Source organism: Haemorhous mexicanus, chromosome 12 (genome assembly GCF_027477595.1).
Source record: "Haemorhous mexicanus isolate bHaeMex1 chromosome 12, bHaeMex1.pri, whole genome shotgun sequence".
Classification (NCBI taxonomy): Eukaryota; Metazoa; Chordata; class Aves; order Passeriformes; family Fringillidae; genus Haemorhous; species Haemorhous mexicanus.
The window spans coordinates 18,448,254-18,518,771 of record NC_082352.1 but is presented as its reverse complement, the minus strand read 5'-3'; the positions used below and the strand labels follow the sequence as shown (position 1 = coordinate 18,518,771).

The window sequence follows — 70,518 nt, the reverse complement described above, 5'->3', positions numbered from 1 at the left end:
GTTTGGAGCTTGGCTGCACAAGCCAGAAGAATTTGGTGTCATCTGTTTTGGAGGACAAGGCCTGGCACTTCAAATGTTTCCCTTCCTGGAGGATTATTGTCACCATTTATCATCCTCGGTACATCTGAGGTATGAATCCTTGCTCCTCAGCCCACCAGTGACATCGACAGAGAGAACACCACACTTTTGTGCAATTGTTCCCTCTCAGCTGCTGCTCATCTTTTAATAGGGGTCTGGATGAGCAAATCAGGACGATTTTATGGTGTTCTGCCAGTTGTGACTCACTGGTTTTTCCAGCACTTAAGACACCAGTGTTTGTTTCCTGCAGAGAGAAGCCTTTCCACATATTCCTCCAGCCCAGAGAGAGCTGCTGAGTCCCTGCTGACACTCTGAGCAAGGCTGCCCACACCTCCATGCCCACCATGGGGGCCCAACAAGAGAGGAAAGGCACTGGGTGAGGGCTCAAACCAACATTTATTAATAGTGCTAATTATTAAAAATTAATGCAGTGTCCTTTCTCCACCATTTCCCCAACTCTTTGTTTCCCCTACGATGTTAGGGAGTGGGATTCAATGTTACTCTTCATTTTATGTGCTTTCTAACCTGTAGAAGAGCAGGGCTAACCATCATGAACACTTTTTTTTAGCTTCAGCCTGATTCAGAGACCACATCCTGAGATGTAAATCAGAACTCTGATACACTGGAATAAAACTGGTTTATGCTAGAGGGGAAAAGCAGGTTCAGTTTGGTCTAAATTATCTTCTTGCACATCAGCACTCCCTCCCAGGAAAGCAGGGGTTCTCCAGGACATTAGCTGTTTTCTGTTGTGGATAAGATATATTGGCTGAAATCTGCTGCGTGTTCGGAGGCCTCTTTCACAATGATGTTTCATGAAATCAAGTGTAGGACAGTGCCCTCCCTCTCCCCACAGTACATTAGGGTTGAACCCATGGAAATAATACAGTTCTTGAAAAACACTTGGTGAATCTACATAATTAAAAATCTTTCCTGCTGGGGGTTAATGATTTGGGGAGATTAACTTGATAATGTAGTGTAAAATGTCGAAATCAAAGTGTGCATCCAGAAACACTAGTGCAACTCTGCAATGGCAGACAATTTTAAGTAAACAACCAGAGAAAGTATTTTGCAATTAAATTAAAGATGTTTCCAAACTACTGTGCTTTGCTGTAAAAAAGCATCATCTTGAAAAGTCAAGTTTCATTTATTTTAATTAGTGCTGTCATGAAGTATTCCATTCGGCAAACACTGACTAACAAGCCCCTTTCCAGACACCAATTTGAAATCTAATAGTAATAAAAAATAATCACAGATCCTTCTCATGTTGTCTTCTGGCCCAGTTCTCAGGTGGTTGAGATCAGCCTCACTCCAACAAAGTCAGTTTGCCATCCTGATTTATACTAGGTAAAAACAGAGGCTTTACACTCCCTGTACCCCCTTTGGGAGGTCTGATGTGAAGTCTGCTGACATCAGTTGCTTTCAGGAAGACTCAGGTTCAAAGCTGTGTGTGCTGGGATGCATCCCTGGTCCCTTTCACTCTCCTCACACTGGAGTTATTTAACTGGAGAGGCGTCAGTACCAAATTGATGGAAAGCCAAAGTGATCTTGATCCTCCTTTGAGACTTATTGTTGAATTGCATTATATATAAGCAGAGAAGCTTTTTTATTATTAATGGGATAGAAAATCAGAACCATCAAGGAAAATGATATAATTCCTATTAAGATGGATGAGTTGAAGTTAGGTCTGTGTATCCCTAACAAGATTGTTCTCTGCAACTCCTGCAGAAGCATATTGCCCTTCCAAGGGAAAACATCACCCTGGTGGGGAGATGCTGGGGGAAATGCCATGAACTCCTCCTGGGCAGCTACCCAGCCTGGCAGGCAGCTGTGCAGGCAGTGCCCACACATGTCCAGGCACGAGGCTGCTTGGGACCCTGCCCCAGGGTGGCAGATCTGGGGCTGCCACCCCAGGAGCTGACCTTCCTTAGGATTTCTTGTTTAAATCCTTTTCTCTGCCATCCAATTTGTTTTCACATCTGCCAAGTATTGCGGCTCCTTCTGCATGTCCAATGAGGGGATTATTTCGCAGGCTTAAATCTCACTCCTAAAAAAAGAAAGTTACACTGATAAATACTTGTTGTCTACACTGGGAGGCTGGTGAGGAATAAATGGAAGTGAGTGCAAAGGGCACTGTCAATTCTGCAGAAATGCCTCTTATTTCAGATGGCTCCCATCACATCCAGAGGGCTCAAAGCAGTCTTTGTGCAGCACAAAGTGCCCTCCCGGGAGTGAGCGAGGAGCAGCTGTTCTGGGCTGCTCCCTTACTTAGGTAAACCCCTGTATATAAAAATCTAAATGTCCCTTTTTGATTTTATCCTGTTGCTCATAGCTAAAAGCCCCTTTTCCACCTTAATTCATCCCTTCTCTCTGCTAATGCCCTTCAAATGCTTACAGACTCTTTCCTCTTCCTCGCCATTTAGCCGTGCTTTAATCTCACCTCTTTATTCATTCACACAAATCAATCTCTCCTGCCCCTAATCAGGGCAGTGCAGCAGCTCTGCCAGCAGCTCCCTCCTGTCCCTGTGCCACTAACGAGCAGCACCAAGTGCTGGATCCTGGCAGGTGGTGCAGCCCCCTGCTCTGAGGGATGCTCAGCACCCAGCCCCAGGGAGTTGTGTTTTCCTTCCCCCCTGACACCTCCTAATGCAAAATCAAAGTCTGTTTTCCTCCTGCTGGCAGCCTGACGTATCATATCCCCATTAGTGTCATTTGGGGAAGAATGGCTTTGTACAGATAATAATAATTTTCATTTCCCCATTCAGAATCTCCTCTTCTACCTGTGGGTAACTGATTGAGTGCTGAGAACACTCCCTCTTTCCTTCTTACCTTATAATAAGCACCAGCACATCTCTGCCAGTGTTGAACTCAGCAAGTGAGCTCGCTGCACCTTCGAGTGGATCCTAATCCAAACATTATATGGCTGAAGGCATTTGAGTGCTTAAAGGATTCCCAGCTTTTCTCTCTGGCCCCGAAGAGTATTACACACAAACCAGCCTGGCAGCAGGTCCCTCCCCAAACCTCTACAGCACCAGCAAGACCCTGAATAGCCTCTACCTATGCAGACTCTTGTATCTGATTTCCTCTCCACTGCTAATCTGCCATCTTCATCAAAATTGCTACTCTCAGGTTGTGTTTCACTGTGTTTTTCCCAGTCTGTGAATTCTTCATTTGAAGAATATCTTTGTCTTTCTTAGTCTTGCAGTCAGAATAGCTTACGGTGAGCTGGTTCCTGTCTGGTGTGTCTTTGGGCACCCAGGAGCAAGCTGAGTGCTGGATTTGGAGCCAAGAGTCAGCTGTCCCCCAAACTAGGGATTTTTTTCTGGTTTATTTTCTTGCCCACTCCTTATAGAAACAGAGCAATCTCTTTCTGCTGTTGAATGCATCCAGTCAAGGGATCCTTCCTACAGTTGTGGGGTTTTGCCCCTCACTGAAAGTCTGCATGTGTTAGATGGTGAGGGGGAGCTCACAGCTGCAGGTACAGGGAGGATGTTACACAGACTCCTCTGGGTCAGACTTTGAGCTCACATCTTCTGCAGTGGAGGCAAGCTGGACTGGATGATTGCTTTGATCACTCCTGCTCTGGTGTGTCTACCATTCCTCAGTTTGATTTGCTCATGTTTCACCACCACTGGGTTGATTTGGATACTTTCTGCTCTGTTTCTGGTTCCCATGACACTCCTTTTCTCTACTTTTATTATTATCTCCATATGGGGGGACCTGGCCTTCCCCTTGAACATCACCTGTGAGTGACCACATCTTTTCTCATCACAGTGCATTTCCAGTCACTAACAAACAGTGCCAACCGTTCTGTTCTCCATCTCCTCTTCACCTCTTGGGGAGTATTGGCACCTTTGCTTAGCACGTGCTCCTGCACTTTTAGCAGTAAATTTGTGTCTCCTGGTGTCTCCCAAGCAAGCTGTTTTCCCACCTCCTCCCAGTTTTCAAGGCAGTGCCATCAAGCCAGCTCCCTCCCCAGTTCACCTCACATTCAGAGTGGTTTTCACCACAGGGTGAAATTCCCCAATTTCTCACACAGATCTGGAAAACATTCTGGATCAGATTTTTGTACCCTACACTTCAAATGAACCCTTTCTCTGTGCTTTAGTAACTGCTGCTCTCAATGCCCAAATAGCATGAAATGACTATTTTTTCCCTCAGCATGATGGACTGGACGATCCATGGCAATGTCAGAGATCAGAGGCAGAAGAAGAAGGCTGAAATGAGCAGAGCTGAGCCAGGGCCATAGGGAGGAAGCTCAGCGATAAAAGAAATTGGTGAGATGACAGCAAGATGAGCTGCAATCTGAGCCCTCCTTATACCTTTTGTTTTTAAACATACACTCAAATCATTTCAGGGCTTGAGATTGTTTTCTCCCTTCTGGAGAATTATTTTGTCCTTCCTTTAGCTGACAGCCATTGGGGAGAATGAAACACTTTGGTAAGCCTCAAACACCTTGCTGAGCATTCTGTGGGTTGAGGCACGGTGATGTTTTATTGCAGCTGACACCAATCAAGGCAAATGGACAAAAGTGAAATTTTTGATTTTGGATCCATGAAATGAAGGGAATAAGTAAATTGAATTTGAACTCACAGATCAAAGGAAGTGGTAAGTAAGTCCCAGGAAAGGGTTTATCTTATCAACACCTCGAGCTTTGGGAAGGATGGGCTGTTTTGCTAGGAACTGTCTGCAAGCTGCTCTGGCAGGTTGAGTGCTTGGTACCATCCAAGGTCTTGGGAAACTGGTGTTAGGAGGGAAAAAAAAGAAAAAGAAACCATGACCTTGTCCATCATAAAAGATTGAGCACTTCTGAGTCTGGTCCCAAAAGCTGCCCCAGGGTGGCATCAGTGGGAGCAGCTCAAGAACCAGCCCCACGGGACCAATGGAGAGTTAGAATGGCCTGAAGCAAACATCTACACTGACTTCCTCATATGAAAAAGGTGACAAATTTCTGCAATGAAATGTGGAACTGTTTGAAATTCACAGTTTGTCACAGCCCGTTGTGAATTCAAGAACAGTCCTTCTTTCAAAGGAAATTTCTGTAATGGCATACTAAGAAAAACCAGGCTACTTTCTAGTAAAAATGGCCATCAAGCGAGCCTGCTCTTAGGTGAGGCTTTGATAATATGTTCCAATGTCTTTGGCATTAAAAACTGTCCCCAGTTTGTACAGAAAACAGGTATGTTGTCATACCTGGGAACAAAGGGAAATAGGAGACACCTGAAGAAAGGCATTTCTAGATTCCTTTAGGAGAGCACTACCTGAACACCCACTGAACTCCTCTCCTAAGAGGAAAGGCTGAGAGAATTGGGATTGTTGAGCCTGAGGAGGAGGAGGCTTCAGGCTGACCTAATTGTGGTCTTTCAGAACCTGAAGGGGCCCACAGAAGAGCTGAAGAGGGACTTTTACAAGGACCTGAAGTGACAGAACAAGGGGAATGGCTTCACACTGAAAAAGAGCATGTTTGGCTTGGACATTAGCAAGAAATTCTTCCCAGTGAGGGTGGTGGGGCCCTGGCACAGGGTGCCCAGAGCAGCTGTCGCTGCCCCTGGATCCCTGGAAGTGCCCAAGGCCAGGCTGGACGGGGTTTGGAGCACCCTGGGATAGTGGAAGGTGTCCCTGCCCATGGCAGGGGGATTGGAATGAGATGAGCTTTCAGGTCCCTTTCCAACCCAAATCATTCAATGGCTCTCTGATCCGGAGACTGAGCATGTGTTTAGATATGGAAGGGATTTATCCACATATCCACGTACTGGGAAAAAAGTCCTGAGGACTACACCCAGGTCATTGCAGGATTTCTAGCTCTGATTTAATATCAAGCCTGTTTGTTTGTGCCAGTGAATTACATCACTTTTCTTTTTCACTCCTGCAGCATTAATAGCAGGAAAATCAAGCAGCCTACAAATCCCCACACCTTGAATATCCAAACAAAGCCACATCCTAGACAGCGCTCAGCCACGCTGCTTTGGGTACAGGGATTTGTTTCAAAGGAAGGGGAAACCAGATCTCATTTTGTTTTCTCGCTGTCCTAAATTTCACCCTGTCTCTGAACAGCTTTGCATCAGCACTTTGAACTTTGCGTAACTCTTAAAAATAATGGGAAACCACCAAAAGCGCCGTTTCCCTTCCCGCAGCCCGGGGCGGCCCCGGCTCAGAGCGCTCCAGCCCGGGGCAGGGGACGGAGCGAGGGGGCATCGCTCGGGGTGCCCGGGGTGCTTCTGTGACTTAACAGTGACATCCAGCGGTCACTCGGGTCCCTCTGACACTGGCCTGCCCGGGAAACCTCGAAAAGTCCCTTTTCTTATTTAAAAGTCGGGATGTTTGCGCATCGGCAGGCGCTGAGCCAGGAGAGAGCTCTTTCCTCTGGCTCGGGATGTTCTAACTCAGCTGCTCAGCTACATTAGTCTGTGCCTTCAGCTTTTGGGTTAAACCTCAGAGTATCAGATAATCTTAAAATCATCCTGGTTTGCTTCACTTTTATAACCCCCATGTGTTTGCAGCATCATGAATATTATTCATAATTGAGCTGCTCTGAATGTAAAAATCAAAACCCTAGGAAACATCAGACCACAGAAACTTTTCCTTCTACTAGTTATCACACTAAACACAAAAATAAGCAGTTTTCATCTCAAGTTTAACACTAGAGGCATATTTTTACATGATAATTTGGTCTTCAAAAAAAGTCTAACTGTGAAGTTTAATGATACCAAATGAAGCAGCTTTTCAGTTCATATTTATATTCAATTCTGAGCTTTTGCAGTTCCCAGTGTGTTTCTTTAGTATTTTGTTGAAGATATTCTGACAGTCTTTCTCAAAACTGTCTCTAGGAAAAGCAGCATGAAAACCTGCGAAGAAACAAAAATCTTCCTACGCTCCTGGCTTGGGGTTTGGTTGGTTGAGGAGGAGATCTTCATTTCCTACATGGTTATGAGGCTGATGCTCAAATGCTCAAATGTTTGGTAGCTGCTTTTCCTACAAGCCATGACCGGGTGCTCCAAAGTCCTGGAAGAGTCACTAGAGGTTAAAAATACAGAAGTCTGAAGCATGGAAGGTGCAGCCACCAGAGCATTGCTGAATGCACTCATGAAGGTCAGGCAGCAGTTTTGGGGCTCCCCTCTCCCGTTTTTGTCCCCCTACCCTGGTTGCACACCCAGGAGATGAGGTGCTTGGCGTTGGTTTCAGAGGGCTGGTCTCAGTGCCAAGATGGATGTAGCCTGCCAAGGCTTTGATCTCCGGGGTTACAGGACCTGCCTTACCTCAGGTAGCAGCACCTGAGCCATTATTCATCATCTGTTACCACACAGTGACAAATAAGGGTCACTTCCCTGCTGACAGCGGGTGGCAGGGGAAGGTCTAACTCCTGCCCTCATCCTAGGTGGGAACACATCATGGAGCTCAGCCTGGCTGCTTTATTTAAAGCCAGATCTCCTCTGTGGTTCCCACAAAAGCCATATACACTCTGAATGAGCCTCCTGTGGCTCCCCAAATCCCTTCTCCCCCTCAGCAGGATAGAAAGAAAGGATGTGCCCAAAAGCACAGGCACATCCCAACACACAGCTGTGCAAGATGCTCACTGAGGGTGGGGAAGGAAAAACCTGGGGATGAACCCTGCTTCTCCTGAATACAACCTCCTAGTGCTTTGCACTCAGAATTCAATGTAAAACCCTCGTCCTGTTGGAGAGATAAAAACCTCTTCAATCTGCCCCACTCTCAGAGAAGGTGACTTCATGTCACAGGCAGTGCAAGCAACGGCCCAGTGTCAGGAGCCAGAAGATATATTTCTTCTTAACACAAGATATGGTGGGTCTAAAATGACTGCAACTGCCATCACATTAAAAAATATATCTGCTGCCTTTAGGGTTTTGATGCGAGGTGCTCCTTTCAGTCTCTCCTTAGCTGACAGCTGCATTTCATGGCCTCATGTCCACACCAGAAACAAAACAACCTTTTCACCTCAACAACCAAGAGTGGATGACCTCCCTGGAAGAACCTCCTGATTCATGAGTGTACATTTGTCCTGGCTTGCCTCCTCTGTCTCTGTCCCCCTGCAGGACCCAGGACACAAGGCACCTGGAGCTTGGGCCACCCCTCTGTGTGACCTTGGCTGAGTCACTTTGCTCCCTCCTGTTCTTTGCTGTGCAGTGCTGGGCTGGGGGCTGCAGAGGTGGAGGAGGTGAAACAACTGGCCGTGTGCATGGGGCTCTCAGCAGTGACTGGCACTGTGCATGGGGCTCTCAGCAGTGGTCCCTGTCCCCTCATGGCCAGCACTGCCACCTCTGGGCTGCAGGAGCAGAACCAGCACCTCCAGCAGTTCCGACCGCAGGAAGCGCGTGCTAATTCCTGATCGGCTTTTAATGATCCCAAACCCCGCGACTGACTCAGGCGACAGCTAAATTTATCCCAAGGTTAGGGTGACTCTGCTGTACTGAAATCTATTTAAAGTCAAAGCAAGCACTTCAGAATAACAAGTTGTTATACAACTCCAGAGACCAGGCAGCTTCCCGTCTTCTTTTTTGAATGCAAAAGATAACACATTTCTGTATTTTGTACGTGCTAATTGTTGGGAACGCTGTCAGATGGTTCAGCAAATTGGAAATGACAACATCAACCTGCTCAATCCATTAAAATCTCTCCAGGATCATAAGAGACATTGTCAGCCAAGTGATGCTGGCACCCCTGTGGTAAAGCCATCTTGATTCTTATTAATGACTGGCTTTACAAATGAGCAGATTTCCTCAGCGTGCCCTGCTCCATCACATTATCCAGGAGGGGCACGGGCACAATGTAAGGAAACCCAGAGGTAAAAGAGAAGACTCTCACCCCAATGCAGACTTAATAAAGAGAACAGATGAGTAAAATTTAAATAGGTCCCGGGCCACACGGCCAAGATAAAAGGCTGGGAACAGCTTTCTCCTTGTCCAAGGACCACTGCAGGAGTCTGGAGGGAATACAGTGCAGATTGTGGACCAGGTTTTTATAGGAAAGAAGTGATATCTTTTGGAAAAACTCTTGGGTCCCATCTTCAGGAGAAGCTAAGGGAAACAACCCCAAATCCCCAAACCAAGCCAGCTGCAATTCAGCTCTGGGTAGTCATTTGGGGGAGTCAGTGTTTAATACCTTGACCTGGACCTTAGCTCCTTTGTGCAGAAACACAAGCCAGCTCCAGTCCAAAAAGCTGTTGAGATAAGTTAGTGCCATGCTATGCCCAAGCCAATATATTGTAGTATTTATTTCCACTATATTTATTACCTTGGCTGTGGTATTTCCCCAAAGCAGAAAGCAGCTGTGTCTAACTTCCACACCAGAATTTTCAACTAGCCAGGACTGAAGGCAGAAAAACTTGCATGTGTTTTCATCCATCCTGATAGACACATACAAAATAATTTTGCTTTTGAAAATGTCGTCATAAAGCTGCTAATTCATTGTAGGTGTGAGATATTCAGCCCATCCAAAAGCTGAATGTGATGATCCTGTGTCTCACCCAGCTCATCATGAGCAGAGCCCACTCCTCCTCAAAGGACAGTAGCAGTGTCATAAAAAACCCAATATCTCGTTGTCCTAATATTGGTGGTTCTCTAATACAAAAGAAATCATAATTTTTTCATTTCCCTAATATTTCTGCACTCTCCTTGTCTCTGCAATGTTACAGTGGGTATAAAAGCCTATCGGGATGGATCACAGATAGATACTGCTTCATTTAAAACAGTGATGGAATAATGGCTATGACACAGGGGGAAAACACAAGGCTGTTATTTAAGAGCAAAATTTTATTTAAGAGCAAAATTCCCATTATTTTGTGGTTTAGGACTGTGGAACATGTCCCAGGAATGGCACATTTTCTCCTTTGATATCCCCAGCTGCACCACATTAGCGTCTCATGAGCCAAGCTGTTGCAGACTGTTAGTATTTCTTTATCTTTCATTTATGCCATCTTGTCTGCTCTCCTGGGCTGCTCCAAGGCAGGCTGACATTGCCAGGGAGATTTACTGTGTGTACTTTGTATACAATTTAATTAGGTCTCTATTCATGCCTCTCACCTGACACTTACATAAGAAATCACTCATAAAGGGCTCGCACAGGACGCAGATCAATACATGTCTTAACTGCACGGTGACTTTCAGGCTGAAATTAAGTGCCTGCACTTCCTCAGGCTGTGTCCACCTCTGCTTTATGGGCTTGGAGACACATGGGTTTGTTCATGGGGGTTTTTGCAGCCAGGCTCAGCATGCTTTGGTCACACAGAGGCAGCAGCTGCCCCAAGCACAGGAGTCTCAGCACATCTGGGGTGGGACATTCTCTGTCTCCTCTCATTTTTTGGCACACGGCAGCTGCAGCCAAGCAGGTGTGCAGAAATTAAAGCTTTAAACAAGGAATTGTTTCTTTTTGTCACTTCAATTTCATTTTATTAGAGTTCCTGACAGCTTTAAGCTTCAAATATAGCTGGTAAGGGTAGCTAAAACATAGTACTATTATAATATTGTCACTTCCATTTTTGCCTGTGTTTCTAATAGAAATTTAAATGATTAGGTGTTTAACTTTCATGCTCCATCAATGTGCAGAAAAAATACAGCTGCCTATGGGAAGGGCCCTTTTGGAGAGGGGATTGTCTCTCAGCCGTTGGGTTAAACAACTTTTCCTCACCCTGGCTGAGATGGGCTTCCCATTTCCTGGGCAGATCATCTCCAGAGCAGGAAGGATGGATTGTTATTCTGTTTCAGGGTGAATATTCAGTTTGTGCCAGCACTGTGCCCTTGTGCAGCCCGGCCCAGCCCACTGCTGTCAGCAAGGCTGAGCTGTGAATTTGCCTCTGAGTGAGTTTACACCCTAATTCCTGCTCTGTTTCTCTTCCTGCAGCCTTGTGAGTACAGAATCTGAGGGGAGAGGCTCTTCCTAAACTTAACCTCCCAAGTTACATGGAGGAGAGCCCAGTGCAGACTTTACTTCCAGGCAGAGGGAGGTGAGAGCCTGCAGGAACAGGGTGCCACCAAGTGTGCAAGACATACAGGAGCCTACAGGGAAAAGCAGCATCTGGGGTGTAATTCCCTCCAGAAAAATAATGTCTTCCATATAAAATTTACATGAAAAAATTTTAATAAAACCTGAAAAGACACATGGCCTATCTAAACATACTGGTAAAGATACAGGAACACACTTGACAGCTGAAGGGATTTTTCATTTTTCAATTAGCAAATGCACAGTGGAGCTCAATTTTCTATTTTTTGTTTGTTTTTTGAAAAGAAGATACCAGGGTGCATGCATTCAAACACGCTCAGGAGACATCATCAGTCATTTCCTGAGCTTTCCTTCATACTCTTAATTGCATTTTCATGTGTCCTTTTCCTCTCAGCTGTGACATTCAGCTCCAGAGCTCCTTCTCCTCCTTCCTGGCCCCTTGAGAGCCACTTGCACTTCAAGAGTCTTCTTTTGAGAAGGGGAAACTTCATCAAAGGAAACAATCTTGACAAATGTGGACTGTACTGAGGGAGGTGACTAAATGGAGGTGGGAAGCCTAAATTTCACTCCTTTTTCTTGGACTAAAAACCAAAACTCTTTTTTTGCTTCAATGAATGGTCCCCACAGGCTGTTTTCCTCTTTTCAGAGCTATCTGTCAATAAATCCTTTCCACCCGGCAGCATTATTAAAATTTAATCTGAAATCATCACACTGTAATCTACAAGACTGCTTCCATGTGATACAAACAGCAGCACTGTTCTAAAGAGTAGAAATGAAAGATAACATTTCCTGTATCTGGACACTTAAAATCTACAGTTGAAGTCTCAGCATCAATTTTGAAATCTTCAAATCCAGAGAACTTTGTGGGGGGGATTCCCATTCTTACAGTTCAGAGGAAAGACATCCCTCTGCACATGAGCACATCCAGGAGATAATCTCAAGATGGAAATTAATTTGTAAGCAGCATAATAGTTCCATTAATAAGATTAATGCCAGCTACAGCTCTATAGATTATTGAAAAGACAAAGTGGCCTGATCCATGCAGTTAGAATGAGATACCTGCATTAATTAGGATACTCACCTGACAGTAATGGTTACATCAAAGAGATCAAGGAGCTCAATCTCCTCTCATCTCATATTTCTTTCTGGTTTGTGCTGTCAATAGCTTTATCAGTTTCCTTCTGCCGTACATATTCATAAAGAATAATATTGTTTCTTTCTCCATCTTGGTTCTGATCTAAGTGATGCTCAGCATCAGGTTTTTTATGTGGACTTGTTTGAATTAGGCAAAAACCCAGAGGTCTGGTGGGTGTGAAACAGAGCAGCACTGGCTGCCCTTGCTTGAGCACTGGACACTTTCTCTCTTGAGAGAGAAGCAGCAGAATCCACCTGCTCAGATTGCCCTGCATTAAGTAAATGGAAGTGAAACAACCCAGGCAGGAGATAACATACTTCCATAGTCCAGAATCCACCTAAATGTCTAAAACAAACCCAAATACCACTGCTCAAGCAGAGGACACAGCTCAGGCCCATGGTGTGCTTATGCTTTGCCCTGCATGGGGCACCTCTCTGGCATCCCCACACCCACGTGTGCCCTGGTCTGGGGCCAGGGCTGTGCCAGCCCCTGGCTCCTGATGATGCAGAGCCCAACACACAAGTGTGGACAAGGACACTGGCACCTGGACAGTGTCCCCTTGCTTGTGCCCCCCAGGACAGCTCCCTGGTTTTAGCCACATTTGAGCCTTCCCTGGCTCTGTTCTGCAGCCTTGCTGGGAGGGCTTCTGTCATGCAGTGAGTCAAGCACCAGAGTGCCACATCACCCTAACAACCATCCTTGGGGAAGGAAATCACTCTGTTCTGCTCTGTTGTACTCATTCCCAATTATGAGCCAAGTATCTCAGTCATGAATGTCAAAACAGATAATCTCTGGTTAAATGATACAAGATAGGAGCAGTTAAGCCATAAGCTGTCATGCACCCAGAAGTGATTGACAGGGAAGCTGTTTCCTGATGGTACCTGGGAATTAGCAGAATGCTTAAGGTGAAGTTATGTCTGCTTAGTAGAGCCCCTGTTGTTCCATGTAAGATGTAATTCTGGCAGTGTTGCTGTTACAACACACTATTTTCTTTCTTTTTTTTTTTTTTTTTTTTTAACAAAGATTTCCACGCTTTTGTATCTTTCTGAAAACGTGTTGGGCCCTCTAACCTGCTGTGCTTAATTTTCAAAACCCAAAGCTACAATTTAGACTACAGAAATGCTCCATTTTTAATCTCTGCATCCCATGAACCACATTGTGCTCAAAACCACTGCTCCCCTTTGAGGGATGGGTACCCTGGGTCCCCTTGAATGGTGAGACCTAGAAACGGTGCAGCTCTCCTTTGATTTCTGTCTGCACAGCTTTGGTCGTTGCTAGTGATGCCCAGCTGTGAGATTAATGTGTCATTCTTGTTATGTCAGAATTACTGGCGTGCTGTTCTGTCATTTTGCTGAGCTGCAGGAGCTGCTGGGCAGCTCTGGATTCTCTCCAGCAGGGATGGAAGCAAGTATCAGGCGAGCCACAACTGGAAATCTGTACTTGAGATTTCGCTGCTCGAGCTCTCAGAGTCACCTGCTTTGTTTTGAGAGGTGCTAAAATCATTTCTGCCTCCTCCACTATTGTGAAGGTAGAGCTTCACTGAGAGCTTACAGATGGGAAGAGATGGCCAGGTCAGCCAAAACCAGTTTAGCTACACGGCCACCCCAAGCCCTGACCTGTCCTGACACACTGCTGGACCCATCTTCTTCCCTCCACCCCCAAACCACTGAGCAGGATCCCAGACACAATTTTGTAGAAGAGTTGCTCTAACCCAGCTTTATTTGACCTCAATCCCACTCTGGATATTTCCAGAGCAGCCATTTGGGATCAATTTGCACCTTCAGACTGAAAGTGAATTTTGGCCTTTTTTGAGAGCACTTTCCCTTGGGCACACGGGTACCCCAGAGAGTGCCCCAGCAAAGGGGGGAGCTGGAAGGAGGCTGAGCTCTTTATTCTGCTCTCCAACCACATTTTCATGGTACTTGGACATGCTGAGCAGTTTCAGGAGTTTCCCACCAGTTTTGGAGGCTTTAGGGACCCCCCCCATACAAGCTCTGGTGCCTGATGCTCCCTCACACTTCTCTGTTTCTCCAAGATATATTTGAACTCTGCCCACGGTGTTTGTCCAGCAGCGAGGTATTTGGGCAGCATGCCTTTGAAATGTTCTGACTCTGCATAAATTTGTCAGGACTGAAGATTATACTAACCAGAAACTCAGAGGGAAATCTCCCAGCCGTGCACACTCAAATGGACTTGCTAAGTGCTCAGGCCAGGAACCCTTTCAGTCCAAGTTCATGATTCAGTGAACCAGCCCTGAAACACAATTTCAACCCTGAAAGTGAGATATGCTCTCATTTCACTCCCCTATCTGCAGAGCTTTCTTTTTTTTTTTTTTTTTTTTTATCCTTTTTTAACATTTTCTGCCCCGGTGTTTATGCCCTGACTGGACTTTGTTCTCCATTGCAAAGACTTCTACATTGACAAAAGAACATCAGGGGAAACCTGGAAGATCTCTTAGGATGTTTTGAACATTACCAGAAGGCCTGAGGAGGAACAATTTAGCTGGCAGATAAATCACTGTAACAAGTGACCTGACATTTCCTTCACATTTGACCATGCTGCACAGTGAAAATTGACAAAATCCTGTTCCAATTGAAAATATTTTCTCCTGCTTGTGTAGCTGGTTAATCCTTAAAAACACCCAGATTTTCCATCCCATCACAGAGGAGCTCAGCTGTGGCTGTGTGCTCATTATTCCCAGCTGGCTGAAGTTATTATTCAGCTTTTCTCATTCCCAGCTATTGTTCTAGTTCACCTTAAGCCTGTTTCACTAAAAACATCTTTGAGAATGGCAGTGGCACCATTTTCTGGGCAGTTGAGGACTTGAAAGCATGAAAGCCAAACAGGCAGCCAGAGTCAATCTGCAAAAGTCAGCTCAAAATCAATAAGATGATACATTTCAGGTGAGAGGATGCTGAATAGTTATTTTAAAATGCCTTGGGATTAGACAAAATGCACTTCCCACCCCATTCATCTATAATAAGTTGTTGGCAATTTCTGCATGATTGAATTTCATTTCATATCTAGGTTGTACAGTAAATGTCACCTGCACCTGGTTTGGTTTTTTTATTAGTCCACAGATTATTTTGAAATGTTTGGGGTTTGTTTTCTTTTTTTAATAAAATAGTATCACCCTGAGGGCAGCTGGAGCAGATAGCTCTCTGGGATGTGCCTTCTGTTGAAGAGCTTTTCTTGTAAATAAAATTGTCCTTTTGGGGAAGACAGATGAAATGCAGTTTGTGAGAGGGAAGCCAGGGGCTTTGCTGTGGGATGTGAGAGTTTGCAGTCCTGACAGCTTCCCTGAGGGTGCAGGCACAAACCCCAGTTAGTGCTAGCACTGGGTACTCCAGAAATGTGTGAGCACATGCCCAAAACAGCACTGTCTGGGGGTGTGGGGGGAATAATGAAAGCTCACTCCCACAGTAATTTAGTTAGCTCCATGATTAATGATTAATGAAGAAAATGTTAGCAAGTTCAGAAAAGAGAAAATGCAGGAGGGTCTTTATTTAATTCCCCTCCTGTTTATTTGGGCAGTACGTGCACAGTGGAGGTGAGCTGAGTCAACTTAAGGGATTTTTTTCCTGCGACTTTGCAAAACTTTAAGTGAGCCTGGCGTGTTCAGGATCTCCTCTAAGTGCTGCAGTGTGAATGGGAAGGGCTGCCACAGTGCTCCAGGCTCAGAGGGCTCAGTGTTGGAGCATCCCAAGGATGGGACAGGTTTCATCTCTTCCAGAAAGGGCATGGAGCAGGCACAGGGTCCCTGCAGCCTCCCTGCCTGGTCCTGCCCACAGGGCAGAGCTTGGGTCACAGCACAACTCCCCCCTGGCAATCCAAACACCCTCATGTTTTCCAAACTCTCTGGGATGCAAACCTGATTTCCTTGTTTACCATCAGCTTCCAAGTTTCCCACAACAAAAGTCAGCCCATGTTGGGAAAACCCCTACCACCTGTGTGCCTGTTAGTCCCACGCTTTTCCAGGGTCACCCTCTGCTGCAAACAAATCTGTCGCTCTCTGGGGTTACTGATCATTTCAGTGCATGATTAGTATAATGATGGGGAGAAAAAGAAAAAAAAAATGTAGCATAAAGATATACATTTTGCCTCCAGTAATTCCTCCATCTGTTGATAGGCCTAGCAGGGTGTGATGCTCAGCCTGTACAGATTTCAAATTAAAGGTTTGCCAAGACACTCAACTGAGTTAAAGGCAAATCAAATACAGCAGCTCCAGGAAATTACAACCACCCCATTGTTTGACTTGCACTGTCTCTGTTTCAAGCCACCTGATTCTTAAGCAAAGCAAGATTCAGCTTAGTATTTTAATAGTGTGAGATTGAGAGCATTAGTTACTGGTGGGCCAACTGGTCTTTCATGGTCAGAGGGACCAAAGTGCAACTTGTGGGTGCCCAACATCCATTCACATGAGTTTGATGTATCCACATACTTTGTAACCAGCACTTGAGTCCCAGCTATGGAAATCATGTACAGACATTTTTTAAATCTTCCAACTGATATAATACTAATAATAATTAGTAAATAATGTAATAGTAGTAAATATTACTACTAAATAATTAGAAGTAATAACATATTTTTTACGTTAATGGTTATAGGGGTATATAAGTTGTCCAAGAGTGATAAAGAAATGCCTTTTCCAGCATAATTAGTGACTTTAGAAATGGCATCTGGATGAATTAGCTCTCACAAACACGCAGGTAGGTGAGCAATTTCCTAAGTGAAATATTGATTTTAAAGATTAACAACATTTTCAGAACCTGAGCACTGCCAAGTGTTTTTGCCAGATGTCCAAATACGTAGCTGTGTAGCTAGAATGAAGACTTAAATAAGTATCTGAGTTGAAATAAAAGTCCTATTTCCTAGTCTCTAATCTTGTTTGAAGCTCTGGGAGTCCCACCATTCTCAACATCAGTTGGTAGTCAACAAGCAAATAAAGCCTATGTTGGATTAGTGGATTTTTGTTCCCCCCTTAGGACCTGAACATTTTTTCTTTTCTTTAATGTTCAGACTGAAACACTTACTGCATAATAAAAACAACCTGAGTCAGATGCAAGATGCATAACTGTGAAAAATATGTTCATTGCTTTCCTTGCAGCCTGCCAGCTTGGGAAAGAGAGAGTCTGGCTCACATTCAAGCTTTGGGGATTGTACCATAATTTTGAACACAGCCCAGGATGCACCTGAATCAGAAAAGTCAAAGAGCCAGAGGGGGTTATCATCTTAAAAGTACTACTGGAAATATATGAAATGGTCAAAGAAACAATCAATCAGATGACAGCTGTAAGGAGTCTGTGGGAGCTCCTTGCAAGAAGGCCCATGATGGACACCTGGTGTGCACAGCATGAGCTGGTGCCAGACCTTATCCCTCTCCTCAAGCTGCCTCACTCTACAGCCCACCAGGGAGGATGGCAGGGACCAGACTCCTTGCTCTAGAGCACCAGAATTGGTGAAATCAAGCCTGTACACCAACCCCCAGCTTTAACCTTCGCTCTATTGAATGCCAGACCCCCAACTTGGATCAGCACGTCCAAAGATGTAGTGCTGGTTTTACTCAGGAGACAGCTGACAGGAGAAAACACTTCTGGGCTGTGTGGGTGGTTCCAGCCAAGCTCATCTTGATGGCAATGTGCAATTCTGAGAGAAATGTCCCCTCATTCATTTATATAGAAATAATTATAGATGTATACAACCATATAATGGAGACATGCAGAGATCAGCACAAATTAATGCAAACTGTGTGTTTATTCTGATTCAGGAGAAAAGTTCATCTGAGCTCCACTTCCCCTGTATCCTGGATTCCAACTGTGCCCAAAAGCACGTGTCCTGGACAGGGTGGTACACATGGGCAGGAACGGGTGATATTTTCCAGCTGTAAAATCCCAATCCCCAGCAGTCTGTCCTCACGTTTGGTGATGGAGCCAGACAACACAGGCTGCCAACCAAAAGCCTGGCAAGGCCAGAATCTTCTCCTACAGGATTCTTTCAGTGGGTCTCGCTACTGGTTGAACATTCTGGGGATTCTCCATGTGTTTTCTTGATGAGAAAAGAGCTTCAGTGACTTTTCCTACTGGTTGTGAAAAGCCAAATTCAGCTGTTCATGCTAACATGGCATCACAACTTCTTTTGAAACTGTCATCCTAGCAAGTACTGGCACTGGCTTTGGTGGGATCAATGAAATAAAACTAGAATGAGCTCTCAACAGGTAAGTCTCTGGGAATGCATTCCCCTCTCTGGCTGTGGCAATGACCTTACAGCACTGCAGCCTTCATTTCAGGGAGAAGCATCTCTGCTTTCACACCACACATGAATCTCACCTTCTACTTGACTCTTCTGTGGGGTATTTTCAGGGTCCCCCATCGAGGGGAGGAAATTATGACTCTGACTCCATGTTCTTAGAAGGATAATTTATTATTTTATGATCTATATTATATTAAAGAGTGCTATACTAAAACTATACTAAATAGAGAAAGGATACAGACAGAAGGCTAAAAGATAATAATGAAAAACTCATGACTCTTTCCAGAGCTTGACACAGCTGGACCATGATTGGTCATTAAGTCAAAACAATTCACATGAAACCAATACAACAATGACCAGCTGGTAAACAATGTCCAAACCACATTCCAAAGCAGCAAAACACAGGAGAAGCAATCAGATAATTACTGTTTTCATTTTTCTCTGAGGCTTCTCAGCTTCCCAGGAGAAGAAATTCTGGCCAAGGGATTTTTCAGAAAATATGAGTGACATTTCTGTGGGAGCTGAACCTCAGTTTATTGTCAAGGAGCTGGTGTGTAACCCTGCCTCCTGCACAGACATCTCAGCAGCATCAGTGCCTGTTTCAGCATTATATACCTGGCAGGTGCCACACTCCCCCTGGGACATGTCACCCAGGGGCCACCACCAGGCCTGCAGGGACAGGAATGGCACCTCTCACGGTTCTATAACATGGAGCCAAAGTCTTACTCCTAAAGGAGAAAGGATTTCCTTCTCTGTGTTTGAACAGAGAAATGGCAGCTGAACCCTGCCTGTTCTCTGCCCAGGCTCTGGTCCCTGCCCGTGGTCAGAGGCTCAGCCCTTCAGGGTGCTGTCACTCAGTGACCCTGTTGCACCTTTTGTGCTGCTTTGCTCCTCCAGGTTGTGCATCTTCCCAGTGATTTCCCTGCTAAATTTTGAGACCATTTCTGACAGAAGACAGGAAAAACTGGCACAATAATCTACCTATTTTTAATTTCTCTCAAGACAACTTACCCTATTCCATATGCACAGACTGCTGACATCTCCTGCCTTTCCCTCTTCATTAAACCATCTTGAAGAGCAGATCTCATTCCAAAAAAGCTGTGAAGCAGCTTCTTCCCTGGGTAACACTTCTTTGTTCTGGCTCAACTTCTAGAAGTTATTTTGATATTCTGCCTGCGTTAATTCTCTGCTTGGAGGAAAGGACTCTCAGAAATTAGAGGTTTAAGCTCTCACATATTTTACCAGTAGCCAAAGAGTGTGGCTGGCTCAGCTCTTCCTACTGGTGCACTGAAACAACTTGTTGAGCCATGGTAAATAAATTGTGCTTCCAGCCTCTCAATCTGATGCTTCAACTGCCTTTGAAAATGTCACCTTCCTCCTTTACACAGCTTGCAGCTTGATTGTTTAATTAATGCAGAATTTAACTTTTCCTGAGGACTTTTCCACATGAACACTGGGTATTCCAAAAGGTCCAGTGAAACAGAATTGCATAGAGAAGATGTCCTTTCAGTCAAGGCTGGGTCATTTCCCACATTTTAGAGAGGATGAAATGCACACATCTCTCTAACCTGGTTCATAATGGAGCTTTACTGCATCTTTTCCTTTTCTTTCACCATAAAGAGTTTGGTATCACCTAGCAGTCTATTCACTCACTCCAATGTCTATGTGGAAAAAATGGTCAAAGGAGAAAAAGAAAGGAATTCCTGCTGGGAAGGATTATGGGCAGCAGAACAGCTCACAATGACAACAGGGAACAGATTCACTCCTACTTTTTCTACTAGGACACAGAAAGTTTCCCAAATCTTTTCTACAGAGCTGTTTGGAGAGTCCCTGCCTTGGAGCCACCAAAAGAACAATGCCAGGAGAACAGGTGAGAGAGCTCCCAACCTTCTGGAGGGGTGCATGTGTTCCACAGGGAGCCTTATGTTTGATCCCTGGCTTAATTCTGAAAATACATCAGCTGAGGTATTGGAAATATGCTCCAGTTTTCTTCCTGTGTGCTGTCACTTGCTGTGTGAATGTCATCCAAGCCCGTGCAACTGCAGCTGGGTCACCTGTGCAGCAGGACTGCAATGCTCCTGGTGGCCAGGAAATGGTTGTTCATTTACCTGCCTGTTACATTCTCTACAGGACTGCTTTATTTGATCTCAGCTCTTCCAGCTGTGCAAATTTTCCCCCATTATGTCCCTTTTCCTCCTCGCTGTTGATGGGTCAGCAGCACTTTCCCATGGTACTGCTGGCAGGTCACTGAGTTCACAAAGTGCTTCAGTCAGCAGCTTCTGACTCCTGCAGAAACCTCCTCTGCTCCCCACCGAGCAGCACAGCCCCAGAGCTCCATCCAGCCTTTGAACACCAGGGAGACCAGGATCCTGGGGCTGGATGTTAGCCCAAGTTCCCTCAATAACAGCCCAGCATGAGCCCAGATGAGCTGTCAAGCTGGCTGATGATGCTGTTTGAAATTCACGATAATATATTTTTCTAATTTAATCTCTAAAATGGAAATGCGCATTTCAGCTCATGATTTCCAACTTATCTCCTATTTCCTTTCAGCTTTTCAATGTTGCTGAAATGCCTTGTGCTACAGGCAAAACACGCTGATTATGATGGGGCTTTTCTTTCAGCAGCTGCCACTGAGCAATGTCACACACAGAGAAAATGGGAAGTTGACTCTGCCCAGTTGTGTCAAACATTTGAAAAGAAGAGAGGAAAAAGAACTTGTGGTAAAACACAGGTAGTAACTGTGGCTGTTTTATCCTTCTTTCAGGAAGAGTACAAGAAGGTTTTTTTTAAGAAATTTAGACATGCTAATGCTCCATGAGGTGAGTAATCTGATAAAAATCAGCCCATCAAAAATGCATTATTTGTTAGGCAAATAATTAACTGAGCTCTGGCTGTACAGCATCAAGACAAATGCATCTGTGTGTCTTTGAAAAGGAAGGGAAGATAGGAAACTATTCATTTCTACACTGCGATGAAAAAAAGTGTGGCCAAATCCTTGTTCCTACCAATGTAGCCAAGTCTGCCCCTTCTACAACAGGGACAATTTTCTGGTCCAAGGGATGGATTACACACTGGAACTTCAATTCTGAAATTAAAGTGAGTACATGTAACCCTTGCACATTGTAGCCTTGGGAAAGTACCAGTGATTCACATCACTCACACCCAGAGAGACAGCAGCAATTAGAGTGAGAGCTGGGGGGCTTCCTAATGATCTGAGGCACATGGTGCAGCACTGTGGGATGCAAGGGCTTCTGTTCAAGGGTGTCCTCTGCCTGCAGAAGAAGCCCTGCTTGGATCCAAACTGGGAAAAACACAGCAAGACACGCAGTTACTTGTTGCCTTCAAATAACAGCTGTCCTGAAGCAGCACATCTCTGCCTTTTTGCTGTCAGGAGACTTTGCACTCTGCCAGGGCAACCTCGATTAGAAGCTGCTTGTTGTGACAGCCTGGGGAGAAGTCTTTGTTGGATCAAAAACTCCCCCTTTGTCTTTGGAGAAGAAGGTTCTCCCTCTCTTTTCCAAGGTGACCTTCCCTGAACCAGCACTCGGTGCTCTCACCTCTGTTTTGGATAAAACTCTTCCCCCTCAGTGAGAAGCTGAGCCCAGCAGGTGAACAGCCAGGTACGAGGGACTCATCAAAACCAGCAGCTGTGCATGACTTTCCTCCTGCAACAACAATTTTGCAGCTGATAAGGGACATTGATTTTCAGTAGATTTCAGTAGATTCAGACCATTTGGGAGTGGGGAGCTAGAATTTCTTGGTCTAATTATATGGCCCGAACTTTGCCATTTTTTTGCTGTGAAAGAAGGGGCAGGGAAAATCATGCAAGAAAAAGCTGACAGAGAAAGCAAAGCTGGAAAGAAACTCTAAACCCAGGTCCTCCCTGGGAATGGTATTTGAGCTAGGTCACCACGCACCCCTGATGGCACTGAACCATGGGTGAGGGCTGCTGGCTCTACTCGTGGCAGAGAGGGAGGGAGCCAGGCTGGCACATCTGCAAACAGAGCCTGCATAAGAGGCAGCCTGGCAAGCCCTGCCCTGCTGAACTGGTGGCTTTCCAGCTCTCTCCTGGCCTCCACACAGGCACCTACTGCCTGGCAAAGCCAGGACACAGCTGCTTTTTGCAGTCATGTCTCCATCTCTTGTCTGCTGCTCTCCCAGAGCCAAGGCAGCCCCTGGCTCTTCTGTCCTTTGAGCCCATAAATGCTGCTGGCTCCAAGGCAGGAGCACCGAGAGCCCGTTCCCAACCCTGCACAGCTGCACGCTTTGCCTACGCGACACATTTTGGAGGAGCGAGAGCCAGTGTGTGCTCCCAAACTGTCATATTGCACAGTTCTTCCTCTTCCCCTGTAGCCCTTTTCCCAACAGCTTGGATGTTTCAGCTGGAGGATGGGGAGAAAGCTTTCCCCACAGCGAAAGTGGGAGGACAGATCTCACGGGACAGATACCTGCCACCCCTGCCTGCAGCACTGAGCACATCAGAGCCGAGCTGCGCTCGTCGCGCCGGAGCTCGGTGGGAACTAAACCCAGGGGACCCCATCTCCTCTCCCTTGCTTTAACCACTGTAGGAGCTGAAGATCAGATCTGTACCAGGCACTTTGAAAATGTGAGGGATTAATTTAGTCCCTGGAAATATTCCTGCCTCCACAGAGCGAGCGCGGCTCTCATTTAGCGCTTGTGCTTGGGGAAGAGGCTGTCATCCTCCCCGCAGGGAGGCAGGGATTGTTTTCAGTCAGAGCAAGCAAGAAAGGTGCATCTGATGTAGAGCAGACAAAAGATGCAATGAAGATGTGTGGTGGGAAGTGCTGGGGAGGGAGGGAGGGGGATGGAGAAGCACTCGTGGCGTGGCTTTCAATTATGTGCCCTATTTTGTTGGCAGGGGTGGGGCGGCGTTTTCATCTGTTCCGTAGGCAGACAGTGATTGCTCAGGACCAGTGCCCTCTGCGAGGATGTTCACATCTCCACCCAGAAGTGAAAGAGAGAGGGACTATCAAACAAATGTTAAATCATGAGAGCAGCCACACAAGCAGCCTATTAAAGTCTGAGGGAGCGCTGTCACGTCCGCTTTCCCGACCGACAGCTGCACTTTCAACTTCGTTTCACAATTCAGGAGCTGTTCAGCACTCAGAGCTCCCCCAGACTCCTCTGGCATTAGCAGCACCCGGATCCAAGGCTTGTTTGCAATTAGCACGTAGATACCACAGATTTAGAGTGGATTTGGCCTAGAAGGTGGGATTTAAGAGTTGGCTGTAACAAACTTGGTGGAAATTCCAACAGCACGTTCCATTCATAGACTTCATGTGTTTTATGAGTTGCTCAACACAGTTGAGATCTGCAAATAAATCCTTTACCTGCTTCTATTCTATTCTTTAATGCAGTATTTCTTTGGATTAAATTGGGCAGCATGGCTGAACGTGGCTTTGTCACCCTCATGGCTTGGCAGTGCAGCTCCTTCTGATTGCAGAAGTCTAGCAAGGCAATTTGCTCCCACCAGATGCCACGGGAAAGCTGGGAGATGAGAAGCTGTTAAAAGCAGCTCTTTGAGTGTGGTTCTGGGCTCCAGCCCAGCAGGGAAAAACAGGTCAGGCAGCTGCTGGACAGAGCTGGATGAGCTGCTGGGGTGAGAGGCTTTGGAAAGTGGCCATTCAGCAAAACCAAGCTCCATGCCAGGGTCAGCACAGTGGTATCTGCCTGTTCCTGTCTGAGATTCCTTTCTTTTTCTGGAGAAAAAGGTGTGTCTTGAAGGAAGTCACTTCAGCTCTGTCTTTAGGCCTTCTTTGGTTGTGAAAATCATCCAATGATGCTGCAGGTATCCTGGTATGTTATATGGTTTTTGTGCTTTCTCATAAGATAAATTGTAGCACTGATTCACCCTGTGAATTTAACTTGTCTGAAACTTCTCTTTGTTTGAGGTTCCTGGCTGTAAATGTTATACATTAGGAAATGTAATCATAAGGATAATTCATTAAATTCATGATTGAGGAGAGGTGGGGAACCATCACCTCTGAGAGAGTCAGGAGCAAATGGTCTAGTGAGGAAGGTTTCTGGCATTCCTGATCCTGCCCTGGTGCACAGGGGTGGAGGATCATCTTCCTAAATTCTCTTTCTACCTTATTTTCTCTCAGTGGCCAACCACACACCAGCCTAAGAGGGGACATCCAGGAATAAGTAATATGCATTTAAAGAGCACCAGGAGATCCTCAGTATTCAAAGAGAACGTGTCCCAGGGACTGTTAATTTTGCTCCCTCCCAGTTCTTGGATTTGGCATACTGCACATCACTGGAGCATTTCCCTTCCTTGTGAGCAGCACAGGAAGAGGCAGAGGAAGCAGGAGCAGGCAGGGATCTACTGAAGGCCACACTGCTCTGGCAGAGCCCACAGCTTCTCATTCCTGACATTTCTATTGGCTCCACTGCAACACCACACTGAGCATGGGATTCACCCTGCCTTACTTTAAATGCCTACAATGATTTTTCTCTTCCCAAACTTGCGCAGATGAATTATACCTTGGAAGAAAACCCTTCTCCCTGGTTGCTGTGGAGGGAATAGAGCCAAGGGCTGCACAGCACAGCATGGATGGCACACTAAGGCAGGCAGGATGGGTCCCTGCTGCCCAGTTCTGCCTGGGAACACTTTGCCTGTACTGTAATCCGTGGAATAAAATCAGGTTTCCATAAGGCATAGCCTCGTGGCAAAAGCATCTCGCTTAAAGGATGCACAACTCACTTTGGAGCAGCAGAATCCATAAAAACTCGTTACCAGTGTCCTGTTGTCTGGAAATTGAGCTCTGGCATGAGTTTTCTGATGCCTAATGAGAGCTAAACTAACACTTCAAAGGCTTTGTCAGCAAGCTGGTACAAAAACTGCAGAAACAAAATATATCTAAGAGTGTCCCCCTCAGCCAAATTTGACCTAAGTCAGCCCCTGGGTTCAAAATGCTCACAAGCACACAAAGCACTGCAGTGTTGGTTGATTTCTGCTAAAACCAAATGGAAATGAGATTTTGACTCTGCTGAAGTCAATCACATCTCTGTGCCCAGGAGTTTCCTCAGAGCAAACCTGAAATTATTTCTTTCCACAACAAGAGGATGTTGCCAACTGTGCTCTTTGGAATTGTAAACGCTTCCCCACCATGCTTTATTTTCCCATTATCTTGAGTGCTCATAAACCTGTTGTCTTAATTTTAATAAGATTACATACAGTTTGGTATAAATGCCTTCTATCCATCACTATATGAGAGAAAAGAGAAACAATAATAACTTAATTATCTCTTATGCAGAAACTAATTATATTTCTCTGGATTCGTAATCAATACTTTAAAGCTGTTCTATCTCAGAGAACAGTTTGTCAATATTTTATATACTGTTAATAATTCATGGGTTTATTACACAATCAAACAGGAATCCAACTGCAGAAGGTCTCAGCACAAGAGGAAGCAGCAGAGGGAAAGATGAAATGGAATGAACCTTCAGGGTAAAAGGTGAGGAGAGGTGGACAGCTGCCCTCACACACACCACACCACCAGCTTGCTCCGCCTCTGATCTGCAAGGGTGAGGCTGTGTTTGGACAAGAGAAGAGTTGGTTAGAGGAAAGAAATACGCCAAAAATCCCCACTGAAAGAACCAGTTGGAAGGGAAAATAGCATTTTTCAAGTGCGATGTCAAAAATTATTATTTCCACTGGGAGTAGTGCATTTGGGAGTGTAGGAGAAGGGATGAGGAGTGCCCTATTTGGGAGACAACCAACATTGTCCTGGCTCAGCTGTAACATCAGCTCTGCCCTAAAAAATGCAGAGGCATAAATTACAGTCTCCTTCCTTAATGTCCTCCTGTCTTGAGCCAAACACTTGTCCAACGCTTGTCCTTTGTTGCTGCAGCGATGGAAATGTTGTCTCCACTGTCCAAATGCCTGAGCCCAAATCAGCCAGGATGACGCAGTCTCCAGGAAACCCCTGCAGGGATCACCTCAGGAAGTACAAAACTGCCTAAAACAAGTGACATGTGCAAGCACAATCTCTGTGATGTGAGAAAAACAAAGTGAAATCTTAATTATGATGATCTAATCGGCATTTGAAAGAGCTCATCATCACCTTTTGAAGAAGAGAGAACCCAAAAAATGTAGGAAAAAAGAGCTCCTCAGGTCAGCCTGAACACTTGTTGTCCCATGCGTGGGAAAACACTCTGGCTGAAAATAAGATGTTACAGTCATGAGGACTTGGAACCAAAATGGGGAAAGTGTTGGCTGTGATCCGGAGCAATTAGGGACAGCTGCCTGTGCTAGTGGGCTAATGTGTGCTGTAGGAGAATGCAGAGCCTGCTGCAGAGGCAGCTCTGAATCTGCACAGAGAGGGGATCACTGGTGCAGCAGTGGAATCAAGACACCAAAGGGAAGCCCAGCAGTGAAGCAGCAAATGCCCTTGCTGGTCTGAGAGTGTGACTGTCACCCTCCAAGTGCTGCTGCAGCATCCAGCACCCAAAACCATCCTCTCCATCAGTTTGTGCTGTTTAATGAGTGCAGCACTGGGTTTGCATGGTGAGGTTCTGGTACAGGGGGTGCTGCAGGGGTCACTTCTGGGAGAAGCTGCCACAGAGCCAAGGCCAAGGCCAAGGGATGGTTGGTAGCAACTCTGGGATAACACATTTAAGCAGGGGAAGAAGCTGTTGCATAAAAGCTGCTGAAGAAAAGAATGAGAATTTGTTAGAGAAACAGCTCTGCAGACACTGAGATCAGTGAAGGAGAAGGAGGAATGTTGCTCCAGCCATCAGAGCAGAGATCCCCCTGCAGCTGGTAGTGCAGCCCATGGTGAGGCAGCTGTGCCCCTGCAGCCCCTGCAGGAGCAGAGATCCACCTGCAGAGCCTGGAGAACCCCACATCAGAGCAGCTGGATGCCCAGAGGAGGCTGAGACCCACCAGAGTGGGAATGTTCCCTGGTTTTTCTCTCTCTTAGCATTGGTCCTGCTCTTCATGAGGAGAAGTTTTGGTGGGTCTGTAGAACAGGGTGGGACAGAGTAGTTCTCACTGCACACTGACATTTTTGTTTTGATTACATTTTTCTTTTCACATCATTATCAACTTTTATAAGTGTCCATAAAATATGTGCAGGATAGTAAAAGTCTTCAGAGTAAGTAAATGGACATTGTGCTAAATGAGTTCTGCCTTTGATGCTATTATCTGTAAATCAGCATAGATTATTCAGGCTAGGGGCTTTTAGAATCATAAGTGGCTGGGATCATTTCTCAGTTCATCATCCTATTACCCATAATGAGAAAATACTTCTAAATATGAAGATTACTCTTCCAAAAGATCCCTTGTGAACAGTTCCCCAGGAAGTGACAATATTTATTAACTCTTTTCTTTCTGCATGGAAGGGACTGAGATAAACTCAAAATCTTCAAGGATTCTCCTGAAACAGTCAGCAGCTCTGAATTTGCTATCACTCTCCTGGGAGCCCTTTGGCTCTGCACTCCCATCTCTAACAGAACTTGTTTAGCTTGCACCTCTGCAGCTTCTTCTCTGCAGTTATGTAAATCCAGCTGCTGGGGCTGAACCTGGAGTGCCATAAAGCCTTTTAAAACTTCATTTCATTATTTTTGAGTGGGTCTGTTTATGCTGGTATTAAGTTTCCATTTCATCAAGCATAAGTTTTCCTGTCTCTCCAGCCAATGATTTCTGCTTGCAAGCTTGAAAAAACGACATCTCTCTTCCCTGCCCAAATTGGGAACACCCTCAGCGTAACCATGATGAAGCTTCCCTGTCATTCCTTCATTTTTTTCCACACCTTTACTGACTCATTTCCTTATTGTACAGGTAGAATTACTGGGTTTATTTACTGGGCTGCACATTTCTAAGAACCTATTTAATGCACAGTTTCATGAGACAGTTTTCATGGAATATAAACTTCATATTCCAGCTCTCCAGCAACTGATTCCTTTTCCCTTGCGCCGACTAACACACAGGTCTCTGAAACAATACCTTCTTTTTCTGCTGGGCAAGGTGAGATTTCAGCCCACCACACCTAGGAGCTAATCCCATCTGGGAAGGGTGCTGCTCTTGCTGAGTTTGGTCTCGTTGTATTTCCGAGGAAGAAGCTCAGATCTGTGATTAAGGAGCTGATTAGGTGTCAAAAGCCTCCATACAGTCGTGAATGTCCCTTGCAACACCATTTTATATCTGTTTCTGCCACCTGCTTTATAGAATTCCCCTCTAATGTCCATTTACTCAGGCAGTAAAAATCAAACCAGCTACAAAAAGTCACTCACAGCCTGGCTATGAGCTATGAGTTGGCATCTCAGAGGTTTCACAAAATCTTCCGCATTTCACTGCAAAAATTACCACGCTCAGCTTGGCCAAATCAGGGCCATATTTTCATTTATGTAAACCATACTTCTGTAAATCTTCTGTAAATCACAGAGAGAATCTTTTCCTTTTACAACAGAGCAGGAAGCAAATGTAAATGAGGTTTTCTTCTCCAGGTGAGCTGGGATTTTTGCATGTTGCTTCCTCCAACTTCTGCCCTGCTTTTCTACTGTTTTCTTAACCTGTTTTCACAGAAAATTACCTGTTCTGACCGAATTATTACAATTTGTGTGGTAGTGAGGTATTGTCAGAGATGTGCATCTGCAAACAGCACATGATGTTTGCAAATGTTTTATTTCACAATTGTTTAAATGATTTTCTGGGCAGGCAGCAGCCTAGGTGTCACCAAGCAGCTCTTTGATGGCAGTTTATGACAGACTTTTCTTGTATCATCACAAAAGCTGAAAGAGTCTCCTGTTAGCACCATGTCATACCAGAAGCCTGAGGTTTACTTGCTGAAATCATTTGGTGATATTAAACATGAGTAGCAAGAATTTACAGAAACGGAAAGACTGAAAGATAGTGTGAAGGGTGAATTATTTTACAATTGTTTCCTGCGTGATCTTTACTCTTCCATGCACAGCATTTCCTGTCAGCTGCTGGCAGAGGCAGCACGGGGGGTTAGAAGGACCCTCATCCAAGCCAGTTTGACAGCCACATTCATCAAAAATTGATCCTGGTTATTTGTCTGGTCTTTCATTCTTTCATCAGGAGATAATTCTCCAGTTGTCTCTCCATGCAGCTCCAGAACCACAGCTCAAATAGACTGCAAAATGTCAACATTTAGAAAAACATCCCTGGAACCATCAGTGTCTCCTGGATCTGTTCCCCCACAGTTTTGCACACATCTGTACGTGGGGTGATGAGAGCTTTATGCATTACGAAATTCAGTTTTTAAATTAAATGAGGGGGTTTTAACATAGCATACTTCATGCTGTCTTGTCATACAAAGTCTTTGAAATTCTGTGTCATTCTGGGAATTTTTTTTTTTGTGCAATTAATTTTCTTTGCTTCAGCAGGGATAGATAAATCAACAGGACCACGCATCTTGGCTTCTCTGACAGTCACATGTTCTCTGTAAGTGCTGGACATTGCATTGGATGCCAGAGCTTGGGTTTTGTTCTCTTCTTGTGCTAAAAAGCACCCTCCTAAACAGTACAGTCCATTTATTTATACCTTACTGACATTTAAGATGACAATTGCCCCAGAGATCCCAGGGTGGGACTGCACAGAATACAGTCCTGTCACATCCCTGCAAAGAATCCTCACATGAACCTGAGATCACGTTTTTCTGAGCCATGTTATTGCTGCTTTCTGAATTTAGGGGTATATATAAATCAGCCAATTTCAGCTGCATTTAAGTACCAGTGCTATTTCACTTTTCCTGTGTCTCGAAACCCCCCATAAAGCACATTAATTATTCTTAAAATAACAACAATGATAAAATAAACAGCCTATGTATTTTCTCAAACAAATGTTTTTTATCATTTCAGAATGTCTTGTTTAATGACCATTATCCAGACATTCAAAATAAAGCCTTTCAGGAAAGAGGTCTTCCTCCTCAAGAATATTTTTAATTGATTTTCTATTTTTCATTAAGATTCACCACAAAAAAAAGCAAATACTGCTTTTCAGTATAGACAGGCTCCCAACATGTGCTGCCAAAATCTGTGCTTGTCACTTTTTTGGTGGATAGCTATTTTAGAACTGTTTATATATTATCAAAATTAGGTTCCAAAATGAGCTACAGTATCTATTAAAAAAGGGGATAATATTATTTTAGAGAAACTAATTGGAAACTTGGTTTTAGCTAAAGTAGTTATTATTTCCATTATGACAAGCTGGAAGCAGATGAAATTCACCTTTATCTTCTGCAGCCTGGTGTCTCACACTATTTATTCAAACTGAAATTAAAACCTGAGAAAATCCCAGCGAGACATTTTGCACCAGTTAAAGATTATTCTTCTGGAAAAGAACTTTAGCTCAACAATTTCATTAAGTTGTTACAAACTTATTTATTAGAAAAGGGGGATACATCAATTAAAATATACCTGGCCTTGCAAATCTCCCCCTACCCTTGATAAAAAAATAGCTTAAAACTGAACTTTTCTAAAGAAACTAAATTTAAGGAAATGAGCACCTGAAAGAGGGGTGGTGCAGCACAAGGAAAACAGCTGCTCTGCCAGCTTTGGGAACCACCTGGGCCCTCTCAGAGCTGTGCAAGGGCAGAGCCCAGGGAGCCCATGCAAGAGAAGGGCAGAAAATAAGGCAGAAATCTCTGTCTGCCTCCACCCTGCCCTGCCAACCTCTAGCACTGTGCCCAGAGGAAAAAAAGAATGTCCTGCTTGGACTTGCATGGGACAAAAGGGACAATGTTGATCCTGCACATTGTGCAGTTAAAAATAACATTAAAAAAGCAGCTGGATGTAAACCTTGCTAAGGGCTGCACACACAGGTGATGCCCTTGGGTGAGTTTAAAGCTCTGAGTCCTGTCCCCCTGTGAGGAGTGCCCCACAAAAAGCCACTGGATCCACGGAGTGCCCGGCCTGGCAGTGGCACTGGGAAAGCATCGCCTGCACATGGAAGCAGTGGCGTGAAAAATTGTTTTCTACTCTACTGACTAAAGTATATTAAAAGGGATAAGGTCACAGGGGTGCAGGCTACTTTTCATATTTGGAAGAAATTTTTTCAGAAGTGTATAATGATAATTGCATGAGGAAAGGGTGGTTAATAATTTTCTGTATTAATTCAAACATACAAAAGTTAATTGCGGCTTGGCAGTCTGAGATATACAAATTAGGAGAGTTTAATTCTGCTAATCCTCAGTTTAAGTTGCAGGGTATTGAATATAAATATGATTGTCTCACAAAGGGATGAATCCTGCCTCCACCAAAGCCTGTAGGAGCTTTCCCCTGGCTTCCTGAGGAGCTGGGTTCAGTCCCACGTGTCTGGGTTAGCTGTGCATGGATGAGAGAACTGGCTCAGGGAAAGGGAGTCTAACATGATTTTTCTCTCAGAATATGGGCCAAAAATTCCTTGGAGATCCTGAAAAACTTTGGAAAACTTCCCCAGCCCTGCTATTCAATTCAATCAGCTATTTTTGGCTACTCCCATGCACTGTGGATGAAGTTGAGCTCTCTGTGGTTTTCCATTTCCCACTTCACTGTCTGACTGATCAAAGAGCCAACTCCAAAAATCCCTAAAATTCAAGGGCTGTAACACAGCCTGTGCCATCTCACATTCACCAGCCTGCAGCAGCCCAACAGCTTGACCAAACCCTCCTCCTTCCCTGAGTGCTGTTGCCACCACTTGTCTTATACATCTCCTTTGAGAACCCGTCAGACTTTAGCCCCTTCCTCCTGTGAGTAAACTCTGGGAGATCAGAAGAAAGCCAAGCAAACTTACTGCCAGAGGTGGATATTCTAGGTGAAAATCTTGCTGTTAGGCTTCAGTGGATGTAGGATGAGGGGTGATGCAGTTCAGACCTCTGCCCTGAGCTAGTGCATGTTCTGGGAACAATTCTTGTCTTCGAACACCTCTGAAATGGCAATAAAGCCATTTATCCATCTTTGCAAAGTATCTGCATACCTGTAGAGCTGAGAAGTGTAATTTGATCAAGTGAGAAGGATTTAATCTCTTATGGTATGATATATCTGGGCCAAGCATCCTACCATCATTTGATTTGAATTCATGTGCACAAACAACATGATAAAAATAATACAATGATCAGTCCAATCAGAAATGTATATTACTTGAAAATACCCACTTGGCTTGAAATATTGCAAGAAAGTTAATCCAGGATCTCTATAGACTTTAATAAGAACACAAGTTACCACACACTGCTGATGGGAGCCAAACCCCCTCATTCTGAGTTTAGTTATCTATGACCTTTCAGCCATTATTTATTCATCAATTTAAGGGGAAAAGCTGAACCCAGAGTATTCTCCAAACACTTCTCCTGCCTTCCTGGTGATGACTATTATATGCTGTTCTAATTAAACAGCTTAATTTACATCTCCCATCGTGAGAGGATATGAGCACCAGAGCAGATTTATCCCTCTGGACTGCTTCCCTCAGTCACTATGAGGCTGCAGCAATATTCTCCCTCTGGACTTTCAAAAATGCAGAAACAGAGATGCTCTGTGATTCTGAGTGAAATAATTTTGATGTCACAAGAAATGTCATTAAAACCACTGCAGTCTTTTAATAAGCTCCTTCTTGGGAGGATGGATGTTCAGCCTCCTCACACCAGTGCTCAGCAGAGTAACTACAGGGGAGCTTTGTGCCCATGTCCCTGTTACAAAATCTGTTTCTCGAGGGTTTATAATTACGACATGCCTATAAAAATTTACTTTAGTCTGAAGCTCAGGATATAGTTTCTCAGATGGGGAGGAAATATTGCTGGCTGAACTTGGTTTAAATCAATTTTGAGTTTCAAGAATACAAAAATAATAAGGTTTGTGGGTTTTATATGCTTTTTCCATGGTTCTATAATTCAGAAAGAAATCACTTTGTAGAATAAAGTGTCATGTTTGTTTATACAGCAGAGTGGGAGAAAAAAATAACACAGATAAAACTTTTTATAGTGGCTAGTGAAAATTCTCAGAAATTCATTTTCTCAAAGAATTTCCCTATAGTGTCCTCAGACCAAAGTCTGGCCCTGAAAAGATATGATAATGCATTTTGCAGGAAATCAGCGGGTTGTGGAGAGCTCTTCAATAGCGGTGGAGAAATAAGGGATGGTGGTTCCTGCATCAGATGAAGATTTGTCTGCTTTGTTCCCATATCCTGGACAGCAGAAGAGTCATGGATGGGCAAAGGGGCAAAAGGCATTGCTGAGACACCCTGGCCTGTGGCTGGGCCCAGGACAGAGATGGGTTCAACCAAAACTGGCTTGTGCTTAGCTAATTCCAACAGGCATTTTCCTCATTTCCATACTGCAGCGCTGAGGAGGAAAGCAGAATGTGCCCTTACAAAGATTGCTGATAAAAACATCAATAACTGGGCTGTGCACAACTGAGAATTCCCATTTATACTGGCGTTGCCAAATGTCTTGCAATATTTAGCCTTTGGCTTTTATCAATAAAGAATGGAATGGTGCTGCTAAACTGAAATATTGGCGACACGAGCAAAGCCCAGCAAACACAGATAGAAAAGAGAAGACAGAACAGAAAACAAACCCTATAAATCTTAGTGTAATATTTTTAATTTCATTTGGAATTCAAAATCAAGTCAGTTTTATCCATTTAAATATTATTCAGTCTGTCTTTGTCAGCTCTTCCCCATTAGACAAAATGTTCCACTTCTCAATATTCTACTTCTGTGTCAAGTTGACAGGGTCATTTTTCACATGGCAAGCTGAGATTAAGGTGATATTAAACCACTTTGCATACAACAACCAAAAACATGCTGCAACAACAAAAAAAACTTGCTATTTTCTTCTTCTGGTGTCATTAAGAATGCCCTTCCTAGCTAATCTGGTGGGGTCCTGAATATCTACAGCTTTCCTTGCCTCAGGGAATACTGATATGATATTGCAGGTTTGGAAATTCTGTTTGGGCCCCCAATCATAACGCTCTCTTTTTCCCATTAGCAACTTTCAGCAGAAAGCAGCACAATACAGCCAGTCCTAGGTAACCACTACAGGCAGTGCAGGGGCACACCCAAAATATTGCAAACAAGATATATTTGCCACAGGTGAGCTTTTTCCTTACATTTGAAGGGAAGGAAAGGAAGGGTTTTTAACTAGCTCAGTTCAATTATAAATTTTAAGCTTAGCACTAGGACTTCTTTAAAGTCAATCTATATTATGAGATTTACCTCAGTGTGTGTTATTTCCACCTTGCAAAGGATCAAGTATGTCACTCCCCCAAAACCATTGAATAAATGAGTTTTTTTAAAAAATAAAAACCTTATCAAGAAACATGGCTATAAATGCATTTGTCCTTCCTTCAACTTCAGGCTTTTAGTATTACTGATTCAGATTCCATATGTAAAGGAATATATTGAGTGTGTGCGTGGGTATAAGAGGAAGTATGTATATCTTCCACGCCTGGCTGAAATCCAAATGTGTTCCTAAATCCCAAAGAAATTCTGCCCATCTGACATCCTGGCAGTGTAGGAGCACGTAACTGTGGGGGAAAGGGTGGGCTCCAAGGAGCAGCCAGTGCTGTGCAGAGAGATGCAGGGTTAACTTGATGAGGATGCTTTACTCCAGCAGAAGGGCTCTCCAGGAGGTTAAAAGCTCCATCTCTGTAGCAGCTCTGGAAATCCCAGAGCAGATGTTGGACATAATTCAGATCTTTGGGTATTTGAGTCTCAGCTTTCTGCTGTTGCATCATGTTTGGTTTCCCATCAGTTCAGTCATGGCTCTAGAAAGACGTGCTCTCTAGTGCTAAAAGGCACTGGAAATCAGATTTCACTGTAAATTTGGGCTAAAATCATCAGGACTAAACTATGCAACCACAGTTCCTGCAGCAAGACAGGAGCATCATCACAAAACTAGTCACTTTGCATTAAACAATCAATACACCATGAAACTTCACTGTTTGTCTACCATCTCTTTTCAATATCTTCCTTTTAAATGTCATGGAAAGCTAAGCAGTCTGATTTTTCTGAGTGAGCCTTCAAAAATGCATTTTTCTTCCTTAATAGGAAATTTCTCATGATCACTCCTGCGCTTCCTTTGGCAAAACAAAAGTGATATTCACCCATATTAAAGCAGTGCTAGGCAATGGTCCATTGCAAGAGAATTCAGGAAGAAAAATAAAAAAATAAACTGTAAGATGGGTAGCCAGACTACAGACACACTTTCCAAATGAGGATCCAGGACAGGCTAAGCCAGTAGCTTTTCCCATTCTTTTACAACATTACTTCACTGCTTTTATTCACCTTTTAGACCCTGCAGTTTCTTAGCCAGTATTGCATCAAGTCAGGGGAGGTTCATCAGTTCAGCTCTTTTCTGCTATATAAAACTTTCAGACTGATTTTTTTCCTCTCTCATGCTCAGGTAACTTCATAATGAAACACTAAGTTGGAACCCACAAATCCAGTTACTTTCAAATAAGTTTCAGATGGGCATCAGGACTTTAAAGGACATTTTAAAAAGAAATAGATTTTTTTCTAGGTTTGTCCAGCAGCATCCAGGACTCATAAAATACACTAAATATCAGCTTCACTTTTCACAATATTGCAGTGATGAAGAACTAGCTCAAAATTGATTTATTGATCTCTAAAAAGACAGATATATAAGGTTATTAAGTTAATATGTCAATATGCGAAAAATCTATTACTTGGGCTTGCTAACATTTCTGTGTTGGTTAGCAGTGGATGGAAAAAGGACAAGGCAGACCCCTCCCCTCTGAAACAACTGCTCACAGGCAAGGATTCAGCACAATGCCTTTTCTGGAAGGCATCTGCTTCTAGCATGGAGTCAGTGAGAAGCATCAGTTGCTGTTTATTTGCTTCCAAAATTAAGTTTTGTATTTAGTCCATGTTCCAAAATTTTTACTCCATTTATCCAACCTCAGTGTGTGCAGTTTTACCAAGAAGTTACATACAAGGAGAAGAAGTGAATGTTCAGTGTTTGAAAATCAGCCATGAGCCAAAATATGGATTTAAGGATATACATCCATAGATATATTCAGAGAAGAGTGTTTCACTTCACAGATGTAAACAAAATCATTTTTCAGTCAGAGAAAGCAAGGTTCTTGTGGTCCTTCATTTTGAATCCATTAGAGTTTTCAATGATTTATGCATATGCAGTATTTCTGTGCAGTGGGTTGGCTTTTGTCACGTCACCTCAATTTTTCTAATGAGTCGTTAATGAGAGGTCAATTACTTATGGAAATTAGAAAAACATTCATTGAGGAACTGGTCCGAGGCAAAGTGTGCTACCCCATAATATTTTGATATAAATCATTACGGCACTAATGAATATTTTACTCTTTTTCGTGTTACAGCTTATTTCCCCAACCTATAAAATAGCCTTAATATGACTTTGAAACAAATATGAGTAACTGTCCTAAAAATGTAATCATATTGTATTCATGATAACTGCAGAGTATCTTTTTTTGCTTTTGCTATAAATGGTTTGCTCAGGCATCAACATCTTGCTGTGAAACCTTCAGCTGATCAGAACAGCAGTGTCAGGTACACCAGGTTTGCTGTGCTGAATCAGAACCCTGGTCTGACACCTGCCCTGGCTCCATTTCCAGGCACTACATGGTGGGAACAGGACATGCTGTACAGCACCCAGCTGGCTGGATGGAATCCAAACTGGTGCTTGCAAATTGTCCTCCTGACCCCAGGTACTCAGCACTGAAGGAAAATATCCAGAGCCTGCAGCACCTCATCCTGACCCCACTGCTGCTGAACCCTACCTCCCTTTTTAGTTAAAAACTATCAAGAATTGGTGGCAGGTAAGAAGTTAAAATATTCCCTTCACAATTCACCTTCCTTCTGGGCACCTATTTTGTGCTTTCTAAAGGTCTCAAATGAATGGTATAGAAGCAGAAGAAAAGAGGCAGAAAGAATTCCAGGGAAAAAGATGGATAGTGGGTTAGTTGCAGTACCATGCAATTAAATTTAGAGGCCAGGGATATAATTCACTGCTGAAATTCAGCTTTGTGCCGTTGTAAGTTATTATTTCAGAGCAGAAGCTGAAATGGCCAGAAAGGGGAAAGTGTACAAGCAGAAGTATAATTGGACTTCAGTATTTCATATTGATACCCTGAGATTTCCACTGCTAAGCAGTGTTTCAGAGTCTGACCAGGGTAACACTGCAGTGTAAGATCTCCCATATTCAGGCCACTAGATTATCCCATTTCCCCTGCAGGCACTGTAAATCAAAAGCAAAAGATATCCTGTTATGTTCTAGAGGACAGTTTTGTTGGCCTTTCTTTTCAAACACAATCTGAACACACATGTTTTTTATGTGAGTCTCATTTACTTCAGCTGTACTGTCTTGAATACAGATTTAAATCTGAGGGAGTGAAGGAAAGTAAAATAAAGCAGACCTTGAAACCCAGCAGCTATCCACAGAGAAGGAAGGTGGCAGCTGGTTAAATAAAAAAATGAATGCATCATCACATGGATGTGATTTTCTCAGTTTATAAAGAATTACAAGGTCTTTGTCCCTTTGAATCAGGCTCAGTCTGGATTTAGGTGAAACCCCTGCAGGTTTTTGACTCAGAACCCATCATTTTGGTGCAAAGAAATCCATCGTGCGTATTAAGGGGTTGGTCCAAAGTACAGGGCTGCCACTTACTCTTAATATCACATTGGGTGGCACTCATTTTATGTTTCTAATTCCTCCTCCCTCCCTTCCTTCCTCCTCAGAAAGATAAACATGTGAACAACAATGAGGTGTCCAACTACGAATCGAAAGCAATACAGCTCTGCACAGATCAGCTCCGTGATGGGATAAAGAAGTGAGCGTGGATCTAAGCACCTTCTCTTCATATCATAGCCTTCATGTTGTTTTCAGGAGCATTTTTGTCAGGCAGTGATGAAAGGCTGAGAACAAAGTGAACAAAATTTCCTTTTACTGCTTAAAAATTCTCAGCTGCTTTGCTATATCAAAACGCTGTCTCTTTAAACAAATCGCATGGTTAAAAATGCCAAGTTATAATTCAGCAACTAACTCTGAAAATGACAATTTAATCAATCAGAACCAACCCTCCTGAAAAGAGGGGTGGAAAAAAAAGGAAAAAAATCTTAAAGCTTTCATGCAATGCGAGTGGTTGAAACTATAAAAATGTTCAATCACTGTAGAACAAGCCTGCAGCATCAATGTTTATTAAAGTCAGGGGAGCCATTTATTGACCTGGGAAACAGCAAAGCACCAGCAGCACTGCTGGATTGCATTTTTATGGCTAACAAACAGAGGGTAATATTTTCTTTTTCTCTTTTAATTGTGATTCCTTCAAATCCAAAAAGTTAAAAGCCTCCTGATTTTTAAAGGAAAGAGAATGACACCATTCTGCAGTCATTCTCTTTGCTCTGGATCCTAACGTGGGCATACATCAAATAATTTCAAATATTTAGGCTTCTCCACATGCCAGCAGAATGACAGACCAGCATGAGTTCTCTCCACCACTTCAGCTGATGGCAGAATATAGGGAGCTGCCATTACGAGGCTGGTTCTTTCTGTAATCAAAAAGGAATTACTCTATTTATTCATACAAAGGTCACCCTGCCACTGGACCAGCCAAAAGCACTCAGAACAAACTGTCCTCTCCCAAACTGACACCAGGCATTTTCTCCAAAGACACATCTTAATTGTTCTGGAGATTTTGTAACTGTTTTGCCACAAGCACATTTTTAAAACACACCTTTCCATGCTGCACAAATTGTGAACTACTGAAGGCTATTAAAAGGAAAGAGTCAGCAACAAGAACTGTGCTCACAGATCTGTGTTACCCAAATTCAGGAGTCTGGCTCCTGCTGCATTCTTTCCACATCCTTCCCAACCACAGGAAAACCCACCATCAGTGAGGAGCACAGGGTAGGGATTAAAACCACCCTCTGTGTGTCAGCTGTACGACTAACCAATATGATTAGGCAGAAGATGTTTATTGTTTAAATTACATTATTTATACATTCTAGCTCTACTGCACACGCTGATCATGCTCTTCTTCATTGGTGACTCTAGCTCATCCACACCTTCTGCATGCACTTCTCAGAGTATGTGATTGGTTACAGTCCAGGTGGTTCACAGCCCTCTGTTATCTCGTTCTTGTGGTCTTGGTGTTCTGTTTCTCACCCTCTTCTTTCTTAATTTAGCACAGTTTATGTCTTAGTAGCCTTGATACATTCCAAAGGGCTCTGAGAGAGCTCTGATAAGAATAGCTACAAGCGGTATGGCTGGTGCACTGTGGGGCTAAAGTTGCTCAGACACACTGCTACAAAATGCCACCTAAACCGGTGTCAATGCCAGAAAAGCAAAAAACCAAAAGAGGGTGAATCAGGGCGGTGTGAAGGAGAGCTGGAGCTACCCGTATCCTCCGTGGATGAGGTGAGGATGAGCAGTGCGAGCTGTACAGGAGCACATCAAAGGTGATGAATACTGTAATAAATCCCTGGCACCCAGCACCTCAGCAGCTGTCAGCGCACCGCACGCATTAGCGGCTCAGAGCGGGGTGGGAGCACGAGAGATGGAAAACGAGTCCTCCACAGGAGAACCGCACCTCTGCCACGTGGAGGATTTCACACTCTCTCCGTGGGGAGCACAGGGGACAAAACTGCTTTCCTGATCACGCCCAGTCCCAGTGCACGCAGCACTTCACACCTTCCTTTCAGGTTTGCAAACAGAGCTCCGGCAGCTCCACTTCGCATTTTCTTTTCCTCATTCATAGAGAAAAACACATAATGTCCTTACTTAAAACACAGTGGAGGAGTTTGACACAAATTAATGACTCGTCTGTCATACTTTAAGAATCCTGATATTTGCAAGGAGAGGAAAAAGGCTGCAGGTATTCGGAGAGCTGTAAAAAGCTGCCTTGGAATTCAAAGACAGCTCATAAGAAATCAAATCAACTGATAGGTTGCTGTAAGGTTCGAGATACCCGTTTTGCACTAAAATCACACTACTACGATATTATGAATAAATAAAAGGTTATGGGAAAAGTAAGCCACGAGTTCTCTCAAATTAGATCCCATTGGCGTGAAATTACTTCACAGCTGCCACATGTGTTGCTCCAAGAGAGATTACTCCTTAAATAATGTTAATGACAACTTTGATTTGACTTCAGTAATTACTAGAGGGAGAAGGGACCACATTTCCTAGGAAGAAAAATCTTTTATCTGCTTGTTTAATGTACAATCTTTGATGAAATGGAACTCCTTTCCCCCAAGTTATTTCCCGAGTATTTTTGTTTTGAAGAAGAAATTGATTTCCAGGTTGAAAATGGAGCTGCTGTGAAGCACTCAGCTGTGGGAGAGAGTCTAATTGTCATTTACAATGACCCTCGATTCTTCTCTAAACATAGAGAGCTTCTTTTTCTCTCCTAACTCTCCTTACCCTCACTCCACTTCACAAGCAGGCGTATTCACAGGGCTGGATTCTTCTCTGAGTTACCTCCACCACCAACAGTAAATCATAAAAATTTCTCCTGCAATCAATGGAGTGTCTTCACATTTACCAGACAGTATAATCTGGTCCACAAGGCAGCTGATTGTTATCTATAACCTCCCCATCCAATTCAAGTGATGGGAGATGCAACCCAAAAATTTCCTTTGGGCTTTTTTACTGCCAAAATAGATCACATTCTCTGGCAGCCTGTTTACAATCTCCACTTTTCTAAATAAACATCACAGAACCTATACTGCTTTTACTGCAAAATGCTTCTCCCTGCCTGTATCAAGGCAGGTATTTAGCTGACGTGCCGACAGTGACAGAAACTCTGTGCAAGCCTGGGGTGCAGCACCAAGACACAAGGTGCAGTGGGGAGCAGGGAGCAGCAGGAATAATCTTCATGGTTAGGTAAGGTGAAAACCCCTTGCACTCTCCCCATCCCAGTTAGACACTACATGGTGATGTAAATTATTAGAATGCAGCTGCCAGAGAATTTGGGGGCAGGATGGTCCTTCTCAACAAAGGCAGAGAGGAGCTGTTATGTGCAGTGCCCAAATCTCAAACAGGCTGCGAGCAGAGTCTACTGAGGAATTGTTGAGCTGGGATGTTCTGCAGGATGGAGGGACTGAAACAGCTCTTGAAAAGGCCACCAAGCAAAGCCAGGCACTACCACAGCTCAGTGGCTGCAGAAGCGCTGAGGAGAGCACAGTGTTTAGAAGAAATCATTCAAAGTACATTCCTGGACTGTAAATGAACCGAAACTGCTCAGAAAAGCCCTGATGTTGAAGGTCATGCAATTAAACACAGGGCTCTGATTTGCAATGATCAACAAAAAGTAAATGCATTATTAAAATGCACGGCAAGTAGAACAAAACACCAAAAATGGACAGATTCTGGCTGTACTCTGCCATTACATTAATTAACAGCTTTCCCCTATTGGTTTGCTCACTAAAATTCAAACATATTCATTCTTTGATGAACATTTGTATTCAGAAAATGGCAAATTTCTTCCCAGCCTTCTTTTGTTGGGAAGGGATGATAGCTGTTAATGAGAAAGGGAACCGAGAAGGAGCAAAACAACTTAGCTGCCACACTCACAATGTGACTTTCTCACTGGGGGCTTGAACTTCAGAGCAACTTCAACTCATTTACAGAGCCTGGGAATGAAGGTGCCTTCCCCATATGAAAATTAAATATTTTCACGCAGTGTTATGACTTTGCCTTGAAGCATTTGTGGCTCCATGTTTCATTGGCATTTGTGGTCATTTTAGTCCACTGAGCTTAAATGTGTAATAAGGATGCCTGGATGTGGATAATTCTCCCTCCTTTCCCACTGCAATCAGGTTTTGTCCTTCATTATACCTTTCTGTGGAGTCTATTAGACCATAAATCTTTACAGAGTTCTTCAAGCTTTGACCTACATCTTGCATATACGGGAACTTTTCTCCCTAAATTGTCTTTTGGAGCACACCAGTTCATTAAAGTTTTGAACACTGAACCCTCACTCTTATTGCTTTATCACCCAGTTTATGTGCCAAATGTCAAAACAGCCATCAGAAATCTGATTTATGAGGATATATAGAGAAATTGTGGTACATGCTTCTGACTGGGAGTCAGCTAGCAATTCCCTATCAGGATTTCCTCCCCAGCTCCCAGTGCCCAGCAGGGCAGTCCAACACCAGTGCTGCAAACATTGAATTCACAAATCACAATTCAGGACTAACAAAGCTTTGAGGCTTTTTGTAAAATCTTTGAATTTGTGTGCTTTCCAGTTTTAATCACATCTGACCATTTTGTGATATTCCTTTTTTTTTTTAATAAAAGTCAGTGCTGATTGTAAAAAAATAAACAGTTAGAAAGTCAAGCAGTCTCCAAATGCCAGTGTGAAAAGTATTTAATACTCTTTTTGAAATACCAGAAAATTCTGGATGAAGCTGTAAGCCGGCAGTACTACACAACACACAAGCATGGGTAAGGCATGTCAGGTTCACATGCTGATTTACCATTTCATACCGAAGCGGATTTATGTCCTGCTCACACCCCCGATCTCCCTCACCCGGCACAGCCGTTCAGTTTATTTCTATCGCTGGTTTTGCATCATCAGCGCACGCCCCGTACCCGGTGGTTCCCGGGCCGTGGGGCAGGCTCCTGTGGGCAGAGGGCCGCGAGCAGAGTGCCGTGCCCGCGGCCGCCCCCGGCCCCGGCCGGAGGGTGGAGCCGCGCCGCCGCCTCGCCCCGCTCCTCCCGCGGCGTGCGCGGTCTCGGCGCTACGCGAGCGCGGGGATCCGCCGCGGCCTGTGGGCCGCCATGGCCGGGGAGGTGAAAACCAAGCTGTCCAAGAACCTGCTGCGCATGAAGGTGACGGGGGAAGGAGGGGAGGGCGAGCCTGAGGCCTGCGGGGTGGGGGTGGAAGCGGGGGCAGCAGGCCCGGCACCGATGGCGAGCGGGGCCCGGCGCTGTGAGGCGCGGCCGGGCTCCGTGTCCCCGGCCACACGCGGCCGTCCCGGAGCCCCGGTGTGGGGCATTGCCGTGCCCATCGCCGGCCACCCACGCTCCGGATAAACTGATGGGTTTATCCATGGGCCTCTCCCCGGCCCCCTTGCTGGGCTGCTGCCCCAGTAAGAGATCACTGATGCCGGCACCGAGCCGCTCGAACGCGGGGGTTACAGACTGCTGGGTTCGGTGCGGGAGAGCAGCCTGATGGTTCCAGCAAAAGCCTGGCCTCAAGGGCCAGCTCCGGCGCACCTTTTGGGAGTGCTTTCGTTCCACCTCGCTCCTCTGCTGCTGGGTTGTTTGTTGTGGGTTTAAATAAAAATATTTCAACGGCACATTGAAATGAAAATAATCAGTGCTGTTTGCTTTGCTTGGGGGTGGGGCTTTTATTATTGAGAAAAGAAAGTTTTGGGGTGTCCATTTTTACCCCTGTTTACCTTGCTGAGTAAGGAAATCCCAGCCTGAATGGGGATTAGCATCCAGTATTAACCAACTTTCCCATATCGTAAAAGCCAGGGATCTTAGTAACATCCCGATGTGCTTATTACCCTTGGAATTGTGAATCTTGTGTCACCAGTGAAATTAGTCTCTGCTCACTGGCTAATGGATTCCGCTTCACACCATGTACTACAACTCCTAATTCAGTAGGGTACGTTCTCTGATTGATGGTCCTTTATTGCTGGAAAACAACCAGGAAAAGTCGAGGACTTTTTTTTTTTTTTTATGTTAATATTCAATTTTTTAACTGAACATGATGGGGCCTTTGTGCCTTCTTGCTTGTGGTGTTTTATGTAGCCATTTTTTCCCCATGTATATGGGCTTATATTTCACATTCTGGCTGAAAAGAGTTAGCTGACTTCAGTTCAATTTTTCACATAAAGTGCACTCTTCTACAGTTGGATGATGGAATATTTACCCTAATTAACAGATGCTTCTAAATCTAAAACTTGTACACAGAAGGAACAAAATACATCTTGCCTCACTCTCTGAAGGCAGTAGGTGTAGAACTGAGTCAGGCAGCAATGTGTGATACAGTCAGACTCCCATAACCTGGATGGCAGCATCATTATTTTTTTCTTATTTTTATATAATACGCTTTTAAAATGAAATTTTTCTTTCTTTGTTTTTTGTCAGATTTCAAAAGCAGGTTTTTGGATTGTTTTTCTTTGGAAGGCCATGGAGAACCAGCCATGTGAAATGCTGCCATGACATTTGCAGGTTCACAGTCCAGGCAGTAATAACCAGCTTTGCAGAGATCAGTAGGTTTTGAAAAGGTCATACACAGATCTTGCATTTAGCACTTTGGTTCTGCAGAGCTTCCTGTTTACAAATGTTTTAATTAAGCCTTTAGCAGCTGCCTCTGCAGGTAGTGATCCAATGTATTAGCAGAATTCAGCAGGTGGGTGCAGTGGCACCCAGATGTGACCCAGAGGTGTGGTTGGTGGTGTTGGAAGGACCATTTGCAGTAAATACTGGCCCGCATGGAGACACACTTTTAGATCCTGCAGTATTTGATCCAGGTCTCATAGCTTGGGGAAACTCACCCAAACAGCTCCTCAGTTACTGACTTGCACATTCTGTGCCTACAACAACTGGTATATTTTTAATTCTTCAGTGTGTGTATACATTCGAGAGAAACCTGATCACATAATTTCTATCTAGGTTTTTCCTGTAGTAATCTTCGGGAACATAATCTTTAAAATGGAGTGTGAAATGATTATTTAATTGGGTTCTTGTAGCAGAATTTCTTGTGTTGAGATTTTCGACTGGCTAACCAATTTCCTTGAGCAATATGTTTTTCCACATGATAGATTCACTTATTTTCCTCAAGAAGATACTGTAATTTTAATTGGAAAGCTTTGACATATTCTGAATCGACTCAGAAAACAGAAGTCAATTTTTCTTTCATTAAAGATCTTGTACAGTGGATGCAAATAGAAATAGAAAATTAAACACTAGCTCTGTTGGCTTGTACTTCTGAGTTTGGTTTGGTTGGGCATTTTGTAAAGACTGAAGAGATGTGTGGGTTGTTTATAATACATACTTTGCACACCTATATCACCTATATATTTTTACAGGACTGTGTGTGAACTGTACTGTTAGACTTGCCTCTGTCTGGGAGTTAGCTTGGTATAAATGTAGACCTCTACCTCTGACAGGTACAGTTATCCAAACAGTTTCTGTAGATCCTCAGGAAGGTCCCAGCTTTTAGGGGAGGTGGGACTGTATGGATTATCACCATAAAATTTTGAAGAGTTCTGTTTTTTCCCCACCATGTTTCATTGACATTGTTTAGACTTATTTCAGGCACCTGACTTAAGACAAATGTAAATTAAAATGCTGTTTCACAGGCCTCAGGTCTGTAGTTCAGTGCTCTCAGCAGTTTTTTATAGGCTGTGACAGATGTCTTCTTCTTCTCCCAGCTGTTGAGAGGTTACTGTTCCTACCTGCCTGTTCCCATCCTCTGACAGAGGTTATCACCAAGGAAGCAAGTGACAGGAGTGTCCTTGTGTTAGGAAAAAATAGCAGTCTTGCCCTGAACTTCATTCTTGGTCTCAGCTCTTTTGGCAGACTGTTTCTGCAGAGGGTTAGCATGTCCTTAAATACAGTGCTGGACCCGTACTTTGTGGGTCAGTGAGAACTGGAGAGCTGGGAACATCTTCCTTTAGCACAGCTGGATACAGAGGAGTTTTCTTCATAGTCTGGTTTCAGTGTCTTGCATTTTTCCACTTCCAAAGGCAGGTTTGTGCCTACAGAGCTACAAACACAATCCAGTTCATTAAATCTGAGAAAAGGATGGTTGAAAATACAGATGTTTCAAAAAATGGCCAGCCTGGTGTGACCCACCTCCAGCTCTGAGCTCCAGTGCTGCTTTATGGGTGGAGTTGGTTCCTGATGTGCAACAATAACTTCAACACCATTATCTTCTTTCTGGTCTTTACTGAAACATTAGAAAAACCTGAGTAAAATTAGGGAATTGTGACAACTCCAGTCCATCAAAACTAGCCAGGACAGGTCTGTTTCTTTATATGTAAGTACAGGTGGGACTGACTGTTAACTTTCAGTAGATAGCTGTGATCAGCAGCTGCTTTAATTTTCCATTGTCTGTTTGCACAAACTTTGACCAAACTCAGAGGAAAAAAAAAGTCACAAAAAACATTTACTTTATATCAACTGCTAAACATTATGTAATGGATAATAGCTATCATGTAATTACTGCATGTTCATAAGATACTCACAATGCAGAAAACTGAAGCTGTGTGTTTGTGTCTTTCTTTGTAGTTCATGCAAAGGGGTTTGGATTCACAAACTAAAAAACAACTAGAGGAAGAAGAAAAGAAGATAATTAGTGAAGAACACTGGTATCTTGATGTACCAGATCTAAAGGAAAAAGAGTAAGCTTGTAATCTTTTGTACTTCTTATCATCATTGGATTGTTTTGAAATGGAAATAGAATATTCATATATTTTCCTGTAAGATAAGTATGATAAATAACCAGTTAACAGAAGCAAAAATAGTGACAGACTGTCATTACAACTTTTTTATTATTTATTTTTAGGGTTTTATTGACGTTGCATAGTAGTTTGACCTACTTTCAATTCTTGTGTGTGTTGTTTTCTTTCACTCACACGTTCTTCTAGATGCATGTAATTAGTTTCTTTCAGTCAGGGTCCACTTCATTCATTGCTGCTTTTTCCCTTCATTAGAAACAAAGTTTGAAACCTTGTGTTAGTAAATTCAGCTCCAGACACATGGTTAAGTTGATTCAGGACTGTTCTGTCCTCTTGTGTCCAGCTCACTTCAAATCCTGGTTTTGAAATAGGAGAGATAATGGCAAAAATAAAGGAAGCCTTAGCTAATAGGTAAAAAGTGTCCTGCTCTTTAGAAAGGTGCCTTAAATAGCAGGAGAACTACTTTTGAAATTGCTTGGTTTCATCCTTTCTAAAGTGAAAAAAAATTCCACTGAGGGAGAACATACATAGTTTTGAAAAAGCGGGGACCCGAGGAATTAACTGTAGCTGAATAAGGCCATTGATAAACTCTTTTCCATTACTCTTGGTGGATATGACAGAAAGGTATTTGAGCTTCAGTTGCAGCAAGGAATGTTCAAGCTGGACATTGGGAGAACTTTTGTAACAATAGGGCTATTGAAGCTCTGGAGTAGATTGCCTGAGGAGACACTGGCTTCTTCATCGTGGGAAGTCTTTTGGGGACAGGTTAGCTGGACCTCTGCTGTTCATGGCACATGTGTGACTGATACTGCCTTGAGGCAGGACAATGAGCTCAATCTCTTAAGCCTAAGTTCTGTGATCATTTGATTTACATGGGAGATGAAGAGGATGAGGAACAGGTACATGTGTGTGAGGAAAAGGATGGAACAATCCACCCAAGTATTTTATCTGACACATGTATTATGAATGCCTCAGGGTCATGTTTCTTTTCTCACTCCATGCTCATTAAAAGAGGAAAAAAAGGAGGAAGAAGGGGGAAATATATCTGCTGAACAGAGGGTGACACAGTGTTTTATACCCTGACAGATTCAACTAATGCCAGGTCTAACAGCACAATGAAAAATTAATTAGAACCTTTTCCTGGTATAGTAGTGCCACCTGGGGAGTTATATTTATGTGGTATTTTTATTCTGGCAAAAGTATTAATGTAGGCAGAACCATACCAGCAAAGAGTGCTTTTTGTCAGAAGAGTTAATTTTGCTCCTGGAACTGGCACAGCTTTACTGGCAGAAAGGATTCCTTTGCGCTCCAAGTTTCTTGTACTGAAAGATTTATCAGGGCAATTGAGCAGAAAGTAGTTGATGGTTTAAAATACACTGTGGTTTTGTTTATTTGTGTGCAGAGAAGACAGCACATCCTTTTTGCATTTGTTTAATTTGATTATTTTAAAGTGCATGGTTTGACAAAATGCTGGGTTCGGGGTTTCAGGAGCTGTATAATAGAAGAGAGAAGCTTTCTGCGATGTGAGGATCTCGTTTATGGCAGAATGTCCTTCAAAGGATTCAATCCTGAAATTGAGGTACCATTTCAGTGTCCTGCTTTGAGGTTGTCTCACATTAGGATTGAAGCCCTTGGGGATGGGGATTTGAGTGTTAACACTGCGGCCTTATTGGCCTTTGCAGCACCTTCCATAAATCCTCCCATGTCCAGAAACTCCATCATTCAACCCTAAATGTTGATCAATGCAGCATCTGGTAAATAGAATCTTTTTAGCTCCCCGTGTTGTTGGTCAGTAATTGCATGACTCCTGCAGATTTTCCCTCCCTGAAGTGAGGAAGCCATCCGACATGCTGCTCACCAAAACAAAAGCTCACTTTTCCTCCTGACATAGAATGCACACTCCAATCTACAAACATTCAACCCTATTTATTCAACACTAACTTGTATCAATAAGGGCTTAGAGTTCCAAAGTAAAAATGCTGGGCAAGAGTCTTTAATTTCTTACTGGCATGATTCATGCTGATAGAAGTACACAGGGACAGTAATGAAAAGGTTGGCACTGAACCTGAAGCAGGAGGATGGAGGTGTAAAGACTAAGAGATTTGCAGAAGGCCATCTAAGGTAATTTACTAGAGAATTCTTTTAGTTACTTTGAACTTGCTGTCCCTGTGACTGAGCATATGATTGCTTCATGGCTTTTACTGTAAATCCTTGAAGATATTCTTTCTTTTTAACAAAACCATTTCAAGGTCTGTGTGCTAACATCACAATGAAAAATTAATTATGATCTGGTCTCCTGGAGATGTTTGAAGAACCCTTTAGGATGTTTGAGTAGTACAATACACTGAAAACACTGTCTCTGTTGCCTTTTCTTCATAAGTTTTCATAATGATGGGCTCTAGCCTAACCAGGAACAGAAAATAATTACTAAATTTGATTCTTGCCTCTTATGCTCTTCTACCAGTGAATTTCAGCACTGTTGTCATTGTGTCATGGTTACATGCTTAAGCTGTTTTTCACTTCATTTTCAGAAGTTAATGATCCAAATGAACTCTAAGTGCAAGGAGGAAAAAATTGAAGAGGATGATAAAATGGAGGCTGATGTGTCAGATGAAGAAATGGCCAGAAGGTAAGTTACATTTTATGACATAATCATACTAGCTAGGAATATGATATGTCACTGTATTATGTGTGGGGAAATAAAACCCAAAAAGGAAACAAACAAAATCAAAAAGCCCACAATTAGATGTGGAACTGTACCAAATTGGTTTTCCAGGAATGCTGGTGTATATTCACTTGAATATCCATCGCATTTGGGGGTAAATTCTCCATCACTTGTAGGGGTTTTCTGGCCTTTGATATCCAGGAATTCCATGCTAATTCCCTCCTTGTTACCAGCAACTAACAAATTGAAACTATCAGAATGAATAATAATGTAATAAGTCATGCAGTACTTGTGCTTCTCCAAGCTTTTAATGACCAGGTTTTTTACACCACTTGAATTGTTGATTATGTTTAGGATATGCACCACGATTTTTCCTCTGATTTTAGTTGAAGGTGTAATTTTTTTTATTCTCTCTACAGATATGAAACATTAGTGGGAACAATAGGGAAGAAATTTTTGAGAAAAAGGGACCAGCGTGTGCTCAAGGATGATGATGAAGATGAAGATGATGAAGTTGAAGAAGGGAATAATAACACAAGACCTAGTAAAAGAGCTAAGAAAATGTTCTTAAAACCTCAGGATTAATGTCAGCTGCACAAGTGGAGCTTGTTACCTAATGCCTACCAAACAGAGTACCAAGAACTGGAGATTATTTGGAGTTTTTGCTATTTAATGTAAAGGGTGGATTTGTGAATCTGTTCTATTCTCATTGAAATTTCTGCCATCCACAGGACAGACACTTTCCAAAGTGGGTGTTTTTATAATGGATGTTGTACATCCTTTCCTCTCTCAGCAGCTTTTCATGAGTGGGGCACTCATCCCATCAGTCTCTTTAAATGTTCTGCATAGTTAAATTGAGTGCTGCATGCAATCAAAAGCAACGTTATTTACAATTTAGAATAACATCTGAAAGAAGTATTTGGAGTAAAGATGAGCTGTGTCCAATTCAGTAAGGCAGTTCAGCTTTCACTGCTTGCTTTATTATGAAAATGAAACCTGCGCTCTCTTCAAATTGAAAAAAGTCAGCAGAAACATGCTTGGTTTGTGATCTTTTTTACTGTGCTAAAAATAAGATGGGAGAAGAACAGAGAAATAAAATCCACTTTATTGAATTTTATTTTTTATAAAGTTTATTTAAAAATAGAGGATTTTGTAGTGAAACTTTTTTTATACAGCAAGCCAAATATTGGGCGACGTTTACAGTTTGACATCTGAGCAGATTGTGAATCTTAGTTTCTGCCTTCCAAAAGAAATTTGCTAATTTTGCCTCTTTTTCAGCAAAAAAATCCAATCTTATAATTATGTAAGTCTTGTCATAAAAGCATAATAACAGTTTCGGAAACGTACTTGAAAGCAGAATAAAAACTGTGGGGTTTTGTGTTAATGATTGTGGATTAGTTTATTTAGTGTAAAAAAATTATGCTTAATACAGTCTGATACAAGGATACTCATCCTTTTTTGTGCTGGCCACAGATGTCCCTAACATTTAGCTGAGTGCATTGGTTTATTTAGCATGTGATGAAGCCATCTGAAGTAGTTTTAGGGTAGAAACACCATTCTCTTTGGTCAGTTGGTGCTCTGGGTCTTTTGAAAAACCTCAGTGTGTTCTTGTCTAAAATCATTGCCATTCTTTGTGTACGGCCTTTCAACAAGAAATATTGCTATTGCTACATTTCCTCAGGATGTCCAAGCTACTCATCCTTAGTGCTGGCTCTCTGCAGAAAGGAGTTTGTAACTTGAAGTGAGGAGTGGCCATTTTGCCATGGGCACGAGGCTTTTTTTTGGTCTTTTTTTAACAGCGCAGTGAAGCAAGATGTGAAACTCAATTATTTAAGGAAGGACACACTGTGTCTGCTGTATTTTGCTTGTGATACATGAACTATGATCCATATATCAGGAGCACCTAATTACATAGTCAAGATGGATCACACATGAAAAGAGAAATATACTTTTAACCTAGTAAGGGGACTTTGTGCAGGTGGAAAGGCTGTGATTCATGATCTGAGATAGTTTTTCAGAGCTAATTAAATGCTACTGGTTCAATTACTTAAAACCTGATCATATATTACTGCTAGCTGAAAAGGAGTTAATGATGGCAAGACATTTTTCTTCCCGTGGAAGATGTGACCTGAGCTATGAAATGATTTATTGTTGGTCATCACAAGAAAAACTTGGAATACATCCCATTATTCTTCTTGCTTATTAGTAGGAAAATGATTCCTCTGAATGGATTTCTTGAATGGAGAGTGAATTTCTGCATAGCTGTGCTGAATAATTGAGGGGTGAGGTGTGTTCTGGTGAACCACCAGCAACCAGGAGATGTCACTGCAATTGCATGTCCTGAGACTCTGGGTTGGGGAAGTGTCCAGTGGTGCCATGTAAAGAAGCTTTTGGGTTATTTTGGTAACAGCAGTGGCTGAAATGAATTCTATGTGTAGTCTTCCTTTTTTCAGTGTTCTGCAGAGAGCTCTCCTGCACTGCAGGGTTCTGTTCAGTCCTGTGGGGAGTAATTCTCATCAAAGGGCATTCTGCCTCCTTAATTTCATGTCATTCCCTGAGGGATAGCTGGACATGAGAGTGGCACAGTGCATGGATAAGCACATGAGAAGCTAAACAGCTTCCTAGAAAATCCACGATTTTGGAATTGGGACAGAGGAAGGTTGGTTCTGTTTCAACAGAGCTGAGTTGAACAAACTGTGAAGAAAAGGTAGATTTTAGTTTATTGTCTTTAAATCTGGGAGCTTTGCTGTTCACATTCAGCTGGTGGCTCAGTGCTACAGTAAGACCAGCTACTTATTTTTAGCACAATCTTTTATTCATGGCACATTTGCAAAATGTGCCTTTAAAAGTGCCATCCATAGTGTGTTATTGTGAGCAAGACAAAACCAAAACTCAGCCCTGTGTGACTTTTTAAATGTACTTTAAGTACAGAGTTACAAGCAGACATGGTGGGATGTTCTGAAATACCTGTCTGCATTTCCAATGGTATAAATACATTTATGGATGGATTTAAGTCTGACTTGAGCTTCCTACCTGAGGTAGAAACATTCTGCTGTATAAAATCTATGCTTGAACTACTCTTGACAGAGGTGTAAGCATAGCAGTGAAATATTCATAAAGCAAACCTGCATTGATTTAGGCTTTCTTGGCTCTGACACGGGCTCCAGTACATTTTATGCACAAGCTCCTAAGCTGTAGCCCTTTCCCAGGTGGTCATGTTTCTAAATGAAAAGTGTTTCTTCTTTGAAAACAGGAGCAAGTTGGGTAAGTAGTGGTTTTGTTACAGAAAATGGCTGCCTGCAAACTGGCAAAGTGTTACCAGACACCAGAAGTGTTCCTGCCTGTGACCCTGAAGTGTGGTTGTAGGTGGTGCTCACTGACAGCTGGTGTCTGTCTGTCCCTTGCCATGTGAAGTTTGGTCCCTCCCTTTGGCAGGCTGGTGGTGCTTATCTTGTAATAACTGCTGGGCTTGAAAATACGGAAGTATTGAACAACTATGTCTTTCTTGCTGATGTTTCTCTTTTGCTTCTATTTTGCCTAGTATTGGATCTTAAAAAGCCCAGGACCAGAGTCCAACTGAAGTGAGCCATCCAGTGTGAATTTAGTAATGCTTGAGCTGATTAAACTTTGGCTCTTGGGGAGGGGCAGGATGCTCAGTGTTGCTGTGGAGTTTGAACCATGTTTCTTGTGCTCTGTCTTACTCTCTGATGAGACTCTCCATTATGCAATGCTCCAGCCATGGGTGGCTGTCGTTGCCATTGGACATTGCTTGTGTGTGTAATGGGCAGCTGGGCTGGGATTCTGGGACTTCATCCAGCATTCAGACTTTAAAAGAAATTGTTTGTCTTTCTCTTGATTGGAATACCATACTTTTAAATTGTATTTGGAATTAGATGAGTCTGGGGTGGAGGGGGGCGGTTTCTCAGCATTTGTTTTGCTTCATTTGAACAACAGTCCACAACTAAAACTGCAAAATCACTTAGGCTCTCATTAAACCCTTCTCTGAGAATGCTAATAAAGCATTGTGGTAGGGAAGGATGGCAGCCATCCCACAGTTCCCCAGCACATGTGAATTCAAGTTTCTGTGAGAGCTGATGCTTTAAGGACTTGGTGGTTTGTTTTCTTTTCAGGCTGGGAGAACATCAGCTTCCACAATACTGCCTTGCTAATGGAACCCCAGCATGAGGCCTCAGGGTTTGTTTGGTTTGGTTTGGTTTTACACCACTCATCTCAAACCTCTGAGGGATTTCAGGCCTGGCATTCACACCTCAATAACCTGCTTTCATCAGCTTTTGGGGGGCTTTAGTTAAACTGTGAAACTGTTCCTTAGCTGCATGTGTTGACATTTCTTTGTGTGATTTCATGTTTCTCAGTGAGGACCTGCTTATAATTGTCACATCAAGATGAAAAATTAACACATGGGAGTCAGGGAGATGGTTGGAGCCTCAATCACCAGCAGCTCTGTAGATCTTAGGTAAGAACCAAACAGTAGAAGGGGTAGCTGGGTGAGTCCCATCACCGCAGGCCCTGTTAAATGCTGGAGCCCACTGATCCCCAAGAAACCCTTGCATACAAAAATCCAAGCAATTACCTGGGAGCAACAGCAGAAAAACCTCTAGGGAAGTTGGGAGGCAAAATATCCACCCTGTTAATGGCTGTCCTCAAGACAAGAAAACAGCTGTGGTTGATGGCACAGAGAAATGTGGTTTGGTGAGCTGAGTAATTGAGAATCCCATCAGATAGAATGGAGGTGATCAGTTATTTAGAAAGGTGTAAAAACCCTTAATGGGATGTTAATATGAGTGAATAGCCTGAACACAAGTTACTGAACAAATGCCATAATTCCATTATTAGCAGAAAAGCTATGTTCTGGCCTCAGATTGTTGAACTCTAGGATCTTAAAGGGCTTTTCCAACCTCAGTGATCCTGTGATCCTAAGTTTGAGGTGGGAAGGGTTGGCCAGCAGATCAGCAGCACGAGTGAACTGCCCTCACTTGGCAGATGGGGTGTGCAGGAGTCAGTGCAGCTGGGGGCAGCTGTTCCTAAAACAACTCATAATGTCTTTATTTTCCTTTTATTTATTTTCAGGTATACACTTACAGCATTTGTGAGATTATTGATCAGATTATGTCTTTGAGCAAAAAGACTATTCTGTGGGAAGAATCAACATTTGACTGATACTCAGGCTTATTACAGACTGGGGAGAAAGAGTGTTTTTGCTATTTTTTGAAGCATTTAAGAATGTTCCCCCTTTCTTAGTGGTTTCCTTGGTTGAGCTTTTTTGCAGAGAAGCATGGTAGGAGGAACAACATTTTCTGGAAAATGGGGAAACCTGATTGTGAAAACAGAAAAGGTTTCCTTTAGATTTGACTGGCTTCTTGGGTTGTTTTTTCACTTTGATACAGATGAACAAACACTAATGACATTAAAGCTCCTGTGCTAAGTGGTACCCATTCAGGACAGTCATATGGATACTCAAGTTTGCAGAACAAAATTAAGGGTATAGTGGGCTTAGCTTCATATACAAATATACTGCAGTCCTAAAAGTACAGAATTTCCACCCCTTTTGGGACAAAAGTAAATCCAAGCCAGCTGTGACATTTAAGTACCAGTCACAGTTTGCAGGATGATTATATCTCAGAAACAAAGCTTAGTAGTTATCTCCTTAGAGCCCATCAGCCACAATAACACTGCGATATACAGAATTTTCATCACCAGAAGAATAGCTACATACCAAAAATTACTTGGGGCAGTTTACTGCAGTAATGGCCAGAGGGATGCACATGATGATGATTTTCATTTTGTACTATGGTTTGTCTAAGGATGATGGTGAAAGAATTATGCCTCCTAATGCTCCTTTCCAAGATGACAATGTTTTACTCATATTAAAGGTAGAGGAATGAGATGAGCTGTGAGTGGTTGGATCTTGTGAAAAATGAAGTTTTAAATGTGTGCTTTCTTGTCTAAATGCTCACAGATTACTTGTCTCCCTATAATAACCTTAGAAAATGTGTTGGCAGCATATCACAATTAATAATCCATACTCTTGTGCTACAGGCAGTCCAAAATTCCCCAGACATATTTCTTACCCAAGCTTATAACCAGATTCAAATCAAATCCTACATTTGTGCCAAAAATTGAACAGCAGTCATCTCCCAGCAAATAATTTTTACCTAACTGACTCAAGTCTTAAATTCCTGATTTTTCCCAAAGTGAAATTCACATTAATCTCATACTAATGTATATGTCCTTCAGTCACCTGCAAAAGAATCCCAAAACCTTGCAGTAGGGATTGCACAGACAGTGGAAGCTGCTGTACCCACATAGCATTACTGTAGGTTTTTCTGGCCACCTAGATTGTGTAAGATGCTTTAACATTAATGGGGACAAGTTTTCTCTCTAGGGTGATATTAAATTTCTCTTTGAGGGCTTTTTCCACCTCTTCATCTTCAAGAGTTACAAATTCCACCAGATCCATGTTTTCCTTGTAGTTGTACGTGGTCTCAGTGAGTGTCCACCCAATCAGTGCCCGGAATCCGTCGGTGGTCTGGAGGGTGCAGATGGACTTCTTTGTGAAGAGGGAGTCTGGAGAGGTCTGGAGGTATGTGCACTGGAAATGGAAATCTTCCACTGTCCGTGGCTCGAGGCTGAACATGTAAACCTTGCGACACTCCTTTTTCTCCAGCAGCTCGGAGTTGGAGAAGCTCTGGTTGGGGATGTATTGTTTCCGTCTCGTTTTCTCCAGGTACCAGACGCCGTTTTTCTCCGTGAAGCGGAACACGCCAGGAGCCTGGGGCTGGTCTTTCCCTGACACGAGCTCCATGGGCTGCCACATCTGGTAGGACACCCCAAAGCCTCCATCAACGATGTAGGCTTTGCCATCGATGACGACCTTTACTATGAGGTGGGTCATGCGGGTGGCGTAGGCGTTCTGCTGGGGGTTGAACACGTAGGCTCCCAGGAAGCTGGTGTCATAGCCCAGGCCCTTCAGCACCCAGCCCAGCAGCTGGTTGTTTTCCATGCACCAGCCACCCCTCTTCCTCTGCACAATCTTGTTGTAAACGTGCTCCAACTCCAAAGTAATTTTCTCCCCGCAGTGGATGCTGAGGTTTTCGAAGGGAACAGCGCGGATGTGATGCTGGAATATATCGGTTAAGGTTTCCAAATCTTGTTTTTCAGTGGAGCCTTTATAGCCAGTTCTTGCAAAATACTCTTCAAGGTTCATCTCACCTGTAAAGGAAGGAATTGTGGTTTGGTTTCTTTACATCAGTGATTTATGATGCTGTGAAAAGCTGCCCTGGCTCTGCCAGCAAAGATTCTTTAATCTACTGAACCTCATCAGAATAGCTTTTAAAGGAAACAAGCATTCCTATCAAATGGTTCCCTGAGCAAAGAGCAGTGCACGTGAGGGTTTGCTTTTGTCTTAGAGTCATCCCTCTGGCAAACAGCTGATGCCATTTCAATTTCCTACAGGCAGCTGCGAGATGAATATTTGCTGTATTTGCATTGCAACAGAGGGGTTAAGAAGAAATGTAAGGTCTTGCTGGGGAGTGTACAAGGGTTCATGAGAAATGGTCAAAAGCCACTGCTCAGTGACAGGACTGTCACTGGGGGAGGCAGTGTCATCTGCCAGTGGGAGGGAGGACATTCTGAGCCAGGATTCACATGTTCCTTTCATGAGTCTGCCACTGATGGACATGATAGTGAATGAATCGCTTGTTCCTCTTCCACCACTTACAAAAAGTTAACATGAAAAGTAAAGTGACAAGCTTTATAACTGAAAAAACTCTGACTTTTGAAAGTCACAGACTGCTGAGTCTTGTAGAAACTCATTTTGGTGCTGGAATAATGGATCTGAATGGAGGGAAGTGAGTGGCCCAAAAGACAAGGAGCGCATCTCCATTCCCTCCTGTGCCCTGTGTCTCACAGGTCACCCTGAAAATGAACAGGGGCTGCTTTACTCTCTCTGGTCCTGAGCTTTCTCAAAACTCACCAGTCCTTTAACTCAAGAGTGAACTGTTGAATGTTTACTGCAAATTAGAATTTCTCACAATGATTCTCAGTGGCAGATTCATGCTGTGCATATTCATGGTGTGGAGGCAGCTGTCCCAAGTGAACAGAGAGCACCAGCAAAAACCACACATTACCTGCTACAGAGAGGAATTTAGCTTGCAGTGATATCTAAGCATATTGTTGGAGGATATGTTCAATGTAATAATATTTGTTAAGTGTAACATAAAAGTCATGGCACTTTTGATTTGCAGAATCTGAGTATATCTGATCCTACCACTCTTACTCTGAATGCTAAATAGATCACACCAGTATAAAGCTGGTTCTCGAGTTTGTACTATTTGTAATTTCTTTCTGCAGCTCCATAATATGCTTGATCAGCACTAGATCTGGACTGCAGGAGATGAAAGCCACTGTTCTTTTGAAATGTGAGCAGACCAGATGAAAAGGCAGGTATTGAAAAGGCCGTCCCACAAATGTGGTCATGATTTATGTACAAAAAAGCATCAGCAAAAGAATATTAAAGGTGCAAATGAAGATGTTCATACAAAACTATTCCTTACCAGGATTATACACAGTATCAGCAATTCCATTGTTGAAAATATGTTATCTTCTTTATCCTAGTACATCAGCACATGGACTTCCTGGGTTGCACAACCCAGAGTCTGTAATTTTTTAAGTTGTTTTTAAAAAGCTGTAATTTTATTCCCTTAAAGCAGAATCTGATGATTATTAGACTGAACTTTTGCTTCCTTTGCACTTGAAATACTTTTAAATAAATTCAAGTATCTAAAAGCACGACTTCCAACAAGAAGTTGCAGTTCTAAATTTGTATCTACTATTGTACCTAAACAAAAGAATCTCTTTTATAGTGAAGTGAAGCTTCTCCTGAAGAGTGAAAGGTAGAAGAATTGAAATTGCACATCACTGTTGTGCCCTCTTTAACAGCCCCTGTTTAGCAGGTGATATTTTAGCTCTATATCCACACATTTTTAGAACATTTTTCCTAGAGAATGTTGCTTACGTTATTGTCCATGACCTTTACCTTCATAAAGAAACCAGGGTTTTGTATCTTTCTTTGGAGGGTTTTTTTAAGAAAATAAACTTACCTCTTGTGAGATCCCTTTTTATTTATTGATGTATTCAGTTTCTGGGGGGGTTATTACAGGGGCAGCAGTCAGTGAAGCCAGGAGTGGATACAGATTGTGAGAGTTGTCTTTCTAAGCTCTGCTGGTCCTCGCTCCTGAATCTTAAATTCCAAGAAAGGGCAGAGTCCACCCAAAAAGAATTCACATTTTTGGACTTCGCTGATCCGTGAGCAAATTAAACTTTGTTTCTTCTTATTAGTAGATGTTTATGCCTTCCCCTAGTTAAGACCAGAATGAACTCGTTTTCTATGTAAAGTAATTACATTGCAGATGGTGTTATGACTTTTTTAAATTAAATGTTGTTGTTTTGCAAACCAGCACCTTGCAGTGGAGGATGTTCGTCTGTGCCCTGGTGGGTACCCTGAGGTGCCAAGGTGTTGCAGGCTGAGCTCCATGGATGCACAAATGACCCTTCTTTGCCCACACAGGAACTGTTTCAAGCTGTTCAACTCTTCAGCTGTAGCAGGGAGTTATTGCTGAGCTGCCACACCTAACGAATGCCATGGCAAATATTTAATTGCATGAAGTAATGCATTTCTGTTCTAAAACCTGGCCTCCTGCATCCCCACAGCATTGCAGTGCTGTTCATTTAATTGCTGTTTAATTTAATTCTCCCTGGTCAAGCCTGTCTCCCCTTCATTGGATGGAGGTAGAATATCAGAGGAGGCCTCTGGGAAAGGCAAAGAGCATATTGGACTGCACCTGGGGAAGCACCTGAGTTTTAGGCACATCAGATAGGTCTGTGTGGTTGACTAAAATAAGAATCAAAGTCTTTTTCTTGGCTGATGTTCTTCTGTCACCCTCTTTCATAACAGGTCCTGAAGAGTGCCACAGGTATCATCAGGGAAAAGGCTTCTGTGCTATGGATATCTTGCTGTGAAACCACACTGGTGACACATCCTCACTTCCCAGGGCTTTCTTTTGCATCCACACTTTTAAAGGTAGCTTTTGTGCAGAGTACTGTTGGTAATGAATACGAAGATTTTCTCTATAATGCCATCATCTCCTCTTGATATCACATGAAGGCGTGGTCCCAAAAGTTTAGATTATAGTTTGAAAAGATTGATCTTTTTTTCCAGTTTTGATACCAAAAGCTTGATTTTTAAGAACTGTTGAATCATCTCATTTTCTACAGATTTTATTTTGAATTCAGAGACACAGATAAATCAGACTCACAAAAAGTGGGTACTCAAAATTAGAGAGATTTTGAGGGGAGAGCTATGTACCCTTGGATAAATATCTTTAGGTCAATTTCTGAAAAGGGAACAGGACTTAAGTCTTTCAACTTTTCATGAGCTAATCAGCACCTAATGGTGGCTTGTTTTGAGAAAGTCTTAACCTTTCTTTTTTTCTACAGTATTTAAAAGCCAAATTCAGCTCAACTTTAAGACTGTTAAGAGAAGTGAATAATTTGTAAAAAGTGACTGAGAAGACTGGAAATAATGCCAAAAAGAGGTCTTCTGTGTAAAATGGTAACACAACCTCTCCTTCTGCATAATTTTGGTCTCATTTGCCACAAAATATATCTGCAATAAAATGAATTCTTGAGAAGGTGAACAAAAAGTTAAGAAGTCAAAAACCAACTTCCATATGAGCAAAACAGAGCTAGTAAGATGTCTTGGTTTCTAAAGAAGGAGAGGTTTAAAAAAAAATATGCAATTGATATTTGGAGTTAATTAGCAATGTACTGGAATTTACCAAGCTTTGTGACTAGCTCCAGTTAAAAATGAGATTATTGTAATTAATGTTAATTTTAGAAATTTCCTCTTGGCTATTTAAAGATCCATCTAGCACAGTGTTACAGTTAGATCTTATCCACTAAATTAGGTGGCAGGCCACGAACATTTACTGGTACGAGTTTGTTCTCCAGTTCTATACTGAACTTATCTTTCAGTGTCTTCTCAACCTCTTCATCCGTAAGGGTTGTGACGTTCACCAGGTCCATGTCCTCTGTGTGGTTGTACTTCATCTCAGTGAGGGTCCATCCAACTAAGGCAAGGACCCCATTGGTGGTTTGGAGACTGCAGATTGACTTCTTCCGAAGGATGTTATCTGGAGACACCTGGAGGTATGCATTTAGCTCCTGGAAGTCATCTATATGCCGTGGCTCGAGAGTAAATTTGTGTATTTTTCGGATATTGCCCAGTTCTGGAGTATGAGGGAAGTCATTCTTGCTGTGCTCAGGAATGTAATGCTTCCTTTTGACTTTCTCCAAGTACCAGGTGCCGTTGTCTTCCATGAAGCGGAAAATGCCAGGAACCTGGGGCTGGTCCTTCCCAGAAATCAACATCAGCGGCTGCCACATCTGGTAGGCACCACCAAACCCAGCATCTACTATGTAGGACTCTCCCTTGATCACCACCTTCAGCAGGATATGGTTTATCTCATCAGTGTATCCCTTCTCTGCTGGTTCATAGCTGCTTGCACCAAGAATACAGACATCATACCCCAATTCTTGCAAGGCCCAGAAGAGGAGGTAGTTGGTTTCCAGGCACCATCCACCACGTTTCTTTCTCACAATCTTATTGTAAGTAGCCTGCAAATCCAGTTCGATGGACTCCCCGCAGTGCATGCTGAGGTTCTCAAAAGGAATGCTCTGGATGTGATGCTGGAAGATGGCTATCAGGGTTTGCAAGTCTGCATCCTCATGGGGCTTGTTGTAAGATATTCTTCCAAAGTACTCCTGAATGTTCATTTTGCCTGTGTGAGCAGAAAAGTAGCCAGTTACTGCTGTGCAGCTGACAAGGGGTTCACTCCTGTTTCTGTAGCACAGCTTAACCAGCCTGCAAATGTACTCTGGGCTGTTTTACTGAGGATTTAAAAGAATTTTAAGAATTTCTTTAAAAAGAGACAGGGATGGGAGCAGGTGGCAATAATGCTTCCCCTCCCTCAGGGGCTGACTTCAAACAGGAGGATGTTTTTCCCATGGAAATACACAGCACATGCCATAACAGAATCTCTGGCCACAGAGGAGGATCCCCCATAACAAAATTTTTCAAAAATCAAGAAACAACAGGTTTGCAGAAAAGCTGCCACACCACACCAGCATAAAAGTCACAGCGAGACCTTACTGTTTCTTTTACTGTACCCGGTAAGCAATTCTTTCTTTATCCCACAGGTAATTTAACTGGAAGGTTTTGCATTCATGGATTCAGTTAACTGGGATTAACATCTCAGTGTGTCACCATTTCAGACAGGTTTCCATGTAAAGTAGATCATTGTTTTCTTAATCTCTTAAATTTCCCTGAGGAGTTTAGGCAGGGCTTTGACTGTGAAAGAAAGGGACTTCAATTTTTCTAACCTAAGGATCAAAGGAATTGATCTAAAAGTACATACAAGACAAGTCATAATCTTTTAGTTTCTTTGACCATCTTTTACAAAGTAAAGGCTTTAGTTTCAGATCAAATTATTGGAAATATTTTGTGGTTTTCTGTCTATATCTCTGATCCCCTTTCATCAGCAGAAAGACACTGTCATTGGCACTGGTTGTGGGGCCAAGATACAAAAGGTTCCCTGTAAGACTTCTAATTCAGTGACTCATCTTCTCTCTGCAAGGATTTCTTTTGCCCTTAGTTTAGATTTAATTTGGCTTTTTTCCATGCAAGGATATTTGTTGTTCAGAACAATTCACAATCTGTTAAGGGCTGTGTTAAGTTCCAGAAAGTCTGAGGCTTTCTTGCTTCCTTCAACTGGTTGAATGTTCCCTGGAGGATTTTCCAAAAATCCCTTGATAATGGATGAGATGGGACAAACTCCCTTCCACTGAATATTCTCAGCTTTGGTCCAACTGTTTCCCCCCAGCAGTTTGACCCCATGCCAGAAGCCTGTGAAAATCCCACCTCAAATCCATGGGAAGTGCCCCCACCTGAGCAGATGAGCACATCCAACGGCCTAATCTTTAGACTTTAACCCCAATCTTGATGGCAGCAGCACAACTCACATGACTTGCTTGTATTGTTCCTGATCTGCACTGGTACCAACATTCAGACAGGAAAATTTGATAGAATAGAAGATCATCCCAGTAAGGGAATAAGAAATAAACATTATCACTTCAAAAGGAAACAAAGAGTCTACATGAAAAAACAGTAATGTCTCTTTGATACTGCATTTTATGATTTTTTTCCATTCCTTTTTCAGGACAAGGGCCTCATCTCTGGCAGGATCTCCTTGGAAACACTTGTAGAAAGCCATTTCCCTCCCAACACACAGTACACGTGTTCACTGGCAGGCTCCTCTGCCTCATTTTCCTTTCTCCTCTCACTTTCAGCTATTTTACATAGGAAGATAGAAACATCTTTACCCCATGAGGCTGTGGAGCTGAATCTCTGTGACCAGCAGGAGTCCAGAGAAGTGCATCAGCTTGGTGAGTCTGACACGCTTGGAATTTACCTTCAAGCAAAACCAGATCAGTCCCTGCCCTGGGTCAGCAGCAGAAGCCCTGATGCCCCCCCTGTAACCCATCTCTTGGGTCTGGGTGTCCCCATTACATGGGGAAAGTACAGGATAAAACCAGCTCCCTTCATCCAGCCATGGAGAGCCCCCATGGAGCGCTGCCAGTGAGGCTTTGGGAAAATATATTGGGAAAGCCTTTTGGGAAATTCCCTGCCCATGCCTCAGTTTCCCCAGCTGCCCCTCTCTGGCCTCATCAATTTAAATTCTGCTTCAGAGACAGCCTTGCAGTGGCTGACAACATGTGCTCTGATCTCAATGAATACTTAAAGAGGTTTAAGTATAATAAAGCTGCACTACACCATCATTGACATTAGGGAACATCCACATAAATCAGCGTTTACTCCCTGGCTTTCCTGGAGGCAGATTTTCCCTTGGCACAGCCATTCCTGCTGTGTGAGCCAGGAGGCTGCAGCAGTGAGCAAGCCCTGCTCACTGCATTCCAAAATCTGAGTTGCCAAATATCCCAAGCCTCAGTCCAGATCTCAGCCTTGTTTGCTTCTGCTCCTGCAGCAGCTGAGCTTTGCTCAGTGTTCCTGCAGCTTCCTGGGGAGTGAAATTCAGATGTTTGTTCTGCATGTCTGCACACGTCCCTTGGGATCACTGAGTCCTTTTGTAATTAGGCTGAATATTAGGATCAGTTCTTCTCTGCTGAGAATCACGAGGGAGTTCCAAGGCTGGACCCTCATGCACATGCCTACACTCTTTGTTTGATTCCAAGTTACACTGTGAGTCAATAGCTGCATTTTTCATACACTCTGGCTCAAAATAAAGGGTTCGTTTCACTCTCAAACACTCCATGTTGCACTTGGAAAATGCCCTTGAAATGTTCACTCACCATCAGCCCTGGGGTTCCTGTAGTTTGTGCTTTGCTAATACACCTGCAGTGCTGTGCACAGGCTATGCAGACTCACAGGGGTGGGCTTTCCCAGAGGGGCTGACCCAAAGCTGCAGGATGAAGTTAAAGATCAGGCATGCAGAGCTCACCTTGCACGCAGTCAGCTCAGGCTTTTCGCCCTGGGCTGTTCCAAAGGTCCCAGGAACAGCTGCACTGGCAACAGCAGCTCTTAAAGGTCCAGGCAGCCTTTAGTGCCTGTCAGCAACTGCCTTATCCTCCAGCAGAGCAGCCAAAGAGGGCAGAGAGTTTCTTCTTTAATAGTAATTTATATTCTGATGGGTTTATTACTTTATTTGTATTGGCATATGTGTGGAAAGGCCTGTTAAGCAATTTTTTGTGTTAGGTGCTGCACAGAGAGCCTGGAAATGATCCAGTCCTCAAACTGCTTACAATATTGAGGAGATTTTGACCTTCCATGTCACTGAACCCTGCAGGAGTGCAAAGCATGGGTATCATGAGCAACTTCTGTAAGTGGTTATAACCTATAAACCCATCCTCCACCCTGCAGGTCACCCAAGGGCTTCAGTGTCTGGGGCACCTTGGTGGGTACTCCCATGCTAAAGCTGCAAAGCACTTGTGCAATAATGATGCAGATTTTACATTGCTGTCACTGATATGGTCTGGATCCTTGTGGGAAGTGGCTTATGATAGACAGAGAGTAATCCATGGCAGGAAGTCACTGATTTATTGGTGGGGATGACAGCTGTTGAACTCATCACAGCACACTGAGCTGTTCCTCATGGCTGACACCAGCCCCAACAAGCAACAAGGTCAGATTTGCCAAGTCACACAGTTGTCTCAATTCCCCAGGGTTCAAAGGGAAGCCCTGTCCTTGGAAAGGGAAGATGCTGCCCCCAGAGAACTCTGAGCTCCCTCAACCTGCTGTGCCTTTAAGTATCTGCCTCAAAGGTCAGCGATAAGGAAAAAAACAAACTAGCGCAATCTGAAATGAAAGCTTGTTTTCTTTTTTTTTTTTTTCCTTTCTTTTTTTTTTTTCTCCAACAGCAAGTTCCATTGCATTGCTGAGCAGTGCACTGTGCCTCTGTGGTGAACAGGAGGCAGGAGCTCTGAGCTATGCTTCTTAGCTCTGTGTGGATCTTCTCCTGCTCCACAGCTTTGCAAGACCTGCCTGCACTTTTATGTCATCCCAATGCTTTCTCCCTGCTGTCCCACTGAGTTTAGCTCCTTTAGCTCCCCCACTAATTTGGGGGCCACAGAAAAACACAGATCAAAAAAAAAGCCAGATCCTGGGACAATTTCCTCTGATCATTTGTTTTGCAAGCTCCTGGTCCACACCATAAGAAGTCTCTCCTTCTTTTACAACCACATTTCATTTTCTCATAGGATGGGAGGGCCTCATGTGCTATAAGGAACTATTGCAGCCAAGCACATGTAAGTGTATATGACTCTGGGAAGAGTCTGGGTTTCAGGAGCTTGCTGTGCCTCTAAGAAATACATTTTGAACATGCAGAATAGCAGCTTTTATTAAATCTGAACTGCTAGTTCTAGAAAGCTGTACATGCTGTATTATAAGTGAAAAAGGTTCAGTGAGTTATTGTCCTTTTACAAGCCTGAGCTGGCAAAAATTAGCACATACAAATAATCAGGAAAACATCAGTGATTTATGATATTTATTTTTTACTATGGGAATACATGCTGTAATTGGGGGGGGGGGGGAACATCTGAATAATTCTAGTTCATAGTGCTTGATTTTTTTATTCAATTGCAATTCAGTAATATAATTTGCGTAATTATAAGTGCATAGTTGTAATGCTTCCAAGATTTGTACATAAAGAAACATCAAGCATCTTCTCAAAGGGCAAAGGGGTCACATTTGAGTTATTTCTCCTACTAGAAATCTTAGCCCTTAGGTATGTGATTAAGAGTCATCATTTCTCCTTATATCAATATAATTACTATCACTGCAAACACATCCTCAGTAGAACAGATATGTTTCATTAAAAGAATTCTGTGCATGTGTTTGGGTTCTGCTGTAATAATTAATGTGCAATAGCACCCAGAGTAGTGTGAGGAGAGGAACATGTATTCCCAGCAGTGTTCTGCTGAGGGTGAGCAAACAAAATGCTCAGGAGATGCTTTCAGTTCAAAGAAAGGTTATGTCACTGGTTATGTCACTGAGGGAACAGGAGCTGTGCAAAGTCTGAAACAACACAGAATTGCCAATAGCATTTCTTATCATCAGTTCTAAGTCATAAATAACCTGTCCTCAAGTACTTACATGGTGACTTTGCACAGGTGTGGGATGGCCTGAGTGCCATGGGAGAGGGTGTTGTGGATGTGAAAGCAAAAAGAACAGGCTTATGGCTTAACTGGAGAAACTCAGCACAGAATGCCTTTGTGGTTTTGGCTATTACACTCCCAAAATAATATAGTATTCATTTAAGAGGCAAGTATGACCTTTTCCCCCAGTGGCAGTGCCAGGTAATAAAGACAAAGACGTACAGCTCCATCATTCTGCCCAGCTACCCTGGGTGTGTTTAGAAAAGCTTTTAAGAGATGAAAGGAGTAGGGAATGGGCTGAGTCTGCTTCCCACTAAGCACAAACACAAGGGTAATGATTTGATTGAGCTTGGCAGAAATTACTGGTACTCAACCTAAAAAGAAATGCAGGAATAGTTGTGAAAATCCATTTGTTTTCCAGATTCATGATAGTATGTTCTGCCTTACACTGGTGTAGTTGGAAGGAGAAAGATTAACCTTTCGATGCTTGTCAGAAAGAGAGGGAAGCATTGCCTGTAATGCCACTGAATTGAATTGTAATCCAGGCAGTGAGTTAGAACAGAGATAATCTGCTCGTATTGACAGGTACAAATTTCTTTTCTAGTGCTACATTGAATTTCTCCCTCAGTGTTTTCTCTATTTCTTCATCTGCAAGGATTCTGATTTCCACAAGATCCATATTGTCCCTATAATTGTACTTTATCTCTGTGAGTTTCCACCCCACCAGTGCCCGGACACCATCGGCGGTCTGCAGGCTGCAGATGGATTTGGTCACAAAGAGGGAGTCAGGTGCTGTCTGCAGGTGGGCATTGCAGCCCCTGAACTCCTCAATGTCTCGTGGCTGAAGGGTAAAGAGATAAATCCGACGGCAAACTTCATTTTCCGCATTTGGGGAAGTCGAGGTGCTTGGGTTCACAACCCACTGCTTCCTTTTCACTTTATCCAAGTACCAGGTCCCATTCTCCTCCTGAAAACGGAAGACCCCGGGAGTCTGAGGCTGATCTGTCCCTGAAATCAGCTCCATTGGCTGCCACAGCTGGTAGGCCATCCCAAACCCCCCATCCACAATGTAGGATTTGCCATCAAGCTCCACTCGTAGCAGCAGATGATCGATTTCTTCTGGATAGGTGTCGAGCTCTGGGACATAAACTTTTGCTCCCAGAAGAGTGACATCATAGCCAAGAGTTTTCAGGACCCATGACAGAAGGTAGTTGTTTTCCATGCACCAGCCCCCACGCTTCTTCCTCACTATCTTGTTGTAGGTTGCTTCCAGGTCCAGCTCAATCCTTTCGCCACAGTGGATGCTGAGGTTTTCAAAAGGAACAGCTTGGATGTGGTGCTGGAATATATCTGACATGGTAGCCAGGTCTGGCTTACTGTGGGAGCCCTGGTAAGAAATTCTGGCAAAATACTCCTTGATGTCCATGCTGCCTCTGAGAGAAGGGTGGGAAAAAATAATAGGCTGTGTCAGAAGTGGTGGAAGGCTCTTCCCCATCCCTTATAATGGGGTGCTCAGAAGAGGAGCAGGATTTGACTAATGTCTGTATCAAAGGCAGCTGAGTAATAGTGCTGAGAGAAGCCAATGGGACACTGCTGATGAGCACAAATGTTATTTTTATTTGCCTCTTTTACAGCTGTGACGAGAGGCTCCAGCTGTGCTAAGCACATTTCAGCAGAGTTCCTGCCCAGCAAAGCTACAAATCTCTGTAGGAAGGAACAAAAGGAGTAGCAGCAATGTTTCCCTGCTAGAAATTATAAGAACTGAGACTCTCCAGATCTGAACTGCTTTGCTCATGGTTTCAGCAAAGCAGAAGCAGAAAACAAACCCTCCCACTCTTGCACTTTGATCCAGAGCCTCTTCTGCAACCAAATCTGAAGCAAATCTGCCCTACCATGATGTTTCCCCCATTATTTAGGCAGCCAGGCACTCGCTGGTCTCATCTGCTCCTGCTCTTCGTGCCAGCAGTAACAGACATGACCTGGAGTGCAGAAGAGTTTTTTGGGGCAGAAAAGGTTGTGGGAGGGTTTTTGTTCATCTGCTGGGAGCTGCCTCCCCACAGCACAGCATAGCTCCCCAGTCCTGCTAATCACAGCCCTTCTCCAGCACCAGGAGGAAACCAAGGTTTGGGCCTAAACCACAAAGTTCAAAGGCCTCACATTTTGTGAAATCATGTTTTGGGATAAAGTTCCTCTTTCTGTTCATGGTCTTCCCACTGGTGGGTGGCTGCCCGTGGGTGAGGGAGCAGGCACTGTCCTCCTCTGGGATGGCAGAGGGCACAGTGCAAGGCTGTTTCAAAAACACAGGGGTGGAAAGCAGCTCAAGCCTTCCCAGCCCTTGATGGAAGGAATGGGATTTTGATGGAGCCAACTACTTTTGTTATTTCTCCCCAGGCACTGCTAAATTTCAGACATCTGTAAATATGGAGCAATCTTGTTCCCATCATTGGCGCAAGAGGGGTCCAAAAATGCTCTCAAGTTCCTGTATGCAACTCCCAAAGTAAAATCAAAGGAAAAATATCAACTGTTCAGCAGGATTATATTCCCAATCTGATGAAAAATGGCAACCCAAATATTGTGTGGGAATTTTGGAATGGTACTTTCAGTACATAAAACAAAGACAATGAAAAATTCCCATTTGGTGTAATATCCTGGCAGAAGCAGAAGGTGCCACAGTTTAGGTCCCCACATAATCTTTAGGACAGAGGCTTTACAGAACTCTGACTATTGATCGTGGCCACCACTGTCTCAACATCCAGGCAGGCCTGAGTGATCCACGACAGGGTTAAGAGCATCAGAGTCAGGAGGTTCTCTTTGTTCAGCTTTTGGCTGTTCCCAGGATTTTCCCAGAACTACAGTTCCATTCATTTCTGAAAACTTGGCACAAGCTTAGTTCTTCTTGTGTGAATTTTAAACCAGAATCCTAGTCAAACCAGTTCCTCCCTTTCTCTCCCTTCTTTTCCCTCCACCACAGCAAGCAGCCCATGTGCAGTAACTTTTTACTCATGGGGAAAATGTTAGTGTGGGTTTGTCTGTCTGTCCATCTCTTGAGGGTGTTTACAGGGCTGTTTTTATGGGGGTTGCTGAAATAAGGCAGATGGCACAAATGCCCGAGTAGCTTGAGGCTCACCACTGAGTAAATAAAGCAGCGTAGCTACAACAGCGAGCAGCTGAGCTCCCTGCTCTGCCCTTAAACCATTTCTGCTGTGTTTTGTCCCCTGAGAGATTTAACTTCCTGCTTAGAGAGCACTCAGCTACCAAGATCCAGGGCTTAAAAAAACAGGCTTACCTGGAAATTCAGTTCAAGTGCCAGTGTGCTCCGGGGCTTGGGGTGGTTCTAGGCTAAAGCCTAGAAGGTTTGTGGCTGTCCTCTACTTAGCACAGACAGGCAGACAGGGCTTGAGGACGGCTCTCCAGCTGCTCTTCAGGGGAATGTCCTTTCCTTCAACTTGCTTTCACCCGCCTCTTTCAGATTGCAAAAGCTGGAAAAAAAAAAAAAAAGGCAAACCCCGAAGGGTGGAGCATGAGAGCTGGAGTGAGCCAGCAAAGCCAGCAGCAGTGTAAACCTGGCTGTTGTTAGAGCAGAGGCTGCTTCACATTTTCACTTGTTTGATGCTGTCTGCAGGGGCCTACTGAGGCTGTCACCAAAATATTTTTGTTTCAGTCGCTTGCTGGATGTGCTCAGGTGATGTAATTTTTTACTCCCAGTCATTAGATTGCTATTAGTTTGGAAATGTGGGGAAGGAAAGCTTGCATGTATTCAGTACAAAAAGGTTTTTGCACTGTTTCTGAAGAACAGCAAGATTTCAGCACAGTCACCTGCACCTGCAACCTGCTTACCCCAGTCTGCACCACAGGAGCTTCAATGCTGCCTTTGCTTCCTTTGCTCTGTGTGATTTCCATGTGGTTTTTATTACAGCAAATTTCATAGAATGTAAGAAAGCACCAGGGCAGCAGTGTGTGTCTCCTTTTCTCTTTGCCCACAGGAATCACCTGCAGATGTTGTTGATGGTGAAGATGTTCTTGGCACAGAGATGAAGTATTAACACACAGGAGCTCCATCCTCTCAGAATATTCCATATTGCTTTTGTATCTCCCAATTGTGATTGCATTTTGTCAAGTCTCATTCATTCCCTGACATCTGCAGCTGGATCTTCCCTGTTAGCTCCCCAACAGTGTTCCAGTTCTTCACATGTTGTGTCAATGCCAAGTTCCATTCAAACACTGATTTATTGGGATAATTAGCAGAGCTAATAAATCAGATGAAACTAAGATGTCTGTGATAACCCATTACATTACAGCTCCACTCCCATACCCAAA

At 43.4% G+C, this 70,518-nt stretch overlaps 4 protein-coding genes across 7 annotated transcripts; 1 reads left to right on the top strand and 3 right to left on the bottom strand.

Moving 5' to 3' along the window:
• The first annotated feature begins 43,047 nt into the window (after positions 1-43,047).
• MPHOSPH6 (M-phase phosphoprotein 6) lies at positions 43,048-50,839 on the top strand. Its single transcript, XM_059857429.1, has 5 exons — positions 43,048-43,203; positions 46,621-46,733; positions 48,279-48,369; positions 49,322-49,419; positions 49,875-50,839. The coding sequence occupies exons 1-5, from the start codon at positions 43,153-43,155 to the stop codon at positions 50,038-50,040; spliced, it is 519 nt and encodes a 172-aa protein (XP_059713412.1). The 5' UTR covers positions 43,048-43,152; the 3' UTR covers positions 50,041-50,839.
• LOC132332803 (arylamine N-acetyltransferase, pineal gland isozyme NAT-10) lies at positions 50,539-59,593 on the bottom strand. Its single transcript, XM_059857428.1, has 2 exons — positions 58,575-59,593; positions 50,539-56,685 (listed from the first exon to the last, which is right to left on the bottom strand). The coding sequence occupies exon 2, from the start codon at positions 56,678-56,680 to the stop codon at positions 55,808-55,810; it is 873 nt and encodes a 290-aa protein (XP_059713411.1). The 5' UTR covers positions 56,681-56,685; positions 58,575-59,593; the 3' UTR covers positions 50,539-55,807.
• A 142-nt stretch (positions 59,594-59,735) lies between these two features.
• LOC132332802 (arylamine N-acetyltransferase, liver isozyme-like) lies at positions 59,736-69,630 on the bottom strand. 3 transcript variants are annotated; one of them, XM_059857424.1, is made up of 2 exons: positions 69,488-69,630; positions 59,736-61,313 (listed from the first exon to the last, which is right to left on the bottom strand). In XM_059857424.1, the coding sequence occupies exon 2, from the start codon at positions 61,306-61,308 to the stop codon at positions 60,418-60,420; it is 891 nt and encodes a 296-aa protein (XP_059713407.1). In that variant the 5' UTR covers positions 61,309-61,313; positions 69,488-69,630; the 3' UTR covers positions 59,736-60,417. The 3 variants fall into 3 exon arrangements, with proteins under 3 accessions (XP_059713407.1, XP_059713409.1, XP_059713408.1); XM_059857426.1 differs by lacking the exon at positions 69,488-69,630 and adding an exon at positions 64,050-64,173; XM_059857425.1 differs by lacking the exon at positions 69,488-69,630 and adding an exon at positions 63,901-64,042.
• On the bottom strand, positions 65,564-69,632 carry LOC132332801 (arylamine N-acetyltransferase, pineal gland isozyme NAT-3-like). 2 transcript variants are annotated; one of them, XM_059857423.1, is made up of 2 exons: positions 69,488-69,632; positions 65,564-67,634 (listed from the first exon to the last, which is right to left on the bottom strand). In XM_059857423.1, exon 2 carries the CDS (start codon positions 67,625-67,627, stop codon positions 66,755-66,757), a length of 873 nt encoding a protein of 290 aa, XP_059713406.1. In that variant the 5' UTR covers positions 67,628-67,634; positions 69,488-69,632; the 3' UTR covers positions 65,564-66,754. The 2 variants fall into 2 exon arrangements, with proteins under 2 accessions (XP_059713406.1, XP_059713405.1); XM_059857422.1 differs by having other exon boundaries at positions 65,564-67,905; positions 69,488-69,622.
• Between the last annotated feature and the right edge of the window lie 886 nt (positions 69,633-70,518).

Coding starts and splice junctions, on each gene's coding strand:
- MPHOSPH6 (XM_059857429.1), top strand. CDS start 43,153: ATGGCCGGGGAGGTGAAAACCAAGCTGTCCAAGAACCTGCTGCGCATG. Junction 43,204..46,620: donor AGAACCTGCTGCGCATGAAG/GTGACGGGGGAA, acceptor CTTTCTTTGTAG/TTCATGCAAAGGGGTTTGGA. Junction 46,734..48,278: donor CCAGATCTAAAGGAAAAAGA/GTAAGCTTGTAA, acceptor TCGGGGTTTCAG/GAGCTGTATAATAGAAGAGA.
- LOC132332803 (XM_059857428.1), bottom strand. CDS start 56,680: ATGAACCTTGAAGAGTATTTTGCAAGAACTGGCTATAAAGGCTCCACT.
- LOC132332802 (XM_059857424.1), bottom strand. CDS start 61,308: ATGAACATTCAGGAGTACTTTGGAAGAATATCTTACAACAAGCCCCAT.
- LOC132332801 (XM_059857422.1), bottom strand. CDS start 67,696: ATGGGGAAGAGCCTTCCACCACTTCTGACACAGCCTATTATTTTTTCC.